At 39.2% G+C, this 60948-nt stretch overlaps 2 protein-coding genes across 4 annotated transcripts; both read left to right on the forward strand.

Moving 5' to 3' along the window:
• Window positions 1-13544: 13544 nt before the first annotated feature.
• Window positions 13545-49478, forward strand: TUT7 (terminal uridylyl transferase 7). 3 transcript variants are annotated; one of them, XM_058826254.1, is made up of 30 exons: window positions 13556-13650; window positions 14377-14413; window positions 15541-16067; window positions 20145-20320; window positions 21803-21919; window positions 22517-22694; window positions 23176-23264; window positions 24243-24294; window positions 26646-26715; window positions 27562-27688; window positions 28422-28541; window positions 30438-30569; window positions 31296-31476; window positions 31832-32976; window positions 33101-33251; window positions 33935-34021; window positions 34896-34996; window positions 35515-35572; window positions 36285-36388; window positions 37358-37447; window positions 37537-37650; window positions 37760-37837; window positions 39045-39222; window positions 40935-40982; window positions 41099-41190; window positions 41650-41765; window positions 44413-44732; window positions 46572-46645; window positions 46815-46878; window positions 48443-49478. In XM_058826254.1, the coding sequence occupies exons 3-30, from the start codon at window positions 15572-15574 to the stop codon at window positions 48508-48510; spliced, it is 4626 nt and encodes a 1541-aa protein (XP_058682237.1). In that variant the 5' UTR covers window positions 13556-13650; window positions 14377-14413; window positions 15541-15571; the 3' UTR covers window positions 48511-49478. The 3 variants fall into 3 exon arrangements, with proteins under 3 accessions (XP_058682240.1, XP_058682237.1, XP_058682241.1); XM_058826257.1 differs by lacking the exon at window positions 14377-14413 and having other exon boundaries at window positions 13545-13650; XM_058826258.1 differs by lacking the exons at window positions 13556-13650; window positions 21803-21919.
• A 3365-nt stretch (window positions 49479-52843) lies between these two features.
• On the forward strand, window positions 52844-57806 carry ISCA1 (iron-sulfur cluster assembly 1). The gene is made up of 4 exons (XM_058826213.1): window positions 52844-53001; window positions 55076-55129; window positions 56802-56907; window positions 57368-57806. The coding sequence occupies exons 1-4, from the start codon at window positions 52921-52923 to the stop codon at window positions 57514-57516; spliced, it is 390 nt and encodes a 129-aa protein (XP_058682196.1). The 5' UTR covers window positions 52844-52920; the 3' UTR covers window positions 57517-57806.
• Window positions 57807-60948: the final 3142 nt, after the last annotated feature.

A 60948-nucleotide genomic window follows, 5' to 3' on the forward strand; every position in this document is an offset into this window, starting at 1 on the left:
CTGTCCAGAACTGAGTAGCTTTCTGGACCTTGTCCTACCATGTAACTGTTATCATCAGTGCTTCAAAAGTGACTTTTGGAGGTAATGATGCCTTGAGAAGGCTGACCTAGAACAGAGGCTAGACAGAGTTAAGAATGAAGTAGTTATTTACTGAAAAGCCTTACAGGATACACCTTGGGCAGTACAAGCGCCAGGCCAGGGCTACACCCAAGATGGACCTAAAATGGTCACAAAATGGATGACTGGCCACGAGGTCTCACCTTCTTATAAGTTTTGGTTATTCTGCATATCAGTGGTAATTGTCCAGTCACAGCTTCAGGTTATGAAGCCCCATCCTTCTTGTTCTCTATCTTCAGTCCAGCATTGTTTATGCTTTTGGGCCTGAAACTTGTAACAATTATCCTTGGTATAAAGCTGGAAAAGGAATTGTTTTGTCTACCTAATGTGTAAAGAGAGCTCACTAACACTTACTATGAAGCCTAAAACTAGGCAGAACAGAATATATAAAATATAAATGCTAAAACCTAAAGCATCAGTGAAACACGGGAAACTTCCCCCCAGAAAGAACAATATCACAAAGCCATATTCTCTCTAATCTGCCTGTAGCTTTTCACTTTTAACAACTCATATTACAAAAGCACAACTATAACAAGTTTCCTTAAAACTTAAGCAAATGTTTTCAATTTAAATACCTAAAGATAGCACATGGGTCTGAAGATAGCACATAGACAGCCTGATTTTAGAGAACTAAGGACCATCACTGAATCCCAGAAGTACAGAATTGAAGGAAGACCAATACTTCTGACTACGCAGAGCGCACAACTTTGAATTTTACAACCCATTTGTTACAGGCAAGCAACTTGAGAAAATCTTGGTGTAAAAGGGACTTTGGCCCATACTGTTTACTGAATTATGGTTGTTTTCTATTTTTGAAGTCAATAGAAACACATCAGTGCAAAAGAACTGAGTATCTGACTCCTCATGTTTACATACTCATATATATACACACATATGTAAGTACATGTAAGTAGGCTGTATTTACAGAAAGCATTTAATTCTTTTCACAAAGTAATGTTTCTTATAAACAGTAAATTAGAGAAGTCAGTATTATCTATATTCTTTTTTACAACGAGAAATTCAAACAATGAGCAATTTGTCATGTTCTGTATCTCTAATTTATTATAATAATCAAAAAATCCATTAACCTGGATTAAAAACTAAAAAACATGTGAGGGTTGTAGAACTATCCACTTAATAACAAACTTGCAATGTTTTTAGCTAACTAAGGAACTGGGATTTAGGTTGATGAAAAGGATTATTGCTTAATATTTTCCGAAACATCAGCAATCTTCTCAAAATCCCCTGGTTGCTCTGTGAGTAGGAGACATCTGTTTTATGGGGTGAGTACATATCCTGGAATGTCTGCCATCAGACAGCATCACAAACAGGCTTCTTTACCGCTTCACATGTTGAGCCTGGTTTACACTTCACAGTGGCATGGAAAAATCACATTATGTCAGCAGAAGCTCTGTTGTAGACACAGTATTACAGATTACAAAGTCTCCTTGCCAGCATCCTTTAGCTCATATAGTGAAAAATTGCATGCTGTACCAGCACATGAAACATTGAAACATTAAACATTTTGCCTTCTCCACTGCACCACAGGTTTGACATGTAACTTCCAACAGGAGGATTTGCCTGTGTAGCTGTCTCTCCTACAGAGGGTTGTGATCAGTGGTGCCATCCAGTTGGAGGTCCTTTCCTAGTGGTGGGCCCTATGGGCTCATACTGGAGCCACTACTGTTTGATATTGTCACAAATGACTGGGACACTGGTACACAGTGTGCCCTCACCAAGTCTGCAAAACTGTGAGAAGAGGCTGATTTGCCAGAAGGTCCTGGGCAGCCTGGAGGAACTGGGTCACAGGAACCTCATGAGCTCAAACAAAGTGCAAAGTCTTAACCCTGTGGAGAAACAACATCAGGGGCATGCTGGCTCCTGAAGTGTCTGAAAACCAGCTCTGCAGAGAAGGGACTGGTAGTCTTATGCACACCCAAATTGACTACAAACCAACAATTTGAAGAAAAAATGTCAGCAGCTTCTAGGAAGAACATTGCATGCAGGTTGAGGCATGTGATCCTTTCCCTCTACTCAGCCTTGGTGAGATATATCAAGGCTTGGCCCAGTTCTGGGCCAAACAAAAAAAAGCATGAGCAGACATGTCCTACAGAGGGACACAAAGATGATGAAGGGACTGCAGCATCTTTCATACAAGAAGAGAGTGAGAGAGCTGGCCTCTTCCTCTGTAGAAAACTCAAGGGTATCTCATCAGTGTACATAAGTACACAATGTGAGAGTGCAGAGGTGACAAAGCCAGGCTCTACTCAGTGATGCCCATAGACAGGACAAGCGATCATGAGCATAAATTAAAATACTAGATTCCATCTGAAAATTCTTTTTACTGTGAAGGTAGTTAAAACCTGACACAGGTTACCCAGAGAGGCCACAGCATCTCAATCCTTTGAGATACTCAAAATCCAACTGTTACAGTACTATGTAACTTGCTCCAGGTTACTCTTCTTGACAAAGATTTACAGACTAGGAAATCTCAAGACGTCGCCTCCAAACTCAGCCCTTCTGCAATTCTGTGACAGTAATATTGGCAAACCATTGGAACTACACTGAAGTTTACACATCCATGTGCCTGGAAGACATCTTTTAACTCTACCTACACCAACAGAAGGGGTTACCTTTTCAATTTATGAGATTTTTCAGCAGAACTTCTCAAATACTTAATTTTATAACAGGCATAGGCATGATTTCTGTCTGAGGGAACTGACACAGTTCTGAGGAAAATATCAGATATAGACGTCTTCTACAGCTTTTTAGGATCATGACAGTTAGCTAAATATGTTTTACCTGCCTCTCTTATACAGTCTCTGTACTTCAGAGTAAAGAAATTTTTCAGGTGAAACACCATTAGAATAAGAAAGTCTTTCAAGAATGGGAAACTATTCTAATATATTCTACTGACACAGAGCTCTTGGATGTGGCACAGGAAAGCACAGACATGCTAGCTGTAATCTAGTGAACCAGAGAAATGGAAGAAATCTCAGCCTGGGAGGGCAGGCAAAGCAGAGATTTTACAGAAATTTTGGGAAGACTCTACTTACTGGACCAGTCTGAAGTCTGTGCTCCCATTTTCTCCCACACATGCATTGTCCTTATTCAGACCAGTTAAGTTTTTAATCGTTTTATTACTGCACTTTTATTTCACTACAAAAGCATGTCTTTACATTATGTATTTATGGGTGGTTTGAGCTGTAATTGTTCTATGTTTTTGAATTTGCTGCCATCTAGTGAGCAGATATCAATCTGAAATGTGTGGGATTTGCAGACAACAGTGGTTTTAACATCTAAAATTTACAGGATTTTGTTCTGCTCTCCCTCCATATTAAGGTGTAGCTTGACCCGATCTCTTTCTATGAAGAGTTGATGCACTTAGGATGAGGGAAGAGCTGGGGCTGTCTATGGACTTTAGTAAAGACTTTTAACACCATGTCCCAAAGCATTCTGGCTGATAGGTACACTGTTCTCTGCATTAAAAACTGGCTGGGCCCATAAAGTGTTTGTGAGTAGAGTCATATCCAGCTGGCATCCTGTTACTATTGGGCTCCCCAAGGCTCAGTATCAGGGCAAGTCCTATTTAATGTCTTCATCAATTATTTGCATGAAGAGATTAAGTGTACCTCAGTCGGTTCCCATATGACACCAAACTGAGTTGATCTGATAAAGGGCTGGAAGGCTCTACGGAAGGATCTGGACAGCCTGGATCATGGGCTGATCAACTGTATGAGGTTCAATAATGCCAAGTGTCAGGTTCTGCCCTTGAGTCACAACAACCATTGTTACTGCTATAGGCTTAGGGCAGAAAGGCCAGAAAGCTGCCTGGTGGAAAAGAACCTGCGGCTCCCATCAACAGCTGGCTAAACATGAGCCAGCCCATGAAGGTGGCCAAGAAGGCCAGTGGCATCATGGCTTCTATCAGAAAGAGTGTGGTCAGCAAGACCAAGGCAGTGATTGTCCCTCTGTACTGACACTGCCGATGCTGCACCTAGAGTATTGTAGCCAGTTTTGGGAAAAAAGAAAGACATTGAGGTGCTGGAGCACGTCCAGAGAAGAGCAAAGGAGCTGGCGAAGGGTCCGGAGAACAAGTCCTATGAGGAGTAGCTGAGGGAGCTGAGAATCTTTAGCCTGGAGAAAAGGAGGGTAAGGGTGAACCCTATGACTCTACAGCTGCCTGAAAGGAAGGCATAGCCAGATGAATGTTAATCTCTTTTCCAGGTAACAACAGGACAGGACAAGAGGAAATAGCTTCTAGTTGCAGCAGGAGATGTTTAGATTGGATAGCAGGAAAAGTTTCTTCACTGAAAGGGTGGTCAAGTATTGGAATGGGCTGCCCAGGGAAGTGGTGGAGTCACCATCACCAGAAGTATCACAAAGAATCACACAGAATCACTAGGTTAGAAGAGACCCTCAAGATCATCGAGTCCAACCCAGCCCTAACACTTCAACTAAACTATGGCAAGTATCTAAAATACTTCCAATAAAATACACCTATGTGAATTTTATGTGATATAATTTAGTGGTGAACACAGTGGTACTGGGTTAACAATTGGACTTGATGATCTGAAAGGTCTTTTCCAAATGCAAGGATTCTGTGGATTCTGATATTCTTTTGTTGTTCAAGGGAGAGGGTACCACTGTACCCACACCATCACACAAAGCACACAACCCTGCAATTCTTCCTGTACGGTAAAAGGGAGGATGTGTGGAAGTGGGACACTAAACCTACTTGGAGACTAGGGGTACTGGAAGGAAAAGCAGCAGCCAAAAGGCATTCACCCAGGACAATTACTGTCCCTGCGTCTGTTAAGCCAAGTAGAAGGGTTGATTGTACTTTTGACCCTGATTAAGGGACTTCTGTTTTGCAGTTACAAAAATCAAGCAGTAAAGATCCCAACCAGGAATAGAGGGGCCTTGCCTTCAGCCAGGCAGAGAGCAACTGGTTTTACTAGACTGCATGCATCCTACGGCCTGTAACATCAGCCCCACAGGGGTCTGAAGCTCTACTGGGCACTGGTGCACAGTATACCCCAAAACCATGAGATTACAAAGAGGCAGCATCCATCTCAGTTTCTGGAGTGATGCAAGGATCCTGAGAACTGTCCATGTTGGAGGCTGACATAAGCTCATCTTAGAAGCAGCAATTGTGACCAGACCAGAGATCCATGTGTCCTTGACATAGCATGCCTCAGGAGAGAGTATTTCAAGGACCCAAAAAGGTACAGTGAGCTTTTGGCATATCTGCCTTGAGTACAGAGAAAATTAAACAGCTGTCTAGCTCGCCTGGTCATTCAGAGGATACTTCGTTTGTGGGGTCGCTGCAGGTTGGAGAACAGCAGATGTTAAGACAATGCATCAGCTACAGTAGTGAACCGACAGAGACTCTGGTTCCCGTACATAGCCTGATTCAGTGACTGAAGAGTCCAGGAGTCATCAGTAAGGCTCATTCACCGTTTAATAAGGCCCTCTAGGTCAGAGCAAAAATGTAACAGAAAGTGGAGGCTAACAGTGGACTGCCATATATTGAATGATGCCATAATGCCATTGCATGGTGCTCTATCAGACATACTAGAACTCCAGTGGGAACTGGGGTCAAAGGCAGCCAAATGGTATGCAACCACTGATGTCACTAATACATTTTTCTTGATCCCTTTTACAGCAGAATGCAGGCCACAGTTTGTTTTCACATGGAGAGGTATCCAGTACATCTGGAATCAATTGCTCCAAGGGTAGAAACATAAGCCTACCAGTTGTCAGGGATAGATCCAGACTGAACTCAAAGAAAGTGAGCCTCCTGAAGACTTACAATATATTAATTACATTACTGTGTCACAGACATGGAAATGTCTGATTATGGGAGAACATTAATGCAAATTCTCTTGAAAGTGGGTTTTGCTATGAAACAAAGTCAAAGTACTTACACAGGAAATCCGGTTTGCAGGAATAAAATGGCAAGATAGGCATCATCATGTCTCAATGGATGTGATCAATAACGTAACAGCTATGTTTTCATCAATTAACAAAAAAGAAACACAAGCTCTTGGGTGTTGTGGGTTTCTGGAGAATGCATATTCTGAGTTGCAGTCTGATTACAAGCCCTCACTGTCACATGACCCATAAGAATGGGGCCCTGAGCAGCAGTAAACCTTTGAACAAATCAAGTAGGAGACAGTTCATGCATTAGCACTTGGGCCAGTCTGAAAAGTTCAAAATGTTAAAAATGTGCTTTATACCTCAGCCATGATTAATAGTCCTACATGGAGGCTCTGGCAGAAAACTCTCAAGAGAGACTCACAGTTGACCCTTAGGGTTTTGAAGCCAGGATGCTCTGAAGGCCATTGCAGTCCAGTTAAAAAAGAGATACTAGCAGTCTATAACACAATTTGAGCCAACAGTTAGTAATGAATCACAGTACCTTCTGGTATAATTTTGATTGCCCATGTTGTTCTGAATGTTCCAAAGGAGGTTCACCTCTATGCATCATGCAACTAATGTGACATGACTAAGTGGATCAAACTGATAACCCAATGGATTCACGTAGGAAGCCTTAACCACCCAAGAATCCTGGAAGAGATCATGGAATGGACAGAGGGCTGAAATTTTGGAGTGCCACTAGAGGAGGTGGCTCCTTAAGAGCTTAAGGGCTATCTTGGTTTTGGAAGACAGGTGTCTGCTAGGGAGGGCAGGAACCTCCCTTGGAATGAAAATTACTATTACTCCCTTCCTCCAAATTACTGTAATTTTGAAATCAAGGGGCTCTCAGGCAGAGATCAGGGGATAGGAATAACAGTTCTTTACTAGTATATATAACAAGGCACACAAACAACAATAACTACAGCATTAGCAACAGAACAGAACCAGGGACCCCGTGACAGCTTTCTCGGCTGAGATGGGAAGGGATGGAGGAGAGGCTTTGCTTCACAAACCCCCTCGGGCAGTCAGTCCCGGTGCTCCTGCAGGGCTCTGAGGAACACCCAGCTGGAACAGCAGGGATGAGCTGAGATCCTGGGCCGGTGGTTGAGGTGGATCAGCAGCTCCTGGCACTGGCGCGTCCCGGCAGGACAGGGGGTGTGAGGCCACCAACAAAGAGGGAAGAAGGAGAAGAAGCAGCAGCAGCTCCGTCTCCATGATGGCAAATTCCCTTCTCTCCTCCACAACAGCTCCCAGCAGTGTCCTTCTCTGAAGATGAAGAAGCCGCCAAACTGTTCCCGCCCTCCTCTTTTCCTGCCCCTCCTTCCCCCCTGGGCCCAGCCAAACTCTTTGTGTTTCTCAAGCACCCACCAAGTAGCAGTAGTCAGGTTTTCCTTGCAACTAATGCATAAAAATTCCATAGGTGAACCAGAACAAAAGGAAGAACACCTAACCCCCAGCAAGCGCTTAAGAGACAGCAGTTGGTAACTGTATAGCTACCAGAAAATGAACTAATATGCCTTATTACAGACAGATCCTGTCATGTTATGGGAAAATACTAAAGGTGGAAAGCTGTGGTGCTATATTCTAAGTTGCAGACAGTGCTGATGGACAAGGTAAACTGAGTCAATCTGCAGAAGGGAAAGCATTCCAGCTGGCTTTAGACACTGCTGAAAAAGAAAAATGACCAGTATTTTATCTCTGCACTGAGTCATGGATTGTGGCAAATGCTTCAGGGCTGGCCACAGCGATGAAAACAGAGCAGGTGGCAGAGCAGAAGTAAACCCATCTGGGCTGTTGAACTGCAGTGAGATATTGCTGCTCATGTGGTGAACCTGGTTGTAAAAGTATTTCACATAAGTGTTCACAAAGCAAATCGTCTGCCACTGAAGAACATCAACACAATGAGCCAGGCTGCTAAAAGGCAAGTGACTTAGATGGATCTGGACTGGGAATATAAGGATGAACTATCACATATATCTGATATGATATATCAGAACATGTTGGAAGAGAAGAAACATACAAATGGGCCCATGATCAAAGCATGGACTTGACCACTGATGCCGTTGCTCAGGTTATCCATGACTGCAAAGAGTGCACCATAATTAAATAGGCCAAGAGCTAAAGCCCTTTTGGCATTGAAGAGGATGGCTGAAATATCAATAAAGGGAAGCCTGGCAGACTGATTATATCAGACTACCATGAACTTGTCATGGCAAGCACCATCTGCTGACAGTGATGGAGGTGACTTCTGAATGGTTAGAAACCACGTGACCCATGCCACGGCCTGGATTATTGTTTTGGGCCTTAAAGAGCAAGTTCGGTGGTGACTGAAATAATTAAATCTGGATTCATTCCTGAAGAAAACTCGTAGCCTGGCTACCTACTAAGGGGTCTGACATCAACCAGGTGATCACATTTCCTGTTATGCATAGCCTCCAGGAAAGCTATAAATGGCTGTTAAAAACTACACTGAGAGTAATAGGTGCTGGTACATTGGGCTGGTTTGAAAGTAAACTGGTAGGAGAAATCTCATAAAAGAGATTTCAGGTCAGAGTCCCAGTTTAATAGGAAGATTACAATAATGCAATAATACATTAAAACTGGCTTAGACCCACAAAGTCAGACTACAACCTGGCATCCTGTTGGCCAAGGTTGTAGTCACAGTCCCATCAAGTGGTGACTGTAGTCCTGTTGAAGTGATGCAGTCAAAAGTGGTGGTCCTCCTCTGGATCCATCCAGAGGTGGTGGGGGTCCCAAGTCCCCAAATACCAAGATCATACACAGTCGGGTTCAGGTGGGAATGCTCAGTACCTCCCCCAGGGCAGGCAGTTGCACAATGGAATGTAATACTTTGAGTCATTGCAGCTGCCTATTCACTAATGCCACTGAGTCCGTTACAGCCCATTGGAAGAGATGATCCCCTCAGGATCAGTGGAACGGTGCTGGTGCTTATCCAGAAGGAGTTGGCACTGCAGAGTCATTTGTGCAGAAAAACTCACCTCCTCAAAGGGTTTGGCTCTTCTCCCTCATCTCATTTAACACCCAGCTTGTAGCCTGAGGTGCCAGGTGTGGGCTGGGCACCTACTACAAACGACCCATCATTAACAGTTTGTCAGAAATGGTGTAGAGGGCAGTAGAATACTCAGTTTGCTAACACCCAGATGATACAGAACTAGCCTTTCCTCTCCTGTAACCAGGACATACATTCAAGCATTGTGAAATACATTTAGCAGAAGTCACTTGGCTAGTTAACATTAGAACATCTGCCACTTGACCTAGCCCTGCCAAATCAAGGTCTCTGTGCACTGTGGAAAAAGAAAATATCCAAACAGTACACAGGAGAAACTCACTAAAAGAAAGTTATTCCTTTGTCAGGAAAGGTTAAACCTATTCATAGGATGGTTTTTGCTCAAGAACCTGGCTGGACTTGGTAAAAGCAGAAAGATGGTCAAGTGCAATGTGTACCTCAAGGCGATTTAATCCCAAGTGAAAATAATTCACTATTTGAGTTTTAAGATGGCAGTGTATGTGATGACACTGTATATGACCACTGCTATGGCTGCCACCTATTGAAGGTATCAGAGCAGAGATCTGTTGCTGCTAGTAAAGCTAGAGACAAGAGCAGGAATTCATTGTCATATTAATATTTACAGCCTAGTCCAAAGGGACCAGGGCTGGAGAATGTAATGGGTATACGTTTAAATTATTGCAAAACATGATTTGAGCTGGGTGTTACAGAAAGCCCTACAGCAGAAACTACCTGAATCAAAGAAGGATGAATATCTTAAGAAGCAGTTGACAGGAAAAGATGTGTGCTAATATCTTTACAATTTGATGGCTGAGGATATGGGTGTTAATGTCTTTGAAATGGGTCTTAATGTCTCTACTAACCTCAAACGGCAGGCTTGTTATATAACCCAGACAGACAGACTCTTGAACTTTAGGGTAATAGACAAAGAGGTCAGGACCTAGTATACTGCAGAACCCAGATAGCCTGAACTTCTGACTTTTGGAGGAAAATGACAAGGGTCCAAGAGCGGGGAAATATGTGGTAAGCAGTTCAGGAAGCCTGTACCTTCCTTGTTCCTCAGCCAATGGGTATAGGAAGAGGGCAACATGCAGCTGAGAGTTTAGGATAAAAGGAGACTGCATCCTCTAAAACCTCCAGAGAGAAACCTGATGGGGGTATGCCCCGGTGGATTAATTCCCTTTATTCAAATAAAGTTGCAGGACTCCTCTGTTTCCTTTGTGGACACTGGCTTTCCATGTGTGATTTTCTGCACACAGTGTGAGTGCAGCAGTGTGAGTGCAGCAGTGACCTGACCAGAGCTGCCTTCGGTGCCAAATGACTCCATGCAACACACTACATCTCCATCCTGAGTGACCATCATAACATATGGAGCACAAAGTCATACACCAAATAAACACAGTGAGCATTTTGTGGGTAATAATGGGCATTTCATAAACCTTTTAAGGGGAAGTAGGTATTTGATAAGGTGGGATCTAAAGATAACATAAATTATATAGAATAACTGGTGGAGAATGTTCTAGTTTGCACTGAGGTAGAGATAGATTTCTTCATGGTAGCTAGTATGGGGACAATGTTTTGGATGTATACTGGAAAAAATCTTAGAAATGCAGAGATCTTTTAGTTACTGCTGAGTAGCACTTAGCATTAAGGCCTTTTCTGCTCCTCATACTACCACACCAGCGAGTACTCTGGAGATGCACAAGAAGTTGGAGAAGGACACCATATTTGGACAAGTTCATTTTGGGTCTAAATGGCCAGATCCACTGTCTCCCAGAAAATCTCACCATAAAATATCTAGCAGACAGATTTTCTGATTTATCTGCAAGTGATGCAATCTTTTGCTGATTCAGTCTTTCACTGAAGACAAACAGCAACAGTGTCAGCACTTTTAGTAGCTTAGTAGCTTTTCAAGATGGAGAGTGTCCCAACAGCAAAATGGTGAGATGACAAAGCAGGTATGGGGTGAGGCTCCAAGAGCTGTGTGAGTCACAGTCAAAACAGGAGTCTACCTCAGCTTCCTACCACTTCTGTGCCTGGGCAATCCCATCCCCATTAGCACAAGTATGGCACAAGTATAATCCCAAACTGGCCCGGTTTGTCTCACAAAACCACAGAAAAAGGCAATCCTTTATTCCTTGGTGAACAAGCTTTCATAAAGGAAAACAGTATATTTTCTACAACAGGAAAGCAAAACAAAAGTTATTTAAAAGATACATAAAGTACTTGTCTGCTCAAACAGTAGAACAAAATGTATGCAGTGATTCAAGATCAATACTAAAAAAAATCCAAAAACTATGTTTCTTCAAAAATAAAATATGATTTTGTAATGCCCAATACTGTTTTTTTCTTTAAGACCAGTCTTATCATTTATACGCATCTAGTTGATCTTACTCGATTTAGTGAGTTGTAGTCTTCTACTATTTCTCAACTTCTCTCTCTTATTACTGATAAATTTAGCAAAATCTGCCAGTTATCTTTCCCGTTTCACATGCTAAGTTTACTTTTTGTCACAAAAACTGACTAATTGCATCTTCACGCTACCTATTTAGAAAAAAAATCTCAGCTGATCAAAATTTAGGCTTTCCAAGCAAGCAGCATGTGTGTTTAGGACATATGACACTTTTAGCTCATTTCCTCTTATTTTTGTCTGATCATGCATAGAAAATGCTAGTATTTGAGCATACGATAAACCATCTAATTGAAATTTAAATGCGAATCACTGACTTTTACAAAAAACCACAGGAATTTTAGTTTCATAAAAAATGACAGAAACTTTAGACAGTCTTGCATGGCTGCACTAGTGAGCAGCTTTCATCAAACCAAAGACTGTTTGACCCACCAATCAATATGACATGAAACATGCTGAGCCTGCAGAAACTCAACAATTTTACTGAAGGAGGAGGCAAGGGGTCAGTTTTCATGTTTGGTACCCTCAGCCACACCTACTTACTGGAATTGTTTTGGTAAGATATGCTATCCTTCCTTGTCAGGTCCTTTCCAGAAAGCATCTTACCAGGAAGTGGTAATAGAGGAGAAGGCAAAAGTATATTCTGACTGTTAATGCAAAGCACTAGGCTAAAAGTTCCTGTCTTGGAAAGGTACCATAAATTATTCTGGGAAGTCTCTGCTATTTACCTACCTTCAAAACCTTTATGCTTGTACACATTTTGCTCAAGAAGTCTGAACTGGAATTGGAAGGTGAATTTGCATGAGGATCACCTCAAAAGGCTTATTAAGAGTCCCTCTTTTCCATAAATATGAATGCAAAAGCACGGTGGAAAAAGACCTGTGGAATTCAGCCTGGCTGGGGACCCGAGCCAGCCGACTATTGCCTCTGAAGAGGCAATAGTCATCTGAAGCTGTGGGAAGTTATAACGTTTTAAAAGTCTTCCCCAAGATACCTCTCTGTTATGTTAAATAAGTTACGTGTCAGTTACAGACTGGATAATGTTGCTCCCTATATGGTTAGGCTACTAGAATGTTTGTCCCATGAGGTTACATCGTAGTGCCTTCCTTCGTTCTCATCTTTGGCTAGTCACCCCCATGGTGCTCTCCCTGGTTATTGTTGTTTGGCTTTTGGGCATCGTCCCTATTTTCTTATATTCCTTATTAAAGTGTTATTTTCCTGGTGCCAACCATCACTGCTCCTATTTATTTTCTTGTCACCCTCTGGCCTGAAACAGGTGACCTAGAGGTTTGTCGCAGCACCTTCATTGCAACAGAAACCCTTCTCAACAAGCCAGAAAATTGGGTACTTATTCTCTGGGAGATGGCTGCAATATGTATGATTCAGTGACCGAGATCAATGGCTTCCTGGCCTGTATCAGCAATAGTGATACAGTCAGTGAATCAGTCGAAAATGGCGCAGGACCAGGGCAGCGATTGTCCCCCTGTGCTGGGCACTGGTGAGGCTGCCCCTCAAATCTGATGTTCATATTTGGGCTCCTCACTGCAAGGGCACTGCAAGGGCAGTGAGGCGCTGGAGCGTGTCCAGAGAAGAGCCGTGGAGCTGGGCAAGGGTCTGGAGCACAAGTCCTGTGAGGAGCGGCTGAATCAGCTGAGGCGCTTAGCCTGGAGCAGGCTCAGGGGAGACCTTTTTTGTTTTCTACAACTGCCTGAAAGGAGAGTGCAGCCAGGTGGAGGTCTGCCTCTTTTCACAGGCACCAGATGCCGGGACAAGAGGACAGATCCTCAAGCTGCGGTAGGGGAGGCTCAGCTTGTACATCAGAAGTAATTTCTTCACAGAAAGGGTGACCAGACGTGGCAACGGCCTGCCCAGGGAGCTGCTGGGGTCACCACGAACGGACGTTTAAGGAAAGACCGGACGCAACACTTAGCACCATAGCCTACGTGACACGTCCCTGCAGGCCCACGCACGCTTTCCGAGCCCACTCCGAGCAGCACCGTCCGCACCTCCGGGCCCGCCCGTGTCCCGCCCCGCCCGGCCGGGCGCGGAAGGCGGGCCCGCGCTGCCGGAAGACCCGCGCGGATCGGGCGCGTCGAGGGAGCAGCGCCGTTTCCGTCGCGCCACAATGGCGAGCTCTGGACGGCGGGCGGGCCGGCGGTATCTGTAGCGGGCGGTGAGTGCCCTTCTTTCGGCGGCCGGTGGCAGGGTGAGGCCTTTCCCGGCAGCGGGCGGTCTCCACCGGCGTCCTGTCCCCCTCGCAAGCCGCTTTGCCTCCCTCTTCCCCTCCCTACGTCTCTCGCTCCCTCCCTTCGTGGCCCTGCCGCGCCCCTGTGCTCGCGGGCTGTGTCCGGCTGAGGCGGCAGGTTTGGGTTATGCTGCGCCACAGTCCCTCCACCGGCGTCGGGGGTCGACAGGAGGGGGCTGGGGACCTTGGTTAGCCTGTGGGAAGACGAGGAGGAGCGAGCCAGGAGCTGCGGCGTGAGGGCAAGGGAGCCCTGGCCCACGTCGTGTGTTTTCGGCGCCGGTATCGTACCACCTGCGCCTGGGTCCCGCTGGCAGCTTGGCCGGCGCTGCCTGATGCTGCTGGCCCCGCAGGCAACTGTGTCTTGCTTATCTGCGACGTCGATGCCCCAGGGCAGCCCCCTGCCCACGCCAGGCTCGCACCTCCTGTCGTGCTTGGGAGCCGGAGGTGAATGTAAACTTCGACTTTTCTGCTTCCTATCAGGAAGGGGAGGTGTCGTCATCCAGCCTGGCGGCAGGGTGTGGGCGTTGCTTCTGGGGATAACTCTAAAAAAGGCTGCGTTTAGGTCACTCTGAAATTAGGGTTTGACAGCGTTTCTTACTTAAAATAGGAAATAAGTGCTCTATGTGCGTTTGAAACTTTTCTTTCCTCTCCTAGCTGGAGCAGCTGCATTTCCAGAGATGTACATAACTGGGTAAGAATTCTGGTCTTTAGGACAAGAATCCTTTTTGTTTTGTTGCTTGTGTGGGACCAAAAAATGGTCTTCATTTTAAGAGGGACATAAACACGAAAAGCCTCAAGCCTATAAAATGCAGACACTGAGATGCTTAAGAGTGCCTTTGTAGCCTGCAGAATTAAAGAAAAAAAGTAAAAAAATAGGTACCCTACTCCCATATTAATGGCAATGGAAGGGCATTTTGTGGTGTTTAGGTATGTGAAAATGCTCTTTACATATCTTTACAGCTTTATCTGCATCCTTAAGCACCTACACATATTTTGAAAGAGAAAATCTTTTTTGTTTAGTTGTATGTGTCTGTTTTTAAATTGTAAAATAGTCAGTGTCCGTCAGACCACTGCCACTTAACATTTTTTACACAGTCGCTTCCTGTAGTTCCCCTTTCACAGTACACATGGCTTGTTGGCAACATTGGAGTTAGAACTCTTTGGAAGTGTTTTGCAGTAAGAACATGGAGGTAACCAAAGAAAGAGGGGTGGGTATGCAAGCAATTCAGTGGTCCAGATGTTTGAGACAATGCTAAAATAATATGAAATAGGAGTGCTTAATACTGAGTAATGTGAGACCTCACAGTGGTGGTCTGGCTAAAATGTGCAGAGTGCACATTGTTTCTAAGTCATTATATCATGCTTGCCTGGTAGCTAGATTGCAACTTAGCTTCTGCTTCTCTGTGTCCTCTGATCATGATTTTCATTCTTAACAAGGTGAACAAAGTGTCTGCTGTGGGCAAAGAAGAATATTCTGATACGTGGAATGGCCTCGGGGCCATCCTCATTTATGCCTCCTTCAAACAATCTTTCAAAGCTTCCCTGATGAGACTGATGTAGACACTTAAAATTTTCTATCTGTCCTAAAGGCATCTAGACTTTTGTGCCTGGAAAAGCCACAGGCTGTCTCTGCATTTTATGAACCACTAATAGGTGTTAAGATGTACTAAGTGAATAGACCTAGCTGAGTTTTGGACAGCCTTTTCTTGCCTTGGTACAAGCCAAGGCTTTGATTGTTGAGATTTCCACAGCTGTTAATACCCAGTGTTCGTTCTGTGATTGACTTTAACATACAGATTTTAACTTTTTGATTTCTAGGTAGGAATCACTAAATTGAACAGCAATAACCATGGGAGATGCTGCAAAACCTTGCTTTGCCAAACAAAATAAGGAACAGGAAATTTTGCATCAAGAAGAATTAAAGGACAGTCCCTTACAGAAAGATTACCAAGTCATGGGTGAATATGGAAGTGGCTATAGCAATAAAATAGATACCAGCCTGCAAAAGAAAAAGGGAACTCCAGGTCGTTACGGAAGCAGTCCCAGGAGAGGGCCACGAAGTGTTTTGAGTAGCCCAAATTCCCTTAAAAACACAACTTACAGTCAAGGGTCAAAGTTAAATGATATCCAAAGAGACCAAACGAAGAAATGGGTATCTGATGACCACCGTGGTACTTCTGACACCTGGAGAGAGTACCGTTCTGCTGCCTGGATTCCTGGGCATGGCAGGACAAGAAAGGACTCTTTTCATGAAGGGGAAGGTCCTGGAAACAGAAATGTAAGACGACAACTTCAGGAAGATTTATTGAGCAAAGATGTGCCAGACATGCAGAGAGGAAGTTCTGGTAATCACATGTTCCTTTGTTCTAACATAGCTATCCAGTAAAGTAGCCTCCTACATGTGTTACTGAAAAGTAAAATTTCAAGATTAACTGTTAAAGCAAAGAACTGGTTTTGTTCTCTCATGTATTGCAAACTATTGACTGCACTATATGTGTAGCATGTCTGACAGATTGTTACAGCAAATAATACAGAACTTGTTTTACAGATTCTGTTGTCTTTGTAGTTTGGCCTGTGAGTTGTAAGAGTAAGTAGATTGCATCGTCTGTGTAGTGTCCCTGTTTGTTGTTTTCCATGTACAGTTTGATGGAGTCTGTCAAGGCTGGTAAGAGATCTTTCAATTAAGCTGATAACAGGATAAGATTTTTGGAGCTACTAATGAGGTCTTAAATGATGTGCCTTAATGAAGATTGAAAACAACACCATGTCAAATATTGTGAGAGCTCAGTACAGCGATAACACAAATATAGTTCTTCGTATTTAACTTCTCTGTGGGAAATTGGTACTAATAATCAGAGTGAAAACCCAAAGCATTGAAATGTTAGGAAGGACAGCCTAAAGAAGGGTGGACTAATCAATACCATAATATTTTCACTGAATGCAAGTAAAGCAGAAAAAGGAAGCTTCAAGGAATATAGAGAATATAACTTGTGTCTGGTGCTGCTAACATGGAATGCCAGTAGACAAGAAATTTTGTCTAATTTTATTCAAGAGGGGGAGCCAAAGACAGTAGTGGTCAGACCCTCTGCTGAGAAGAAAAGCTATTGCTGGTTGATACCAGGAAGTCCAGGAGTTAAATGTCCTTTCCCTTGATACTAGCTGTCACTAAAAAGATAAACTGTGAACAGGTGCCCATTGTTAGAAGTAAGCTCCACACAGCTCAGCCTCACATTAGGAGAGAGTAGAGTGTTTTCACAAGTTTTTTTCTTCAGTTTACTGGATGATTATAATGAACTTTTTTCTGTGAAACTTCAGAAACTCAAATAGATTTTTGGAACCACTGGCAATCATACTTGAGAAGTTAAGGGAAGTGAGCTACTGATTACAGGAAAGGGCAAGTATCTCTTAAAAGAGGAATTAAAAGAATTGGTGTGCAGCTTAAATCTTGGGAGTCAATTTTGGAACAAATAATATACTGTAAATATTTAGCAAAAGGTAGCAAAGATAAGAAGTAGGAAGTAAGCATTTGTTAAGGAAAACATATGCCAAGCCCTAATGTATTTATTTAAAATAATCAGTCCCCTGTGAATCTGGGAAACTCAGTTGGTAGATACTGCTTGTGCTAGTACTGTACTACTTTAGATACCCTTATGTGACAGTTCCGTAAGTAAACTAGTAGAAAAGTATCTGGATTAAATTAATGTAAGAGACTTGCAGAGCTAATTAGGTAACTGTACTCAGAAGCTGTTGAAGGCTGTCAGTTAAAGAAAGTAGTAAGCAAACGTCTAGTGAGTGAGGATTCTATTCCATTCAATGTTTGTTGTACTACTCTAATGATGAATGAAGAGAGCAGACATACTGCGTGCTCTGAAAATTGAATATGCTGTGGAGCTGGTAGGAATGGAATGCAGAAAAGCAGGAAGGTCAATTAAAATAACTTTGCACAGTTGGAGAAATGACCTACATATAGGATGTAGTACAAAGTATGTGTAAATGCCATTGTTTAAGTAGGAATATCAACTGTGCAAATAAAGGAGGAAAAGTAACTATAAAGTAATATTTTTTTCACAGGAGGATCTGAAATGAGAGTGAATCAGAAGATGATAATGAGTAGTCATTATCATGGGGTTGTGAGGCATGAAAAAAGACTCACAGTCTGAGGTACCCCTTTTCCTGAGTCTTCTGTAAACTCAGTAGCAGTACTCTGTCCAGTTTTTAGCACCCCACTTCTATGAATAAAATGGAAGCTGTGCAAAGAAAAGCAAGAAGGTTGTCAATACACGTAGGAAACAGAAGCTATTCAAGCTGTGAACAATGCCCAATCTTTCTGCAAAATGAAAAGGGTAGGGAGGCATAGTAACAATCTTCCTCTGCCTAGGAAGGCTGTAAAAAGCTGATGTAGTAAACTATATTGTTTCTTTCCAGTAGATGGGACACAAAGGAATGGGCCTAAAATTGAGAAAGAAAGGTTCAGATGAGGAGTAAGGGCAAGTTTGTAGAGGTAAAGCTAGAGAAGTTCTGGAGAGGCTGTCTGGGCAGCTCATGAAAAAGGTACTTGGAGGCCTTTAAGAACAAGTTAGCTGAGCATTGCTCAGATTTGACAGAGTTCATTTCATCCTGCTACAAAGCACAGGCATGGCATAGCTCACCTCTTAAGGTCCCTTCAGAATTTCTGTGTCAAGTAGCAAAATTACTAAAAATGCTTCTTCTAGCATTTAATTGAAATCTTTTGTGTGGTTATCCTTTTCATTACTGTCATGTCTTTTTTATTGTAGCTCATAAGGAAGTTTACCAAATCTGTGACATTCTTTCTTCATACTTTATTTAGTCATTAACCTATAATTAGATTGTTACTGTTGTACCTACTAAATATTAGAAGTATTTATTTAATTTATAAATTTTTTAAGTTACTTGTTGGCTACAGAAATAATTGGTAAGTAGGTAGTTGTCACAGGCTTTTTTGTGAAAACAGTAATACACCTCCAGGCTCGCTACACTAATTAGTTAAAAATGTAGTCAAACAGTTGTGGCTCATCTTTGGAATTTGAGAAGAAGTGTCAGTGCAAATATGGAGGATGTGGGGAAGGTTCAGAAGTTCAGATTTCTGTTTCTGCTCCCTGGAGATTCCTTTGGAGTACTGCTCCTACAACCTATTAGGCCTAAATTCTCTTTATTGCAGCTAAAACTTTTTCTGCAGCTGAAAGAAAGAAATTATATTACCATTTTTGTCCTGGTACTGTTTATGCCACTAACACATGCTGCTTAGTGAGCTGAATCAAATAACTGGTTACAAATACACAACTCTGTTGTTTCCCTTTGCCAAGTATTAGAGACAAAAATTGTGGTCACAGGAAATAAATTTTGTAAATCTATTCAGAAGAGCAGTTTATCTGGGGCTTTTTTTGGCCTTTTTTAATTATTACAAGTTAAATCCTCATGCTGTGATGAAAGTTTGGGAGTATAAGGAAGTTGCATAAACTTTCTTAGAAGGAGGGAACTTTAGAAATTCCAGGCATCGGGACATCCTGTATAGCTGCACAAGTGAAGGGCAAGGTGTGAAAATCTGACGTGTCTATTTATTCCTGAGATGATTTTTACAGCCTTTGGGCCAGTAGTAGCTTCTGCTTCAAAATTATGATAAAATTTGCTTAAAAGTAGAAGTGGTATTTGCATTAATTTGTTCTAGAGGTTTTGCTGTAAACGCAACAATCTTTTTAAGCATTATTATTATTATGACAGTTTTACAGCTTTATTAAACAATGTGCACATACTTAGCAAGTCCATTCTTTAGTCTCTGTAGCCAGCAGTGGTGCTTACTTTTTTCCACTTGTTTATTTAATATTGTGAAGGTAGTACTGATCCATATACTGGTTTAACTGGAAGGCAAACGACATTATCACTGGTAATAATCCCTTGTTAATAAATTGTCATATGTAATCACAACAGTGCCATATCAGAGTGCTGCTAGGTCCTATAAATAATTTAGATTGGCCTACTACTACTTTCTAATTCTGCCATACTTGTAGTCTAGCTTATTTGTCTACCAAAGCCTAACTAGGCATCCTGAAATCTTTGGATATATTCTGTCTTTTCAGTATAATGACATACAGGTATATCTATTGCATTTAGTTCTATTTTTTTGCCAGTTTTAACCAAGGTGTCTAAATAAGGTCATTTTCTTCAGTAAGACAAAGTAATTGATTTATTTGTAGTTTGGGACAAAGGCACTATAGGTTGTGATACTAATATACACTTACTATTATCAGACTTGCACAGAACAAATTGTGAAACCATACCAGGTAGGTGAATTGTGCCTTCTTTGACTCTCATATAAGTAGAATGTTAATTAAGGAATTTTTTTTTTTAAATGCTGTGTGGCACTGCAGTTACTTGACGTGTTTGCTCTCATAACTCTTTATAAGAAATGAAGAAGCTTAGAAAACTAAGAAGACCAAGAAGAACTAGAAGAGATGAGTATGATCACGATGAAGTGGAAGGTCCAGTCATAGATGAATCTGTGCTGTCAGCGAAAGAACTTCTGGGGCTGCAGCAAGCTGAAGAACGATTGAAGCGAGACTACATTTATAGACTGAAGAAGGTGCCACTGTCTTTACTTGTATAGATAGACCTCTATTTTTTGTGCATATAAATACATTGTAGAGGGTACACTTTGAGAAATGTCTCTGATTGTAGCTAGAAAGTTTAGTTACAGAATTTAAGTAGCAATATTGCTGTTAATGAACTGTAGAAACAAGAGGGGTTATCTTTTGGGTTTTTCTGCTACAATGATAAAAGTGTAAGCTCAAAAAATGGCTTCTCCTTTAGTTCATGGAATGACATTGGATATTAATTAAAATGCTGGAGTGGTTGTTCAATTAATAGTGCATTGGATATTTTCTCCTGTAAAAGATACAGTGTTGGGTGTGATTGACATGGTATCGTTTCCTCTGATGTTATATTTGATGTGCAGAGTTTTTGATGGCAAATATGGAGGGAAGGAAGCTAAAGTGAGGGGGTGTAGATTTCAGAGTTGGTCCTTTGAACTTAGCAAGGGTATTGAGTGAAGTGAAAGTAATACTGTCCTAGTAATATCCAGTTTCCCCTGAGTGTTAAGGATACCACTTTCCTGGTCAGTTTCCTGGTAGTTCAGCTGTTAAGCTTCCTCTGTATGGTCTGCAGCTTTTCTAGAGTGAGGGCTGAGATATCCACGTGAACAAATTCAGAACCCAGATGAATATGGAAATATCTGGAAGAGAATTGCTCTGATGATTCTAAGGAGAAAAATATCATTGCTGTAAGCTGGGCCCTAGCGTATGCTTATCGTATGCTGCTAGACACTGTAGGGCAGGCAGATAAATCAGCAGCTGCCCTACATTGGACGCCAAAAACTGTATTTGTCCTAGTTTAGGGCAAATTAGGGAGGAAAACTCTAAATGGGGATTTCCCCAGGGAAATGCCCCTCCCCACCAACTGGTCTGGGAAAGGAAAAAAAAAAAATTCCTTGGAGAGAAGTGGAAAAAGCTGTTTATTTAACAGAAATTGAATAATATTAAATAATAAAACCTCTTGCTGTTCGATGGAATGGCAAGTCTAGGAAGAAAAGTCCTTTTCATGTGGTGTAGCTCGGCTCGCTCAGGTTCTTATCAGTCCCTCCGGCGCTGGAAAGTGCTGAGGCCCAGGCCCCGGTGGGCCACAGGCGTGAGCTCCCAGGGTTTGGCTGGGTGTTCAGTCCAGAGCAGGCTTGCACAGATCCAAGAGAAAAGGAAAAAAACAAAGGTCCAGGGAACTCTTCTGCCTCAGCTAGCTAAAGCTAACTAAAAGCCAGAGAGAAGCTCTGTCCTGCTGTCTGTCCGTGCTGCAGACAACACAGTCCAGGAGCGGGATGTGGGGGAGTGATGCTTTTCCTTAACACAAACGGCGCGCTTCTTCTTCCCCCCACTCTCACGTTCAGAGTCAGTCTTAAAGGTGCAGAACTTAATATATAGCATAAACCAGATGATTGGGGATACCAGTATCATAAAGTCACCCCAGGACAAATACCTTTATAGTTATAGGGGTTTTTTTATTATCTTTATTTTAGCAACCTCGAAGCTACCCATCAGCAAAATACACCTGCAAATTGTGTGATGTTTTGATTGAATCAGTGGCTTTTGCTCATAAGCATATTAAAGAAAAAAGACACAAGAAAAGCTTAAAGGTGAGTTAAGCACAGTTGTATGTAGTGATATTGATGAAAACAGTAAGATTGGGATCTGGACTTTGCCATGAGGAATAGGAATAAGCAAATACAGTTGGTATGGTAGAATTAGAAATTATAACCTATATGTCAGAATTAATATTTCAGTTCAGAAATACTGTAAAAATTAAGCACTTGTGGAGTATTACAGACTTGTTTATATGTAAAGCAAATTTGTTTTGAACATAAGCATCAAAATAACTTACTGTGTAACATCACTTTTACCTTTTTCTTAAAATACCTTCTACTTTCTCTGCTTGAAGTGGACAAAAATATGACTTCTGCAGATTTTCTGGTTCTTCCTCTTTAGTTCCTACCTTTTCACACTTCATAGGTGCTGAAAGAATTGTTAATTTTTTTTAACATGCCAAATACATGCATATATATCTCTGAACATTACTGATCCTGGAGTATCAGATTCTTTATTGCTTCAAATTGTCTACATTACCTGGAAAATTTGTGGTGGTAGTATTACTTGGGAGGAGTTGTTGTCATTCATTTTAGCATGTTAAGCAACACAAGAAACTCATTAAAACATCTGTCTTGTTGTCTTGAAAGGAAAAGCAAGAAGAAAAACTGCTGGCTGCTCTTCCTCCTCCAATGCCTTCCCAAATACAAGCTATTGGTGTTGCTATTGAAAATGTTGTGCGTGAATTTGGCTTAAATAATGAAGATCTAGAAGAAAGGCTTAACATTAAAACAATGATGGAAAACTTGCTGCGTCAAAAATTGCCAGGTATTATTTGCAATTTAAGTGTTAGATATGCCAACTTATTAAAAACAATATAATAACAAAAAACTGGGGGAAAAAATCAACCAAAAAAATTCACCAACATCTTATGAAATGAAAACGGAATTAAAAACCTTTACTCTAAATTCTAAAACAGGATGTTAAGTTACTAGTCTGTTGAACAGCTTGATGTAGCAATATAAACCTGTATCAGAATTAAATTACAATGGTATTCATGACCCAAATGGGCCTGTAGTAAAAAGTGAAGATGAAAAGGATGTGGGGAGGATTTGACCTTCATGATAAGCCTTTACCAACAGCAGCATGGAAGGCAGGATTTAGTAACATTTCCGGGCTGTTGAAGACCCTTCTTTTCCTGTTCCTATCAAAACTAGGTTTATTGTTAAGATCTATTAAGAATGCTGTAAGTAGCTACAAACTTAAAGTCAGGCATAGTATAAATGAAATACAATTCTTTTTGTTACAGAGTGTTCATTAAGATTGTATGGCTCCTCCTATAGCAGATTTGGTTTCAAAACTTCAGACATAAACATAGATACCCAGTTTCCTGCCAATGTAAGTAACGCCATTTTATGAAGTATGTGTTTGTGGTTTTGAATGTTTGCATTTTCATGTAGATTTAATTTATATTGTTTAATTTATATTTCAAATATTTATATTTAATTAATATTTTAAATATATTTTATAGTGTGGCACTAACACTTTTCCAGGAGCCTATTGGGTAAAACAGAGCTGGTCTGGTCTTAAAATAACACTCCTTTCTTAACAGAACTGTAGTCATCAGGCAGTGTAATACACCTTCATGTTTTATTGAAACTTCTTCTGAAAACACTTAAAACATCTGTACTCTAGCAGTCCTATGAGACACGTGATTATTGATATTCTCTAACAGCTGGAATAAATGACACTTCTGTGATCTTGTTACTAATCCTGGTTTTGTATTGATATATATTCACATATACACATTTTGACTGCTAGGTTATATTTGATCCATGAAATGAGATTATGTTATTTATACATGGAGTAATTTAAGGTCTTTATTTGTCATGTTTTTCTGCATCTTTGTGCTTGAACATTGAAAAGGAGTTAAGGACTTGATTCCATACTTGAACTTATGCCTGTGATAGTTGATTTGGCAGTCCCATTGTTAGAATTTAACATTTCCTTTAGGAAGCAAAGAGTGATCTAAGTTCATAAAGTGAATATAACTTTAAAAAGCTGTAATTACAGTCTTTAACATGATGTAAGTCCACTGTGTCAGAACTCAGTCATATTTAAGCACACTGAAACAGTAATTCTCGTGGTGGGGGTTTTCTTCCCATAATCAAGTCTTTGATAGAGGTAAAAATAACTTTAGTAACAATTACTCCAGGATTATTCTTTTTCCTTCAAAGCAAGCAGAGCTCTTGTTCCTTTTGATACAATGTAATAATAGTGAAGTACACATAGAGGTGGTTTTAAATTCCAGTTGTTGAAAATCACCTTCTTGACAGGTGGTTGATACAAAAACAGCTTTATTCCCTTTTTTGACAGATGACTCAACCAGATGTTCTCTTACTTGTGCAAGAAAGTCTCCAGAACAGTGGTAAGAAAAAATTGCTGCCTTCTCAATTTCATTAAATTATTACTGCTTAGTATTGTTGAATTTCACCTCTGCTGAACAAGTACAACTCTTTTTTTAGAAAGATATGAGACTGAATAATACTGCAGAAAATAATACCTTAGCAGAACTACTTACTTTTGGTTTGGCAGTCTGTGTTATGACAGCTGAAGTTCTCTTATTTTTGATGATGTGAGGAATTCCTAGTGGGAGGCTGTCCTGGTTTAGGGCAAATTTGAGAGAAAACCAAATGGAGTCCCACCAGAAAGCAAATTTAAGCAGCTCCTCCCCCAACTGGTTCAGGAAAAGATTTCCTTGGAGAAAAGTGGAAAAAACTGTTTATTTAACAAGCAAAGTATGTACAAGCATAAAAAAATTAGTAATATGGAGCAATAAAACCTCCCACTGTTCAAAGAGATGGCAAATCCAAGAATGTCCTTTTCATGGGGTATAGCTCAGTTTATTCAGTCTCTTATCAGTCCCTCTGGCACTGGAAAGTGCTGAGACCCATGCCCCAGTGGTCCACAGGCGTGAGCTCCCAGGGGCTTGGCTGGTTTTTTCACTCCAGAACAGGTTTGAACAGATCCAAGAAAAAGGGAAAATAAAAAAGACCACAGTCCAGGAAACTTCTATGCCTCAGCTTGCTAAAAACTAACTAAAAGCAAAGGAGAGCTCCGTCCCACTGTCTGTCCATGCTGCAGACACCACAATCCAGGAGCAGGATGCAAGGGAGTGAGTGCCGTTTCTGGACACAAACTGCGCCCTTCTTCTTTCCCCACTTCACTCTCACAGCCAGTCTTAAAGGTGCAGAACTTAATATGTAACATAAACAAAGCAGCTGGGGATAGAAGCATCAGAAAGTCACCGCAGGACAGAGGCTTTCTTTTACATTATAAGTGAAGATGTCATTACACATAAGGTAGACTCTGCTGCCCTCCCCAGCCTGCTCTATTAGCCATTAGCCACAGAAAGCAGCCTAAGTTCTTTAACATGTAACAGAAACCCAGTAATTTACTTTTACATTGAGGTCTCTTTTCCTGTAATTACCTGCACGTGTCTCAGGGCAGGTGATGGCCATGTACAGATGACTGCATACAGACACATAGGGCTTTTTTCAGATAATGAATTTAACTGCACATTAATACAAGGAAGTAAAGTTTAAGATCGTTTTAAAAATGCACTTACTCAAACCAATTCAAGCATATGCAGACAAGAAAAAAAATGAAAATATTGTATGGGGGGGCATGAAAATTCTATTGTTTTTAAATGTAGATTGCAAAAAGTAGTTTCACTGCTTTCTTGCCTTGCTTTTGAGCCCACAGTTCAAGAACCAGACCATATGGTTCAAAACACGTATATTTACTGACCTGGATTTTCTCAGTGGCACCTCTGCCATTGTTGTATCTGCATTTTAATGTCTGGACCATTACAGTCTTAGAGAATGGGGTTATTTTTAAGTTAGATTAGAGGAAGAAGACCCAGATCTCATAAGAAGTTGGGATCACTATTGTATCACAACAGCAAGTAATATTTGCATTAATGTGTGCAAAGTATTCTCCATAAGTTATAAGATGCAGAGATAGAGCATTAGGTGTTTGTGGTATCCCGGTGGCAAAAGTAAGATAATTTTTAGTGGAATCAGGTGTTCAGTTGGCTAAGTAACATCACAAAAATCTTGTCATTTCAGAATTTTTGAATTAAGTATCTAAAATTATTTGATCGTTTTCTCCCCTCCTAGCGCAGTGAAACCATGAGGTATCAAAAAATAAGTCCAGTTTGAATCAATCAACACCACTAAGAGAGAGGACTAGGGTGTCTGACAGCTGAATCATATTGGGGAAATTACATAAAGATAAGAAAAAAATAGAAAAATCACAGCAAAGGATATTACATCATGTAGGCAACCTGTTCTATATTTACATAAAAGATTGTCAGATAACCAGAAATTTTTTTTTTCTCTATAGTAGTGATGTAACAATATGTTTTTTTATTTTTCACACTAATATTGTTCCATAGGTGTTGTAGGTCTCTCTGCATGCCTGAATTACTGAATCTCTTAACCAAAATATACTTGCTTAATTATACCTACTGTATATATGAATTTTGAAAAGTTCTGGTTTTTCTCGGTATTTTCCTAACAGTGCTTGTTGTATAGATCATATTCTTCCCATTACATGTGAAACACTTAAATCACATGTACTTTATTTTTCTCAATATTAGTCATTGTATTAGAAACTGAAATACTACCTGTGCTCTTCTAGTTGCATCCAGTTCTATATATTTTTTGTCTACACCATGCTTAATGTGGCTTTTTCTTTTTCTTTTTTTCTACTTAGACTCTTTTATGGAAGTTGATGCAGATTTCCATGCTAGAATACCAGTGGTGGTGTGCAGAGAAAAGCAAAGGTCTCGGTTGTCACTTTGTGTGTTCTAATAGTATATAGCAATGTAAATTATATTTCCACCTGATAAATGACGTTTCTGTACTAAATTATTACAGTTCCATGGATCTTGAAACACAAACTAACACTCATGGGCAAGTCATTCCTAGCCTAGAATAAGAGGGTAAGGGTTGTTCTGTCCTCAGCTGTGTATTTCCCAATCCCTTCAACCATTATGGCTTCCAGCATGTACCCTTACCCTTCCATTTGGGATTATTGCTTAAGCAGAAACTTTCCTTTCTTATAGGTAGCATATATACCATATTAAATTATAGATTTCTGTAAGGATAAGAGCAGTTTGCTTAGCTTCACTAGTATACTGAGAACAAGTGAAAAATATTTTATTTTGCCCATTTGATGAATGACAATTAAGATTCATGAAACATTCTATAAAACACCTACTGATAAAAATATTACCAGTTATTTGCTGCTACCTTGATTTTTCAGTGTTTAAAAATATTTTATGTTGTGTGAAAACAGCATAGAAAATGTTTGATGGTGGGTGTGGGAAGACATTTTTGTTTCATGAAGGAAATTAGTAATTAACTTTTTAATTCAGTAAATTAATATTAGAAAATAATCTTGAATTGTATCTTAAAACACTTGTACAGAAAATTACAATGCGTATATTCTCAAACTAACCATAAATCAAATAAGTATTGCATGCTGCTTTTCATGCAGAGATGCTGTCTTTGAGAGGCTGTCAAGTCTTTCCTTACAGCCTTCTGCTACACTGTTCTGTGAGGTGTTATCTAACCTATGGGTGTTCTTACAGAACCTTCAAAATCTTTCATTTCTTTTTGCATTTTAGTGGCCTTATTTGTAAAGTGAGTGCAGGGAATGAGAATGCTTGTCTGACAACAAACCATTTGGCTACACTTGGAAAGCTGGAACCTGCCATCGTACCTTTAGTGATTGCCTTCAGGTACTGGGCAAAGGTGAGAGTCATTTGTGTTCCCTCATCTGTGAAAAAATATTGAATGAACTTTGATATTATGCCTGTAGTTATAGTACAGAGAATGACTGTTGAAACATACCTTGGAAAAACAATTGAAATAAGGCATAAGTTTTTATAAATGGTAAATATTATAAATCATGTAATTATTATTGTTGAGTGATAATGTTCCACTAAATCTCAAAATTGGAATTTTTAGCTTCATTCAATGGCATGCAGACTGTAAGTATCCTGCTCTGTTATCAAACTAGTTAGAGGAACATATATGAAATGGAATTGATAGTTTCTCATAAACTTAATCCATCATGAAAAAACAAGAAAAAGCTGTTTGCCTCTATTGTAGGTGAAAACAGTCTTGTGAATTAACATAACTTGCCAAAAAATTTTTGTATCTGCAATAAAAATATTAATTAAAAAAATTAAAAACTTTTGACTTGTACTGTTTCTATGCAAAAGGAACTATCATTTTTTGCAAATGTGCTATATGATGTCTGTTTTGCCAGTCTGGGTTCTATGGCTCTTACACTTGAAAACATTATGGTAATGTGGTAGTAACTGCAGTAAATATGCAGGCCTTGAGAACTGCATCTTGTAAGAGCTTGAAGATACCTGAGTTCCTGTAATATTCAATGTGACTGACTTTGAAACAGTAATTACAAGAATACTTTTCATAGTATCACTTGAAGATTTAATGACTGCACAATTTGTTTTTACAGTTATGCTGTGTTGATCGTCCTGAAGAAGGAGGCTTGTCACCTTATGTGTTCGCTTTAATGGTTATTTTCTTTCTACAACAGAAGAAAGAGCCTTTTCTGCCTGTCTATTTGGGATCATGGGTATGTGTATTAATACACTGAATAGTATGAATGAGAGGACCAGTTGCTTGTGCTGGTATATAATCTGTCAGCTTTATGCTACTCTGAGCAAACCATAAGCAAGCCATTTCTGCAGGAATTAAGAATGTGAATTTGTGTGTGAATTCATCATTATTCAATGACTACACTTAACTTTAGTATGCCTAGCTCTAAGGTTACATTTCACAATCCTTAGTCATTGAAGTAGTGCTCTGCTGCCCCTTCTGTGAATAAGGAGAGCTGGGTGTTGAACAACGCATTTTGCAGCAATTTACTTCCTCATTTTATTCAGCCTTTCCTCCAGACTGTTGAGAACTCAATCCACATAGCTACATCCCAAAACAACGTCTTGGAATTTGCCATCTAATTCTCCAAAACAGAGACCATAGCTGGGGAGCACACTGGTGTGATACTGACTGAAGGGATCACATTAGCAGTTTAAAGCGTGTATTTCTTTGGTTTAGAAACTGAAATGCTGAAATGACGTCAGTTGTATTATGGATGCCAATCCAGAATCCAATTCTCCAGGACACCATTTATGTATTACATTCATGGCACTCATTTTTGTACTTACGGTCTCTTGTTATGTTTAGCTCATATGTTTCAGTTCCTGTAACTGATTACACGAATCATGCAGTTAACAATTTTCTCTGCTACGTTCCTGACTCATTCAAAAGCATATGCACCTTCTGAATTGGATGAGAAAAATATCCTATTGTTTATGCCCACATATTTAAAAGATACGTATTCATGCTTATCTAGTGTGTGAAGAAAAGTTTGCATGACACAGAATTACAGAATTTTCTGGGCAGTCAGTTCAAGTGTTTGGTCACCCACACAAGTTCTTCCTCATATTCATAGCTTCCTGCATCAGTTTCTGCCCATTGCCGCTTGTCTTATTGTTTGGCACCATCTGGCTCCGTCCTCTTGACACCCTCCCTTCACTTAGTCAGACATTGATGAGGTCCTCTCTCCATTGCCTCTTCCCAAGGCTGAAAAAGCCCAGCTCCCTCAGCCTTTCCTCATAATTGAGGTGCTCCGGTCCTTTAATTATCTTCGTAGACCTTTGCTGGACCCACTTCAGGGGCTCCATGTCTCTGTTGTCCTGAGGAGCCCAGAGCTGGACACAGCACTCCAGTTGTGCCTCACCTGGGCTGAGTAGAAGGACAGGATCACCCCCCTCATCCTGCTGGCAGTGCTCTTCCTAATGCACTCCAGGCCGTCATTGGCCTTCTTGGCCACCAGGTCACACTGCTGGCTCATGGACAGCTTGTTGTCCACCAGGAGCCCCAGGTCCTTCTCCTCAGAGCTGCTTTCCAGCAGATCTGCCCCAGCCTGAGCTGGTGCCTGGGGTTATAACCCAGTGAAATGCAGGACCCTGCTTTTGCCTTTTTTGAATTTCAGAATTCAGTCAAGGTAATTTCTGCTCATCTCTCCATCCTGTCAAGGCTCCTCACTCTGGCGTATTGGCCACTGCTCCCAGCTTTGTGCTGTCAGTGACGTGCATCTTCTCTTTGTCTCAGTCACAGCTGAACATATTAAACAACACTGGGCCCAGTATTGACCTTTGGGGAACACCACTTGTGACGGGCCCATGTTTAGACCGTGTGCTACTGATTACAGACCTCTGGGATCTGCCATTAATCCAGTTTTCATTCCACCTCACTTTCCATATTTCCTGAATGTGGACATTAGCACACCCTTCCGAGAGTACTGAGCTCTTGAGAGTTTTTTGTAGAGAAGTATGGGGAGGAGAGAGAAAAACGTTGTGGCACATTCTAGGCATGGAACACCAGTTTTTAAACTTTGTTCTACTGTGATGTGAGAACTAATAGTTCACATAATGTTTAGCTTTGTTTCTGTTTTCATTTCTGCTAGATTGGAGGTTTCTCATTAAACAAATTAGCTAATTTTCATCTGAGAGAAGTCAAGAATGATGCCGTGGTTTGGGAGTACAACCCTACTGATGACTCTGATGTGCCACAGGAAACTTCCCCTAGAAGGGGCAAGGTCTGAACTTTTAAATTTCTGTAGTAGTCTAACAGATATTACTATTCTCAAAATAGAACAACCTTCTGATTCAGTTTTGTGTTTATGTTTCAAAGCCATGAGCTGAACTAAGAGATTGCATGACTGCTTGCTTCAAGGTCTGTTGCACTTAGCTCTTGGTGCTAAGGAGCTGGCAGGAAAATAGATACGATTTCAAACTCTTTGATAAGACGATGAATTTTAATTCTTCGGGGAGAATATAGTTTACAGAAGCAGTTTTATCTTGGAATTAGATTAAGCATATGAAAAATATTTCGTCTTTTATTTTGTTTTTATAAATTACTTCTATTATAACAACTTTGTAAGAAACAGTATCACTACGTGATTGCACGTTCTAAGAGTTAATAATTCAGCCTGGACTTCGCTGAAAAATAGGCTGTATAGTCCATTCTGTCCTGTGAGATGAGATGCATGTTTTTCTATGAAATCTATAAATTACAGCATAAAGACATAAAGAAACAACTGTTATCAATCACTGATGCTACTCTTTGCCATTGCCGCATTCTGTCATTATGAAGTTTTATACTGTATCTTTCAGCTTTGTAATTGTAGTTTTTATTGCAATTGCAGGAGTCAATTACCAATGATAAATTCTGCCACACTAGATTACAGATGCAGTAAAAGAACTGTGACAGTTAAATGCCTCTGCATTAAATATTATTTAAGGTTTTCTTCTGTAATTGACAGGTTCCCTTAGTATTTGATTTAGGTCAGCAGTGTTCAGCACCCATTGGTCAGCTCTGGCTTGAACTGCTTCGTTTCTATGCTTTGGAGTTCAGTATGGCTGATTTGGTTATTAGCATACGACTCAAGGAACCAGTGTCTCGTGAATTAAAGGACTGGCCTAAAAAGCGCATTGCTGTGGAAGGTATATAAATATCTCTCAACAAACTTCAAAGAATTGTAAATTAAATTTTTATATGGTGCTAACTTGGCTGTTGATATAGTGTGCTACAACTTAGAAATTTTTAATATTGGACTGGTTATATAGTAGAATATTTTTTCCAAAAAAATCAATTTAATATTTCTATTGGGTATTATTTTAAACATTATTAGAAATAATTAAGGGAACTTAAAAATTGTCTTCAGCACAATTTGTAGATCTTGTGTCCTTACGCAATTTTTAAGAGTTACTAGCAACTCAGACTCTGTAAGCATGTATGTGTATTCTTCTTTAAAGAAGTTAACTCTTTCACTGCTGGCTCACTTCTTCTTTCTCCTAGACCCATATTCAGTCAAAAGGAATGTGGCAAGAACTCTGAACAGCCAGCTAGTGTATGAGTATATTCTTCACTGTCTGAGAGCAACTTACAAGTATTTTGCCTTGCCTCACAAAAAAAGTGCAAAATGGAGCAAAGTACCCTCTTCAAATGCAAGTGAGAAGAAGTCCCAAATGGTGGACCATGGAAAAGATGATATAAAGCATGAAGATTCTGATTTGCAAAACTTTGATGGTAGAACAAACACAGTCATAGTAGAAGATTACTTAACAGTGAATACATGTATGCCCAAGGAACATAAAACTGGTCCTTCAAAAGTGTGTGATGGCTCAGAAAGTTTCACAGAAGAAGAATTGGCTGATGATGTAAGTCATCTGGGAATTACCCATGAAGACTCAGACTGTGTAATTGAGGAAATTATTTCTGGAGATAACGAGGATTTTAAACCTAGTTGTGAAGAGACAGAGAGTGAGAATGAAGATGAAGAAGAGGAGGAAGAGGAAGAACATGAACAACAAAAAAGGCAGTGGAATGATATTTTGGCTGCTGAGCAGACAATTGATGAAGACAGTGACAGTGGAGAACTCCCTATTATGGTGAATGAACACGATGTGGAGACATGTGATACTTCAGACTTAGAAGGTTTTCAACACGCTGCACTTATAGAGAGTGATGAATTTGGCTTGGAGTGCAGTGGTATAACAGATGACAAGATTGGCATTGATGAGGATAGTAGTACTGAAGGTACTGATGAACTGGATGAATCCCCACAAAAATTTCTGCGTTCAGCACAGAGTCAGATATCCCAAATGATTAACTCAGATGATGAAGAGGAAGAAGAGGAAGCACCAAGTCTTCTAAATCAGAGAGAATGCAATGTTACCATTAGAGCTGGAGGTGAAGTAGATAACACGTATACTGGATCTGGAGATGATGATGCACTGTCAGAGGAAGATGATTTTTCCATCCCCAGTAAATATGAAAACAAACATTTTGAAGAAAATGCAGACAGGCCTCTGAGGATCAATTTGAGTCAAGAATATCTTACTGAGAAGGGAAGCCATTCTGAAGAGACCACAGTAGTAGAACAATGCTTAGAATCTGAACTTTTTTATGAATTCAATAAACAAGCATTTACGAAGGGCAAGGTAAGCAAGCTGTATCAGAACATAAACATACTGCTTATGTTCTGTTAGAAGTTATATGAAAGTGTTGCTCAAATTCATTGAAGCACTGCAGTTTTTAAAACCAATCTTGCTTTTGTTCATGCAGTCTCCTACAGTAGTATGTAGCTTGTGCAAACGGGAAGGTCATTTAAAGAATGATTGTCCAGAAGACTTCAAGAAAATTGAGCTTGACCCACTGCCTCCACTGCCACCCAAGTTTTCAGTTATTCTAGATCAAGTTTGTGTCCAGTGTTACCGTAAGTTTTTTCCTTTGAATATTGTTGTACCATAGAAAAAGAATCAGAAAAAAAAAAAACAAATCCACAGACCAATGGTGTTATAAGGTGCCAGTTAGTTTGCTTTCACATTGTCTTCAACTCTTAGATACAGTTCTACAATTGGCTTAATGGTAATGGCTGCAATAGAGTTGTTGAGTAGTTTGTATCTAGAGAAGTAGAAAGTGTTTAGATTTGTCTTCCAATTGGCTGGTTGATTACTCGTACAGGAAAATACATTTTCTGAGAGACTAATTTTGGGTGGAGTTTTTGATGCTTTTATATTTGTTTGATTTGAATTATGTTCCTTAACTTGTAGTTTTCATAAAAAAAGACTTCAGTATTCTAGAAAAAAGTGTCAAAATATCATTTTGTAACACTTCTCCACTTTTGTTCTTTTCAGAGTGACCCAACTTTCCTCCTTTCTCTCTCGCCATTTCTGACCAGACAAAATGCATTATTTGTCTAATTAATGTTTTTCTTTGAACAGGTATTTTTCTTCTACTTCATCCTTGCTTTCTTTCCTTCACATGTGAATTTTCTCTTTTTCTCTTTCCCTTTCCCTGCCCCACTGTAAACCCCTACTTTCACTTGAATCCTTACTCTTTGCTCTTCCTAAAGAACAGTTGCCTAAATTGTTGTCTTTTTTCCTTCTTTTTTTAAAGATGATTTTGCTCCAAATATAGTAGAGGATCAGGCTCGGGAACATATAAGACAAAGCTTGGAAGTCTTCATTAGACAGGATTTCCCAGGTAATTAGGACATTCTAACTTAATATTTATACTTTTGATTGTCCATACTTGAAGTTTTCCAAGAAAACATCATTTCAGTGTAATAAACACATTAGTTTTGAATATTCAACCAATATTGTTGCTAAGCATTGAAATACTTCATTACATTAATTTTTGTTTTAAGTCTTTTAAGGCTTTTTTATATATAGGATTTTTTTATTTATTCCTGTTATAGCACGTATTAGTAGGAAGGAATAATGGCAAGTTAAGGAAGAAACAATCAAAGCAGAAGTGGAATAATTTTACATTTGTTATTTTAACTTTATTTATTGATCAGACATTTTTGTAACTGCTGTTACAAACAACAAGTTTTTTTGTAGTACTTCCTACTGAAACTTACTGGGCTTGGAATATTTTAAAATACAGGCACAACATCTGGCCTATTCATAGATCTTAGGCATTTGGGGTTTTTTTCCTTTCTTTGTGGAGTTCTTACCAGTAACACCTGGACTTTAGTTCATGTTCTTTTAAAATTAAAAAAAGATTTTTTTTGGCTGAAGCCAGGTATATCCCCTACCCTGGGAATCTCTGTACAAAGCATTTTTCAATCAGATGTCAGCCTGAACCTACATGCTGATGATTTAATTACTGGAAATTCTGACTTGTTTCTGGATTTGTTGGACTGCTTGAATGAATCAGTAATAGTAGAGATTCTTTTCTCATAAGCAAGGTTGATCAGAAAGTATTCATATTCCATAGAAATACAGTAATATTTTCATGCCTGTATTAGAAGACGTGCAGTGGCTTGCAGCTACATGCAATTTGAGATTCTGTGTTATATATAATTTGGTATTTTTTGTTGATATATGGCTACAATACAATACATGTCTTATAGGAACCAAGCTGGATTTGTTTGGCTCCTCAAAAAATGGCTTTGGCTTCAAACAAAGTGATCTTGATATCTGTATGACAATAGATGGTCGGGCAACTGCTGAGGTAGGTTGAGAAGATTTTGATTTTAGGGTTAAATAAATGCAAAATTGTCTTGTATTGTGTATCTAGTGTAACAGACTCATTATTTTATAAAAGTTTTTAATATTATAAGAAAATACTAAGGTACCATTAAGACAGATTATTTTGGGGATGTTTGCTGTTGCCCTAGACATGAGTTTAACATTAAAGTAGCCAGTTTTCTCCTGAATTCTGCATTTCTACCCTCATTTGTGCAGATAAGTAAAATTCTTTATTTCATAAACAACTGGGAATGGGAAACAATGGAAGAGCACATCAGTCTCCTTTCATGCCTAATATCAGCTTTTAAAAGGTTTCCATTATTACATTATCAACTGTTGATTCTACATATGCTATTTTGAAACAATTTCTTGTATTCACATAATTCTGTATAATATAAAACATTAGATTATACAGCTTTAAGCTTAATGGCACATGATGAAATGTCTGCCTAAAATACTTGCCACAGAAACATCTTTCAGCTTTTTCTCTTAATGTCTTAGGGACTTGATTGCATCAGAATCATTGAAGATTTAGCAAAAGTTCTCAAGAAACAGTCAGGTAACTTTCTGGAAAATTAAAATATGTGATTCTGGTTTTATTATTTCATTTGCTGTAGTGACAGTGTTCTGGGGCGCTATAGATGAAAATCATTAAGATACAACTAACATAGAAGAGCTTATGTTAGTAAGAGTGAGGTTGACTGTTGTGAACATTTGGATTTTTTTGTTGTTTGTATACGTAGGTGTTCAAGGTTATAATGCTATTGGACCACATCTGATCTGGACAGATAGTATATTTATAACTTACATGCATAAGAAAAATGATTTAAGACTTGAGGCTTCAGTTTAATAATTATGTACTTGTATTTTCAGTGCATAGGAAGTTGATAGTAAAAGATATTCTGATACAAGTCTGCAGTGGGAATCCTATTTTTTCTACAATAAATCAAGGAAGAATTTTGTAGTGCTAATTTTGGTGTATATCCAATGAGTTGTAATGAACTACCATTTATCTCTTAAGCTTATTTCTCAATAAAGAAATTCTATACTCTTATTTAGACTGCTCTGTATTTTTAAGGGGGCTAAATGTACATTTATATAAATTATATTTAGCAGATTGATCATGTTTGACAAATTTCTAAAATCAATGTTAAAACGTAACTGAAATACAGATTTGGTGTCAACTGAGATTTTATTTTGCCTTTTGGCTACAGTTGGAATTTACTTGATACTGTATTGTAGCTATTCAGTAATATGACATTTCATCCTAGGTTTAAGAAATGTCTTGCCTATAACAACTGCTAAAGTCCCAATTGTCAAATTTTTCCATGTCAGAAGTGGTCTTGAAGTAGACATCAGTTTATATAATACTCTGGTAAGGTTATCTCCTTTTTTATTTTATGTTGTTTAACAAAAACTGAGGATCTGTTTCATGAGACATGTTCCAGTATTATATTTTAAAGAAACCTTTTTGGTTTTGTTTGTTTGACTATGAGTGGAGTCAGCTGCACAGTTGTGACTTCAGAGTTGTCACTTTCCTAAGAAAATCTTTTAGTTCTACAGTAAAAGTAAGAAACAGTGGTCTACGTATTGTATGTCTTTCTTAAATGAGAGACAATATAAAGTAACTTCAGCTTTTATAGACTCCACTTAGCATCATGGCTCTTGCCCAGCCTTGAGACCTGAAATCGTGATTTTGAACCCAGCTTACCTGAACTCTAACATACTAGAATGTAAAAAAAAACAAAAAAAAAAACAAAAACCAATCCATGTGTTCTTGGCCAAACATTTTAAAAACAGGTTTCATTTATTTCAATGCCTCTAAATTTCAAAACCCTGTTCCTTGAAACATCAAAGGAAAGTTAAGTCTTAGAGACAATTTTTAAACTTTCTGAAGGTTTTTTATGAGCTCAAAGGGAGTCTTGAGGAAGATACCTTAACCGCTAAATATGAAAGTTTTCTCCTTGAAGTTATGCATCCATATGTGTCTGTTGGTAGCTCTTACAGATCTGGACTGAAATCTCTGGGTTGAAGTAATTACCTTCTACCAAATATTTTGAAACTGTAGTAGGGGATTTAGGCTTCTTGTTTCAAAGTAGTGTTCTGTGAATGTTGTTTTGTACCACTTCCACACAGATTAATGAAGTTGATTGGCTTTTAAAAGAGCAGGTGATAACCTCATTGTTAAATGCTTTCTTTCCCAATATAGAGTCCTACCATGCAGGGTTTCACTATGCATTTCTTGAAGACACAACATAGAGTTTTTGTTTTTCGTATTTTCAGCTTATTTCCTTCTTGACTTCCGAGCTTCTTTATTTTCTACATGACTTTCTTATTCTTGTAGGCCTTGCATAACACCAGACTTCTGTCATCATACGCAGCTATTGATCCTAGAGTAAAATACCTGTGTTACACAATGAAAGTCTTTACAAAGGTAAGTGTATTTCAGACATTCTAGAAGCAGTAGGTCCTGCAGCAAGGGATGATCACCATGAAAGATAAAAATCTTGTTTCTTTTTGTAGATATGTGACATTGGAGACGCATCTCGAGGTAGCCTGTCATCTTACGCATATACTCTTATGGTGCTTTATTTTCTTCAACAGAGAAATCCACCAGTCATCCCTGTTCTTCAAGAGGTACAGTATATCAGAAAGAATTGAGTGACTGTACACAGTATTTGATCAGAAGAATGTCAGTGCTGAATATGAAAGACTCTTCTAATGAGTTTGAGTATTATTCTTTCAGATCTACAAAGAGCCAAAAAAGCCTGAAATTTTGGTTGATGGCTGGAATGTATATTTCTTTGATAAGATAGAGGAGTTGGTGAGTATTTACTTTGTAGCTTGGCAAATGAATAGAAATTCCTTTTAAAGACATTGTTCCCAAATGCAGAGGTTGAATATTGTGGTTTAACTCCAGCTGGCCAATCTTGTTCCCTCTCGCCCCTCCCTGGTGGGAAGGCTAATAAAAAAAAAAGAAAATAAAAAAGAAGTAGTAAAATTTGTGAGTTGAAATAAAAACACTTTATTAATTGATAGAAAAATAATAATCCTCATACTTTTAATTGTTACAATGATGATAATAATAATAGTAGTTGTAGTAATTAAAAGAGAGAGAGAGAGGACTAAAACCAAGGAGAAACAAGAGATGCCCAATACAACTGCACAGCAGCTGCTGTCTGATGCCCAGCCCATCCCTCAGCAGCAGTAAATATCTCCTGGCCACTTGCCCCTCATTTATATACTGGGCATTACATTCCATGGTAGAGAATATCCCTTTGGCCAGAGTGGGTCAGCTGTCCTGGCTGAGCTCCTTCCCAGCTTCTTGTTCACCTGCTGGCTGGCACAGCATGGGAAGCTTGGAAAGTCCTTGACTTAGGGTAGGTATTACTGAGCTGCAAATGAAATATTTAGTGGGTTATCAATGTTATCAATATTATTCTTAGCTAAATGCACAACACAGAATATACCAGCTACTAAGAACAAAACTAATTCTGTCCAGAACAAATACAGGAATGGAAGTGGAGTAGCTCCTGATTTGAAAATCCCTTTCCTGTGTTGTAAGGCTTTTAAAATATGGTTGGTTGTAATTCATCTGTGAAAAAATAAACTCGAAAATCTGACAAAATAGATCACAAAATTATTTTAAGGTGTTAAGGATGATTAATGGTTCTTTTTCTCTCTGGATGAGGATAACTGCTACCACCTGCAGCAGTTACCATCTGGTCATATCTGGTTAATTTCATTGAATAATTTTGTTTTATACAGGCAGTATTAAGTGAATTAATATATTCTTTTCTTAAGAGGCAAAACCTAGTACAAGTTCTATTAATTGTCCATTTTCATTGCTAATAGATTAAAAAATATACCATTTGAAACCAATATTGCATTATCAATATAAATGATGAAAGGAAAAATTCTAGTGTAATTCCGTGGTTTTTCTGTATAAAATAAAGAATAAAAATACATTATGAAAATCATGAAAATGCTTAATGTAAATACTGCATGTAACAATATTTTTGTGATTTTAGTCAGTTGTTTGGCCAGACTATGGGAAAAACACTGAATCTACTGGGCAACTGTGGCTGGGGCTTCTCCGATTCTACACAGAAGAATTTGATTTTAAAGAGCATGTCATCTGCATCAGGAGAAAAAATCTACTTACAACTTTCAAGAAGCAATGGACCTCCAAATATATTGTAATTGAAGGTAAAACCATACGAAGTATAGGAATATATAGAACTTCTTTTACATGAAAATTTTGCTTTTTCACAAGACTTATTTATTTTTTTATTACTAAGTTATAAATTGCTATGTGCTCATGTTTTGAAACCATCACAAAATTACTGTTATTCTTAGGGGTTTTTTTGGCTACTGAAAAGAAGTTGCAAAGCAAACTTCACACTTTTCATTATGAATTAAGCAGCAGAAGAATAGATTTAACAAAATCCTTTTGCAAAGAAATTAGCTATAATGCAATTGAGGTGTTCTCAAAAATACTAGGTTTAGCTGAACCCATATTTACTTAAATGATTCAACTCTGTGTATGATTATGCTGTTTGTTGTCAATGTGATTGTTGTGGTTTTAAACTAGTAACAAAAATTACTTATTTTTTGTTGTGAGATATGGATTAAAATAAGAGCAAAACAGGCTTAAAACTTAAAAGGAATAAAGACAGTTTATTAACAAACTATTAGAATAAGAATACCAAAATAAACTTTCAGAAAACTCTTTTTCTTTTCACTACTTGACTATTTTTTGTACACATAACAACATAGAGACAAAAAAAAAATAGTTTTACAATCTTGGTGGTCAAAAAACAGTCTCAATTTCTAGAGTCTTCTCATCAGTCCTTGTAGAGAAACAGAAGTCTCTTCCTGCTAATCCATGGAGTTTCTAGAGTCCACTCTTCCCATCTCACACTATTTTGAAGTGTGCAATGGGTCAAATTGAATCTAGGGATGTTATTTTTAAGGATAAGTGATTCAAAGGTAGAAATCTTCTTCAGTTGTTTCTGTGAGCCTTCCTGGAAAACAGCCATCTCCCTGGCTCCTTTAAGGCTTTAAAATCTTCACTTCACTCGTAAGTTCCAGCAACTCACAGTATCATAACCACTTTTTTTTCTCTGAAGTCCACACTTTGAATACTCTATTCCTCCCATACTCTAGTCATGAATTAAAGGAGTCTTTAAATTACTGTCCATCTCCATAGCTGTAACAGAAAGACTTTTCAGCAACAAGCATCTTCTTTTTCTCTCTTTCTTCTTTAAACTTAACTCTTTTCTTCACTGTTTTTAGTAGTTCTGTGATGTCTTTTGCATGTTGATTGCCTCTCTTTCTCTGTCTTTCTAGCAAAAAAGAGTAATCTGTACGTTTATCAGGTAGTAGAAAAAAATTAAAGCCTTAGAAAAGCTGCAAGAGTTCATAGTGTCAGGTTTCAGTCTAGCACCAGACCTTGAAAACTAAACTAAGCTGCCAAGCTCTGCTTTTCTCTCCTTCCCCCCCCGCCCCGCGGCCTTGTCCCGGGCCTGGGAGGGGGGGGAAGCCAAGACAGAACTTGTTACCTCTCAAAAGCCGGAAACCAAAGAGAACGAGAGAGCTCTGAGTGTACTTCTTAAGGGGTGTTTACAAGTTGAATTCACTTTTTAATGGTCAGATCTGCTGTCAATTCTTGAAAATGACTGATAATTGGTCAGGAAGAAAAACTCCCATCAGTCACCAGTAGCTTTAACTTCCCCTTTTTTTTACTCGGTCTTAAAGGTGAAGCTAACCCATGACAGTGATCTCTGATAGAGAAAATGCAGTGACGTATTTTAGAAATAACCTGTAAACTGCTTTCTGGCCCATTTCATTTTCATGGAAACAATTTCTACTCTTTTGTCAGCACATTGAGGAATGCCTTTCACGTTTTATTTCTACAGATCCCTTTGATTTGAACCACAATCTTGGAGCTGGATTGTCAAGAAAAAGTAAGTCTTCTGTTAATAATTTTAACTTACAAAGTGAAGATCTTGTCTTGGATATTATTTTACATCCTAGTTTGATATTTAAGTGTTGATTTCAGTTTGGGGTTTTTCTTCCACAGTGACAAATTTTATAATGAAGGCTTTTATCAATGGCAGAAGGGTATTTGGTACCCCTATAAAAATATTTCCTAAAGAATACCCATCAAAAATGGTAAGTTCCTTCTAAGAGGAGTATGTGTGTGCTCTTTGGTGTTTAACTTAGCCTTTGCAGGACTATGGTTACACTCACTGTAAGCTCTTAATCCACGCTACTCTAAAATTCTTCATGGGAGTTACTGCTGAGTATTGTTTTAATGTTACTTGCATGTAAAATATCTTGCAGAATACTAGTCAAGAGATTCATTGTATAGATTATGTATTTTAAGCCAAATCAAAACCAGTTTAGCATTTCTTAAAACTGCAATTTTATGACAGTGTGCAGACCTGGTGGTGAGTAGGCTGCTGGTCAAAGAGGAGGTCAGTGCCCTGTTAATTAATTCGGTCTTTCAGGGTTCAGCTACAGACCCCAAGTTTATTTTTTTCTGTAACTCTTACTGCTCTTAACACTTTTGTTACTGTCTTGATTTCCAAGAGTTTGGATTTTCATTTTAAATATATGATTTCTCTACAGGAGTACTTTTTTGATCCTGAGGTACTAACGGAAGGAGAACTGGCACCAAATGATAGATGCTGCAGAACTTGTGGTAAAATTGGCCATTTCATGAAAGACTGTCCCATGAGACGAAAGTGAGTATAGTATTCGCATCTGTGTGTAACTTTTTTCCTTGGGTTTGTTTAGAAAAGATCAGGATAGTGATGCTAAATCAAAACTTGTAGTACTGCAGATGATTTTTGTGAACCGGAATTAGATTTGAAATGTATCAGTACCTCTTTTGGCAGTGGTGGATAATGTTGCTGTGCAACTGTTAAAGTATCAATGCTGACTGCACTTTCTTATACAGGATAGGAGTAATCAAAAAGAATCTAAATGTGCAGGAAAGGAGTAGTCAAGGAGAATCTAGATAGTCAGCAGAGTGGAATAACTATGTGCCGTGAAAAGCATGCATGGATACATTTTATATTTTTAGTTACTTATTAGTTTCTACTATCAGAATTTTGCTGCTCCTAACAAGACATGATTTTGTCAAGTTCACAGGATCATGCAATTCCTATCAAAAGCAAGGCAAGAATGTCACAGCATTATTTTTCATAAGCACACATGTATGAGAACAATTTTACATCCAAGAGAATGCTTCCTGTCCCTGAGTAGCCATGTCCAATATTCAGTGACTCTCTTCTGGCAACCAATGAGCGGCTGAAAGGTTTTTGCTGCTCTTCTTCTTACAAAATATCTAAACTTAAAACTCATTCTCTAACAAAACTCTTTAAAGACTTCATATCTGAAAAACAGTGAAATCTTGAAAACCTTTATGCTCACTTGTAAGGTGGATGGAAAAATCTAACCATTGTTTGGAATCTCTTTATGTTAAAAGCTGTCATTAAAAATAATTTGCACTTTCCTGTAACTAAGTAAAAAAAAAGCTACTAATATCATATTAGATGAAGTGGCTGTTCTATTACACATTAGAGATTTGTGAGTTTACATTGTTGATCCTGTTAGAAATTTATTCAGCTTTAGCAATTGCAAGCGCAGTAGCTGATGATAGTTTGAAATTAAAGAATGCTGAAGGTGGTGTGCAAGTTTCCTCAACGTCTAAACTGCTGTCTTATATCTATGGATTTTTAATCTTGCATTCTGAAGTGCAGCACCAGTTCACTGCACATACTAAGCTGTGTTCTATACAACATTAGCGGAAAAGTAAATGGGATTGTGCATCTAAGAACAGAAATGCCCTGTGGGGTAAAACCGCTGATAGATTTGATCCTCTGCTCAGCCATTTCTTTCAAGAGGGGGTGCTATTTACGAAGGGCAAACTAGTTGTTTTCTGTAGTCTTTTTCCATGCATTCCCTCAGCAACTGTGGTTGCTGTATAAGAGATGTTAGAGCACATACCTGTCCTGCTGTGGTAATGCTCATTTGTGGACTGGACTTGTTTATGATTTTGTCCTTTTAGTTGTTTTTTTGGTTTTTTTTCCTGAACCTGATTGTCCTGGTTTACCTTAGCAGTCTTCTGTGGCAACCAGTTCCACAACTATTCTGACTAATATGTAAAACTTTACTGTATTTGTTTAAAGCTAATGTTATCATCCAATAACTTTCTGAGCGTGCACTTATTCCATTTGCCTTTGTCCCTCACAAATGTTGAATATTACTGGTCCCAATACAGATTCCTGAGGAACACCTGGTGTTCCTCATCAACATCACTGGTGTTCACACAGACATCAAGGCATGTTTGAAGTGCAGCTGTTCAGCCAATTCCTTATCCACTGAGTGGTCCACCTATCAAATCCATGTCTTTCCATTTTAGAGACAAGAATGTTGTGTAAGACAGTGTCAAAGGCCTTGCAGAAATCCAGGTACATGATGTCAGTCGGTCCTCCTTACCCACTATTTCTGTAACCCATTTTTATAGAGAGCTGCTAGATTTGTCAGGCACGATTTGCTCTTGGCTGTCACTGGTTGCCTCTCTGTTTTCCACGTGCCTTAGAATGGTTTTCAGGAGGAACTGCTCCATGATCTAACCAGGCAGAGGTGAGACTGACCAGCCTATAGTTCCCTGTGTCTTCCTTTATGCATTTTTTTTTTTCAAAAAGAAGCTCATCTTGAAGCTCATGCCATTCTTTTGCCATTCATTCAGTTTGGTGAAGTATTTTCCAAGTTTCCAGCCATTTAGCAATGCATCCAACTTGTCAAAGGAGCCTGGTGTCATCTTCAGATTTGGAGGTTTCACTTCTGTCTCCTTTATCTAGTCATGTATAAAGTTGTTAGATGAAACAAGTTTGACAGTGGTAGTGCATCTTCGCTCCTAGACCTTTAAGTCACACAGAATGTTAGAAGCTCAACAGAAGAGACTTTTGGAGTGAATATGCACAGTTTCAAAAGGAAAGAGCTGAGTTCTGGTTGAATTGTGCAAGCAGAAAAAAGCCCAGAACTATAGCCCTATTTTTTTGTACTTCATTAGCATTTTGCTTGCTGTTTCTTCTCTTCCATTGCTAATTGAGCAGCCAAATTTTCAGCTGTTCTTATGGTTTTTTAGTGACAATTATTAGGATTTAGGACTGTATTATCACCTAATTGTAAAGTTTAATTATTAAATATGTGTTACATCAGTGGAGCACTATTTGGTGGGAGAGTCAAAGGAAAAGCATGGCAATTTATTTATCCCACGGAATAATTATTTTGTCTAAGGACAGCACATGCATTTCCGTTTTTTTTTATTGACTGTGTGAATGTGAGGCCTCTGAATTCTTCAACACTTTTCTGCTCCTGCAGACTAAGACAGCGTCGCGATTATGAAGGTACACAAAAATACGGAGAAATCAAGGAAAAAAGAAGCAAAGAGGACAAAGAAATGCAGAATAAAGCAACCGAAAAGGAGCATTTAATCAAGGAGGGAAAGTCACACCTGTGTACACCTCAGAAGAGGAAACTAGCAAGGGTAATAGTGGAAAGTGGAAGGGAGAAGACTCCCAGGCAGACAGCAGAGAAATGGAAGCGCCTGGAAGACAGAGACGTAAGAGAAAAACGTTGTTTTATCTGTGGGAGAGAAGGTCATATTAAAAAAGAATGCCCACAATATAAAGGAGTTGCAGGTATGAAACTGAACAAGCTGAGTAGTTTAAATAGCACTTATAGGGCTTTTTTATGTTTTTAACGTGGTTGACTAACAGATAAGGTTTTTGCTTCATGTAAATGTGTTTTGTTTTTTTTTTAATGTAGTCACATTTAACTGTTTTCCTTTCATCCTCACCTTTCTTTCAGAAATGTGCTGTATCGTGAGATTTGGCATGGTTTCTCTTAGCAGATAAGATATTTATAATAAAAAGGGTGTGAGTATCAAATATGTTGAAATTGCTTCCGTTGTCATCACATTATATGAGCTTGCCAAAATTTCAAGTTACAGCTTCTATTCCAGTTCATCATAACTACAACAAAACAGCAACAAAAAAACCTAGCTAGTTACAGCTGGTGTTACAGCTTTTCACATTACCTAAACCAGAATGATTCTATATGACTCTTAAGTCGGTATGAAAAGTGTACAGATTTGCTCAGATTGAATTTTGTGAATAAAATAATGTTTCTGACAACTCAGCATTTGAAGCAATACAGAAGTTCATCTTACAGATCCTGACTGAGAGACCTGGATGGAATACTGCTAAGAAAAAGTGTTTAATTATCTAAGTCATCTTTCAAATAAGATGGAATTCGCTCATGGTATATGTTATTAAAGAATATCTTTCTAAGATAAAACTGAGCCTTAAGACAGTACATGGTTCTTTTAATTAGCTTCCAAAGGAACAAAGTATCACTGTTTCCCTGTAGGTAAACCTGGGTGCATTTAAATTCAGGCTGGAAAAAAATTGTATTACTAATTACTCATGACTTTACCTCTTTAAGGAACAGATTGGAGTCTTTAATATAAGCATATTTTTCAAACCAACTTTTCTCTATTTGCAAAAATATCCTGTGTGCCGTAGATATGTAAACTCTTCATAATCAGATGCATTTAGTCGAAGAGGGCATAAGACTCTGTTAAAACACTGGAAGAGGGAGGACAGTGGTGCAAGTATGTTCAGAATTGTGAATGTATTTAGAAGTATTCTTACTTTGATAGATCACTAGAAGTACTGGAGGGACAGAAAAATTGATTAAAAATTGAAACCATGCTTCATTCAGCTTTTGACCTTTTGAAGGTATATGTCAAATCTAAATTTAACTTTTGAGTTTGTTTACCTTTGACCTTTTCTCACTGAGCTTCTTTTCCAGCCATTCTGTTTGCCATGATACTGAGTCTGCTAAGGTAGAGGGGAATATGCCTGACTGTTTCATAGTCAATCATATTTAGTACTCTTCATATGAGAACTATACTTAGGCTGTGCAAGATATATGTCTACAATAATAAATTCTGCAATAGGTATTTTTATCTATCATCTGTATTTTGGGAATTAATATGTTTGAATTTGAAAGAATTGCTATAGGTTGGGCTTTGGCTTTTATTGTTTGTTTAGTGCCTGAAGCTGGATAAAGTACTATCTCTCTAGTTGGGTAAAGTACTATGGAAAAATGGATCAAAGAGTTCAGACTTCACTCTTTGCATTGCTACATTTTGTGAGACTACAGACACTTCACTTACCACCTTTTCTTCATTCATTCTAAGTTCCATGATTCTGGAGGAGGATACAAAGCTTAATTTGTTGTAGGTTCCTAGCTTAAATATGTCGTCACATTATGTGAGTTTTCCATGTTACAAAATTGAAGAAAATAACAATGTCCTACATTCTACATTTCCTGATTCTAGACAGAAAATATTTTTATATTTTTCTGTCTTATGATAACTATTTATTATAAGTTATCTTAAGATAACTTATGATAACTATTGTGAAATGGAAACTAGTTTCCAATTAGCAGCTCCTTTTTATAATTTTTTTCAGATGGCTCAAAGCCAGAAGTGTTGTGCTGGTCCCCTTCTTCATTGACTGCTCTCAAACATGCTGGACTAAATCAGGTAAACACCGTGTGTCACTTTCGTTTCATCTTTTACTTTTTATAAGTTTAAAAGTCCATATAATGTAATTAAGAAAAGCTATACCTACGACTTCAAGGAAAACTTTCAACGTTGTGAAATTAAATACTTCACTTTTGTTAGTTCATTGATGTGTGTATGTTTTTTATAGGGAGTGCTTATGCATGAAGAAAAAAAGAAACAAAAAGGAAGAGTATTTTTGAGTCCCCAGTCAGGTTTGTATGTCTTCAATTCAGAAACTATGTGTAAAATCCTGGCCAGGAGAGTGAGGGAGGGCATTCTGCCCCTTTGCTGTGGTGAGATCCCATCTGGAGCCCTGCATCCAGCTCTGGGGTCCCAGCACAGGAAGGACATGGAACTGTGGCAGTGAGTCCAGAGGAGGGTCTCCAAGATGACTAGAGGGATGGACCACTTCCCCTGTGGAGAGGCTGAGAGGATTGGGGTTGTTCAGCCTAGAGAAAAGAAGGCTTCAAGGAAGACATATTGTGGCCTTTCAGTTCTAGAAAGGGGCCTGTAAGAAAGGTGGTAACAAACTTTTTGCAGGGACTGTTGCAATAGTAAGGTGTAATGGTTTAAAACTGAAAGACTAGATTAAAGAAGAAAGTTTTTTACAACGAGGATGGTGAAACACTGGCACAGGTTGCCCAGAGAGATGGTGGATGCCTCATCCCTGAAAACATCCAAGGTGAGGTTGGATGGACCTCTGAGCAACCTGATCTAGTTAAGATGTCCCTGGCCACAGCAGGAAGGTTGGACTAAATGATAACCCAGATTGTTCTATAATTGTATGATTCCTCATCATGTTCAGCTAATTTGCTGAACACAGTGGCAGCTTGAATGGGCTGAAGCTACCTATTTTTTTAATCTGGGAAATGTACAATTTTTGAGTTTTGTTTTGGAAGCAAATCTTGGGCATAACAATTCTGTGTCTTTTTATCATTGACTCTGGTAGATTTATTTTGCAGCAGGGTATGGTGGAGTTATATCAATCTGTCCTGTTTTAACTTGTATGGGGTTCTCTGATTCTTCAGGGGCAAAACATGGAATACTTTCTTGTGAGGGTTTCTTGCAGTAATTGTCTAGAATTATACACAATAAACTAACTTAGAGATTATCAGACCACATCCTTGGTCTGAGTTGCCAAAATGCAAACAAGTTAAAACTACATTTAGAAGTAGCAGTGGTACTGTATTATAAAGGCCTTTATGTATGCTTTCTCAGTCAGAGATGTTTTGCTTTAAATGTGTGATTAACAGTGTAGCTTCCTTACAGTAATTTCACACACTTGTTAAGAAGTACAGTGAAGATTTTAAGAACTGCTGCTTTTGTTTTAAGTAGAATTTTTAGGACAACTCTGCAAACCTTTCCAGCAGCATGGGTATATAATACACTAATCTCTCTGCAGTTGGAGGGGGACCTAATTAGTTTTCTGAAGTTTGTAAAGACTTGACTGCAATTAAGTATCTAAAATAAAATTAGCAGTTTTGTTGGGAAGACACATTGGATTTTTTAGTCTTCACTGAAAGGCTTGTAACACAAAGAAGTTTGTCATTAGGTGTTTAGTTCAAGAAAATTACTCCTTTCCATTTTGTATTTTGTTATTTCCTTCTGTCCTTCAGCAGGTAATGATCTTAAGTTGATCTGTATATATATCCTTTCATTATAGTTTGACTTAACAGTAATTTTCTCCCATCTTTTTGTTTCAGTTGGTTTATGTGGGTTTTTTTTCTTTTTTTTTTAATACCTTTAAACCATGATGCTTTCTTCCTTCCAATTTAGGCAGCCTTTCCAATAAATACATGGCTCAGGGAAAAGCCTCACAGAAGAGGACCCAGCAAGAATCATGAGGGACATTAAGGCACTGACAAATTGCGACACAGGTCCATCATTCACTTGAAAGAAATGTTTTTGGCTAAGGCATCTGAGTTCACAGGACAGCAGCATAGACAACCTTCAGCTTAAGTTCAATGAAAATATGGGTGTTTTCTTTTAGATTGCTAGTACAAGCAACTGTGGATTTTCATACAGACCCCTGCTCTTTAATAGATTGTTTGAGCATTTTAATAGAAAGCCATGATGTTTTGTATTTGTTTACTAGGTAATGAATTTAGAAAAGGGCAGTTACTAAAAATGGACTGTATTCAGGGTTTTGTTGTTACACCTGCCCATTTTAAACTGCACTAAAACTATGTGCTAGCCAAATAAATTATATTTTCTTCAAAAATGAATCTTTTGAAGGAGCAAATGATATTTATTAATGTTGATTGTTTACGGAATATTTGTGTAAGTGTTCAAGATGTTTGTAGACCGCTATATTCTTTTTTATTTCTCCAGAGAACTAAAGACATAGACACTAGTCCATCATATGTAAAACAATCTCTGGATAAGCAATGCCACTCAGATTTTGCAAGGTTGTTTTCTGTTCTGTGATTTTATGGGAGTTCATTTGCTGCTGTGCTCGCGTTCAAGAAGAAAGAAAGAAAGACTAGGTAACAGGTCAGTCCTGTTTTGTTGCTGCTAAGAATCCTTTTCAAGGCCTTGGGGATACAGACAAAACTGCTTTAAGAAATAGAGGTATTATATTGGCAACTGGGGAAAAACACATGTCCGTTTTCATAGAATGCGAAGAGGATCCTTGTACCAGTCAAGAATTTACATTAATTCGTAGCAGGAATTTGAGCTTTACTTGAAGTCCTTCCAGAGGTGGTAATTACCATCTTATCTTGTTCAGAAAAGAATTAGTTACATGTTAAAATTGAAACCACTGTTAATTTATGAATCCGAAATAAATTTAAAAAAAAAAGTGAAAATCAGACTTAAGTTTCTCTATTTTTTCCTGAGGTTGTAGTTTTCAATATTCCAGACATAAATGTAGAATTAATGTTATCTTATTATAATTATCTGCATTTATAACCATCATATTCAGTTTTTTTTTCCCTATCAATCTACTTTTATGGAATTTGAAAGCTAGAATTGCCAAAGGGGTCTTAGGGAACAAGCATCCTAAGTCTTGTTTTGGAAGTGTATAAATCTCTTCTGAACCAGGTGCATACTCTGTCTTTCTTAATGATATGGAGAGACACACAGTTGTTTATTTATGCTGCCTTTTTTATTAGAAAAAAGTGCTGTCACCATATTTCACATGAATTTCACATGCTTTTGATGTCTGAGTTTCCAAAGTTGAAATATGTTTTATGCTATGAATAGTAGGTTATCAGTGCTGAGAAGGATCAGGTTTTTCATCTGGGTTTGCAACACAGACGCAAACTTGTTAACTTTCTTATACAGGTAAGTCAATGTCATTTAGGTGTTTAACTACTAGATCACACACATCCATTTTTGCGAATCTTACTGTTCTGGTGAGATTTGTTTCATAGCTATATTTAAAACTGTTTCCCTATCTGTTAAAATTTTACTTAAATTTATTTAATACACAGCAATTTCTTTTATAAACATCTTCACATTTTTCTAAGAGCCACAGAAGCCACATAAAAAATTACCTTCATTAGCAAGTTTCTAGGGCTAGAAATAGCTGCTTAGAATGGGGGTTTTCTAGCATGGAAAGTTGACTTTTTCTTCCACTGATAACTTACCAATATTTCTTGTTACTCACTTGAATTAGTTAGATTTTAAAACTGATTTTTGCATTTATCTGGTCTGGGAGAAGTCTGTTTTTCTAGTCCATGCTCAGTCTTCCATGGACAGATTGATTCAGCAGACAGGGGACTAAGGAATGATGATTGGAAGCATCCTTTGTGCCTGCATGGTGAGTGTGAATGATTAAGGTATTAGCAGCATTTGTACACAAGCTTCCCGCCTTCAAGTGTACTGACTTCAGTAGTCCATTAAAGCCCACACCCCTAAGTAGGAGTAGTTTAGCTGAGATGCATGCTCAGTGTGCATGAATTATGTTTGAAGACACCCTTCTTGTAGCTAAAGAAAAATGCAACTTTCTTTATACACCTGCTATCTGTATATTTGAGGTAGTAGTACTGTGCCTCAGTAAAGAGCAGTAGCATAGTTATATATGTAAAAAATACATGACTCATCTTACTACCAAGCTCTTCAGAACTACTAAGCACAAAATCAGGGAGTGAGGGGATGAGACCCAGTGTTCTTGTGCTTGGACTTCATAAACAGGGGTTTAAAGTATTTAGCATATTTAAGAATGCTGGAATGTGAAAATGAAAAATAAGTACTTGTTTACCTTCTGATGTAGCCAACATTCAACTTAAAGTAATGGCAAGAGTGTCCCTGTACTGAGGCTATTGGGGGTTTCTTGCAAGTCATGTTGCTGTAGCCACCAGGAGTTGTGGAATGGCAGCTCAGTTCAGCCAGCAGCTTTTGAGCTCTCCTCAGATGATGATTCTGTACCAAGCAGGGATAAATAAAGAAGTGCAGTTGTGCCCTGACCACTGCGTGGCCATCCTTTCACTCAGCCCCAGACTGGCACGAACCTGGAGGAAAGGGCAGGAATCCTGGTCAGTAGGAGGGCAGACAATGCATTGTCTGTGATGGATCACAGTCACTGGTTCCAGGTCCTGTGCACTTCTCTCAGGGATTTGTCCATACTGGATCACTCTGTACATAGATTTTGCCTGCTGACCAAAGCTTCCTATCGAATAGCCATATGCATTGTTAAGTGCTTGCCAGTGTGATGGTCAATAAGTATTCACATTCTGTGCCTGTATTTTGTAGGTTGCAGACTATGTACTCATGGGCCTCTGTTGTTCCCTGGTGTGGGAAAATGCTTGGGGGTAGAAAGATAACGGTATAGAAATTATAGAGGAAAATAAGATTGCTACTCCCAGGATGGACTGTGGCCAGCATACCTGACTTCCCACTCACTATACATGCTTAAGGTGGGTAGAATAGAGTTCATTGTAGCAATGCTGTTGCAGAGGATTAAACTTTGTGGTCCTTTCTGGCTGCTGAACAGTTTGTACAGCAGCTGAAAACCTATGGAGATAAAGGAGAATGTCCTGTTGTCAAATCAGCAGCTGTGAAATCCCCCTTCTTAGGCTGACACATTATATATTCTGAGTTAGCTGCCCCCAACATACAAACACCCCTAATTGGGTAAGCTATATGGCTACAGACACTTAAGCTCCATCTAAACATAAGAAGATAGTACAAAAGTGAATTCACAAGGGTGAGAAGTTAGTAAAGACTCCACTGTAGCTTCTGGAATCAGTTGACAGGCTCAAACTCTCTTTGCCCCTTTGGAGACAACTACGGGGTAAGAACAGTGTTCTATGATGGTAAATGATTGTCTGAAGCTCACTTTTGTTAGGGATTAGAGTTTTTTCATATATTGCTTTGAATTAATATATTGCTTTGAATATGTTTTTCCAGTCAGCTACTCTCACCAGCAGTCCTTGAACCTTAACATGTCAGAATTCTAGGCTGCATCTAAAGCAGCAGGACCAGGGTGGGGATTCTGCCCCTCTTGTGAGATACCACTTGGAACACCACATCCAGCTCTGAGACCTCCAGAAGGATATGGAACTGTTTGAGTGTGTGGCCTCCTCTGCATTAAGTTGATAAGAGGACTGCAGCCACCTCCCTTATGAAGAAGGGATCAGAAGGTTGGGGCTGTTCAGCTTGAAGAAGAGAAAGTTATCTGAGACCTCACTGCAACCTTCCAGTATCTGCAGGGGGCCTACAGGGAACTTGGAGACTCTTCATCAGGACCTGTAGTGGTAAGACGAGGGGGAGATTTAGATTAAGTATTACAAAAGAAGTTCGTTACTGTGATGGAGGTGCACGCTGGAAGGGGTTGCCCAGGGAAGTTCTGGATAAGGCCTTGACCAACCTAGTCTAGTGTGAGGTGTCCCTGCCCACAGCAAAAGGGTCGGGACTAGGTGATCTCTAAGCTCCATTCCAAACCCCTAGCATTCTGAATTAATAAAATTGTTATTCCGTAACCTGTTAACTTGAACCTTCAAGAGCGGTAACAGACTAATCAATCATTAAAGGGTTTCAGAAAAACCTCGCCTTTCCTCGTGACACCTGGGAGACTGTTTTGCCGCGGCCTCCGCCGAGGCAGCTGAAGGGCAGGGCGTCCTGGCTGCCTTTGCCGCTTATCTCGGCGCGCAGCCCCGCTGCTTGCGGAGCCCCGCCCTGGGGCGGGGGCCGGAGCCGGACCGGGCGCCGGTCCCGGGCTGGAGCCGCCCCCGCGCGTCCCCGCTCGCGGCCCGTGCGCGGTGGCGTCACGGCGTGTGGGCGGCGCTGCCTGTGGCTGAGGGCGCCGGGCCATGGCCTCGTCCGTGGTGCGCGCCACGGTGCGCGCCGTCAGCAAGCGCAGGATCCAGGCGACCCGCGCCGCCCTCACGCTGGTCAGTGCTGTGGACGGGCAGCGGGCGGGACCCGGGGTCCGCGGCACCTCGCGGGTGCGGGAGCTGCGCCACGGGCCCCTCCGTTCCGGGCAGTGAGGCGGCCCTTGGCGACAGGGGGGCGGACAGGGACAGGGGCGGGAACGGGCCTCCCCGCCGGGCTTCGCCGTCGTCGGGGCGGCTGTGGCGGGCAGGCTGCAGGGGGCTCCTCTTCCCCCTGCCTAGTCGAGAGGCGGTAGCTCCTACTCTGGCCAGTGCCGCTGAGAGCAGGCCCGGCGCTCCGCCGCTCCGTCGGCGGAACCGCAGCGTTCCGGGACAGCGCCGGTGCCGCCTCTGCGAGTGTGGGGCCTTGTCGCATAGACACCCTAAAAAAGAGTATTTGATTAAATATTTTTGAAAAAGGGTAATGCGTTACCTACCGAGGCTGTCTCGTTGGTTATTTCCAAGAAGGCATTACTTCCTGTTGTTAATAATAAAATGCGTTGTGTACTAGCGGCCGTGCTGGAGAGGACAAACTTGGAAAACATGGTGTTTGGTCATAGGTTGGACTCGATAATCCCAGAGGTCTTTTCCAGCCTCTGACTCTTTTCTCTGCAGGGATCACTGCAGAGAAAAGTACAGTCAGTTCCTCTCAGGAACGGGGACAGATCGAGTGCATACAGTTTAGTCGTTTGTCGGAGCAGGTAATTCCTGCTCAGTAGTGGGTCTCTAACAAGAGTAGTAATGGTAATTAGAAATTATTTTCTACTGCAGGTGTACTTTGCGTTTGCCATGTGTATTTAATTCGGCTCATAGTAAGAACTTCACTAATGCTTTTCTCGGTGTCTTAGAAACTTGTGGGAATGTAATGGAAATTTTGACATTTGCATTGTATTCTTGCATTTCTGCATCAACTAGATCTGCATGAATTTTATCTGCTAAGTCAAAGGCTGCCTTAAGGTTAATGGGGAGACAGAAATAGACAATAAGCCATCTGTAGCTAACTAATTTTTGTCTGTAATGGGTACATGACAAAATTTTTACAAGAACAGAGCTACTTGATTGAATTAGGGTAGTGATTTTGGGGGGAAATTTTGCAAAGAAACAACATGGATCTTGACAGGCTGGAGAGGTGGGCTGATACAAACTTCATGAAGCTCAGCAAAGTGAAATGCAGGGTCCTGCACCTAGGTCAGGGCAATACCAGGCACACCAACAGGTTAGGTGGAGAATGGGTTGAGAGCAGCCGTATCAAGAAACAGTTAAGTTTGATGATTGATGAGAGGCTGGACATGAGCCAGATATGAGCACTTGCAGCCAGAAAGCCAGCTGTATCCTGGGCTGCATCCAAAGCAGCATGGGTATCAGGGCCAGGGAGGGGATTCTGCTGCTCTGCTCTGCTCTGCTGTGCATTCAGCTCTGGGGCCGACAGCATAAGAAGGACATGGAGCAAGTCCACAGGAGGCCACAAAATTGGTAAGAGGACTGCAGCCACCTCCCTTATGAAAACAGATTGAGAAGGTTGGGTCTGTCCAGCTTGAAGAAGAGAAGGTTGTCTGGAGACCTTATGGCAACCAATTTTCAGGAGACCTGCAGGGAAGCTGGAGAAGGGCTCCTCATCAGGAGTGATGAGTGATCTTAGTGATCACTTCTAGTAGTGATAAGGCAAGGGGGAGATTTAGATGAGGTATTAGGAAGAAATTTGTTACTGTGAGGGAGGTGCAACACTGGAACAGGTTGCCCAGGGAAGTTCTGGATGTGGTCAGGGCCGGTTTCGATAAGGCCTTGACCAACTTGGCAACTGTCCCTGCCCATGGCAGGGGTGTTGGAACTAGATTATCTTTAAGGCTCTCTTTCATCTGAAGCCATTCTGATATTCTAACAGCCAAAAGCCCCACTGTTAAGGATTAAGGATTGAATTCTTGAGATACCTGTTTGCTGGCTGTGTGGGTGAGGAGAGGAGAGCTGGTGTGCTCTGTGTCAATTAGATTGAGCAGACATCTGTTTTAAGCATCTTACAGGCATCAACTTCAATACGTGCAAGCACTCACTGCAAATAAACAAAACAAAATCAAATGTATATGCTTTTGTCTTTCAGACCCCTTCTGCTGTCCAGAAGATAAAAGAGCTTCTGAAAGATAAACCTGACCATGTAAGTGTAGACAGGGTCAGTCTGTAGGGTATGCTAAGGTATTAGCACAGCTCATGATTGCAAAGCATTTCTGACTTAGAGGTTTGAACTGAACCCTGAGGTGTTTGTTAGAGATGTTGACATCTTCTTTGGTGGGAATGCATAAGCTTATTTGCATATCCAGCTTTGTCTTGTTATAAAATGAAATGAAGGAAGCAACTGACTGTAATGGCATTTCACTGTACAGTTACTGTTGAGATTAATAAAGCTGGAAAAACTTTAAGCTTCAGATATTTTTGAGCTGCATTTTAATGAAACCCTTTAGTGTGGCATAGTAGTGATTTCTGATAGCAAGAGAGCTCTTCAGCTGTTATTTAAGTTCTTGTAGGAATTCTCATTGCGAAGTCTGCAATAGTAAAATTATATTCATATGCATCGGAGAACATCTAAAGCTTAGGCAACTTGCCAGACAATGTGTTTTTTAAGTAACCAGTGTTTCACCAAATAATGAGTTTGTCATCTTTTCTTCTTGAGGGAAAGACACACAGAGTCTTCTTCTATAACCATTGTAAAAACAAGCATTAGTTTTGTTTTACAGTATTGTTTCAAGAATATTACTTTCATTAACCAAGGCCATTGTTTATTTTGCTTCCTGCACGTTTGCAACTAACTAGATTTATTTGTTCTAATGTTTTAAATCATCCTAAGGAAGCCCTGGGCCTACAATTTATATTGTCAGTCATTTCCTGGCTGTAAATGGTGTTTGCATTTTCCAACCCATTATTTGTAGCAGTTCCTGTAGAGAAAGGTGTTCAATGTGACAGGATCTGATGCAGTTTGTCTTGAGAGTCCATGTGATGAGAAATGTTACATTTTGATACATTTTTATCACAACATATAGACATAGACGATAAAATCTGCCTCTTCAGTTATGAATCATTGGTGTATAGAAAGTGATATAGGTACTTCTTAAAGATTCTTACAAATAGTTTTCTACTTTGTTAAAACTTCTCAGTTTTTTCCTTACATGGATGCTCTTTTAGTCAGACTTGTTGAATGCTGTGAATGTTACAAACATTGACTAAGTTGGCTTTGGTTAAAACATGCACATATACTTGATTTAGGGAAGGGTTTGCTTCTTAAGTGAGGCTGGCAATTGAGGTAATGAAAAATCAAAGTACATTTTTCAGAACTTTGGTTTCAAGTAAGTTTTCTGATGGTGTCATTACAAGAGTTCTGTGATAATCTAGTAGCCACCCTTGTTTTGGCCTCACAGCTTCATAATTATGTTGCTGTGTATAATCTTGTCATTGTACCTGAATTAGCATCTGAGTAAACTGTAATTTGAAGTCACAAAAGTACCTGTCTTTGAAATCTGACTTTCTTTTTGAGACCTGGTTCCTACAGGTGTGCCAATGGTTTGTTACTTCAAAAACCTAGCATACTATATGGCATGATCCATTCCAGCAAGCATCAGATGTTTGGTTTTTTTTAACCTTGGCAGTTAAATTGATAAAAGAAAAAAGAAAGGTACTTCTTATCTGTTACTGTAATTCACTTCTGCATTTAGGCAGTGGAAAAAAATAAATGTCAGCATTTCATTGTTCTGCATACTTTTTAACTTGATGTAACTTGATAGGTTTTAAAAAGGAAGTCATGCATGTGGTGGTTTTCGTTGTTTCTTTTTCTTTAGGTAGGTGTGAAAGTAGGTGTTCGTACAAGGGGATGCAATGGACTTTCTTACACATTAGAATATACAAAATCAAAAGGAGACTCTGATGAAGAAGTAGTTCAAGATGGTGAGTTTCTGGTGCAGCAGTGCAAGCTTCTGTGGTGGGTGGGGGAATGAAACCTGGTCATTTTGAGAGAAGAAATCTATATTGTCAAAGTTTTGTGCATTTTATTGGCTTCACAGACTTTAAGAAGGGCATGAAATGGGTTACTGTCTGTAATGCATAGGAATTGTGCACTCAAGGTGAGATTTGTTGCCCTGTTCTACAGCTTATTTCCATCAGTGTCATTTTTTTTTTGTCCCCTGTCAAAAGAAAAGACATTCATGTGCACACATAAGTAACAGTTCCAGACTTCTGTCAGACTTTTACAGGTAGAATGAAGACAGTGATGAAAGTGCCCCACATTAGGCCAGGGAAACCAAGTTGTAGTATTAGCTTCCTTTTTTTTAATTACTGGTCAGAAGAGAATTTCAAATTGAATGAGGGTTTTGTTGTATGTAATTTCTGGTTTTCTGTTCTTTTCAAGGGGTTAGAGTGTTTATTGAAAAGAAGGCACAGCTGACACTTCTAGGAACTGAAATGGACTATGTAGAAGACAAACTGTCCAGTGAATTTGTCTTCAATAATCCAAACATCAAAGGAACATGTGGCTGTGGAGAAAGCTTTAACATCTGAAATTTCAGGAGTACTTCTTTGAGCAGCCCAAAACACTTGCTATTATGACTTTCAGAAGCAGATGCATTTTCTTCAGCAAATGCATTTTGTAGGCTGCGTAAAGTGGGGATACTATTAAGAAAAATAAACTTAAGTATTTGAAAATACAAGCTGTGTGTTAAATTCCACCACTGATGTAGTTATGCTGTAATTTATGATGAATTGGCATCTAAAAGGTAAGAACAGTAAGTGCTACAGTAACATCTCTGTATTTCCACTTGCCAAGGAAATAAAATTTCACTGTTCTTTTCCTCTGCCGTTTGCTTTGTCAGTCGTACTCATACTTCCTCATTCTAAACCCATTTGAAAGAATACATTGTGTTCTGCTTTGATCTGGGGAAAACAAACCAATGAACAAAAAATCACAATCATTTCTATGTGAGTATTTATAAAGATTTATATATACAAACACACAGTCCTTGCTTACTTTGTAGTTTTCCAATGCTTTCATCTTTTTGTAGGTGTGTTTTCTGGTGGTTTATTTTCCCTTAAATTCAGGGAAATAAAAATGTTCATGTATTAATATAGTGGTAGGCTATGGTAGCGCCAGTTGTAGATATGCTTTGAAGAGGACTAGCCTAATTTTAATTCTTTTCCTTTCTTTGTTGAAAGCACAGTCCCTGCTGTACTTGGTCATTTTCAAAGCATGAAGTATCTGGGCGCTGGAGGGCTAAAAAATTATACACAGGCCTTGTTTTTCACATTTCAGTTTTTTATCTTGTCTCTATTAATTTGCAGTGGTGGTAAAACTGCTTCCACATTCTCATTCCCCATGTTCACAGAATGTGCTGTGTTTGCACTAGAATCTATGAAAACTTTTTTTGAGAGACAAATCTCAGGTTTCTCATTACTTTTTTTTTCTTTGTGATCATGCATGCTACTAATTTTGTTAGAGTTTGAACTCTTTTTCATAACTCTGTAGGTAGTAAGATTTTTTCACCAAAGTTTATGGTCCCCTGTGTTTAACTCCTGTCTTGATAACTTGATAACAGGAGAAAAAGTATTTTTAATTAGAAAAAAAACCTTAGTATTTCATACTACTTTTAAATTGATCTAGGGAGTAATTAAAATACTGTAAGAGGATATTTTTTCTTTGGAATTTACTTAATCCGAATTATGTTTTTGTAAACAAGTGTCTTTCAAGCTTACACAGTCTTCAGCAGTTCTTCAGTGGTGCTGAGACAGAAGAGTAAATGTCTCTCCAGACTGTCCCAAAACCTGGTATGAGAGAGGAACTGTTCCACCCTTTTATCTCCTGATTGTCCAGAGATAATACTGTGCAGCTTGGGTGCTCACGTGCAGAAAAGAACATAACATGTCTCCTTGAACAACAGATTTGACAGCTGGTGAAAATGGTGCAAATAAAAAGTAGGGGGACAGCAGGAGTCTTGCAGGTGTAGAGATGGGAGTCACCTGAGAGCATTAAGGCTGCGTGTTGAAAATCCAGAGGTCATCTTGATTCAGACAGTTGTACCCACATGCCTGTCACCAACTGCTGTAGATGTAGGATTGCACCTACATTTTGGTTCTTCCCGCTGCACTTTTTCACTGGGCAAAGGGAAGAATAAAAATGAAAAAATAAAAAAATTCTGCTTCATCTGCTTTATGTAGTGCACAGGAATAGAAGGTCAGAATTAAGTACAGTCTAATAGTAAATACTTGAATTTTGGTTGTATATCACCTTTTGATGTAAAGACACTATTTCTTTCAACAGTCAACTATTGCACAGTTACTTTATATAGTGATTCAGGAATTGGTGGTAATACACTGGTCAAGTGCTTCTATAGTGATGTGACTCTCACTCTTGCCAAACAAAAACATGGAGTTCGTGTGACATAGTTGCATTAAATCTAAAACTTCAAGCTAAGGGCATTTCTTCAGATTGCATTTCTCTGCTTCTTGCTAGAGATAACACTTCGAATGTGATAACACTGGTGGTTGCTAAGAGTGCTGGTACTTACTCATTTAACTTGTTTTGGGGTGGAGGGGATTGATTTGATGTTCATTTTAGACCTGTGGCATGTATAGCAATCCTTTTTGTGTGTTTGTGTATGCCTTGAATGAAAGTTTGCATTTTTGTACTCACATGAAGTAATCATTTTAAGTTGTCACCTTAATAAGACAACTAATGCACAGTGTGTTAAACTTCCGCTAAAGTGCTATTTACAGTTGCATACAAACTGTATGGTTTTGTTGATTGGTCCATTATAATTTTGTGCAACAATGTATGTAGAGTCCTCAATTATAATAATAAATATAGCCTGTTGGTAACCATGAAATACTCCTATCATGAATGATTTTTTAAAGTAATAGAAAAGCATTGGATTGAAGAACAGGATTGTATGCTGGGATTACAAAGTAGACACAATGCTATTGTTACCTGACTTCATATTTTCCCAAAATATTAAACATTGCCAGATATTAACAGCATTGAAATGGCATAGAAACATACGGCAAAAAAATTAGTCACCTATGTAAATAAAAGTTATTAATGTATATTGGGAGAGTGTGCTGTTTATGCATAGCCTTCTGTTAAAATTTATGACATGCTATTTTCAGCATTCAAAATTCTGGCAGACAAGATGAATGTATTTTGAAGGCTTTCACATACCAAAAATCATTATGGTATGTTTCAGTGCAGGATAATAAGCAACTGCTGATGTAAAAGGTTTTTGAAACTGGCTAGGTGTTTCCAGGATGAGAGTCAAAGGGCATTCTTCACCATTCCACTTCAGTACTGTATCATGGCACTCATACTCTGTAGTATATTATGTCCGTGACACTTTCAGAGTTTTCTCTTAGATATAGTCTTTGCACCTCTAAAGGTTCCTTTTGCTGTTATGTGAAGATTTTGAACAATAGAAGGTGAAGTAATGAATTCTGGAAAAATGTGAGAGATTCAATTGCATATTCATGATGCTAGAGAGAGAGCAAAATCCTTCATACAATCAGCAGCCTGGAAAGGCTTTCTGTTGGGAGTTCTTATAGAAAGGTAAAAAGCTACTTGCTTGCTCAGCCAGGCTGGTGTCACTGACCACATTTTATAGCTCTTTTTGGAGGGCTCAGGAAGAAGAATTTGTTTAGGAAAAAATTGAGTAGCTCAGTATGCAAGTCAACTGGACATGCATACTGATGGAACAAATGAATAGGAGCTACGAAGTAAAATAGATTCAGAGACTGACTTCCTCATGCAAAAGAAACTTTTTTTTCTCTAACTTAATTCAGAGACTGACTTCCTCATGCAAAAGAAACTTTTTTTTCTCTAACTTAATTCCTATATGCTGTATGTTGCTTCTATTGGTTTTGTTGAGCTTTTTTTGTTTTTTGGCTTTTTTTGTAACTATACCCGTGTTTCTTTAAATCAGCACCTTCACCAGTGGAAAAAATCTCCAC

This window comes from Poecile atricapillus, chromosome Z (genome assembly GCF_030490865.1).
Source record: "Poecile atricapillus isolate bPoeAtr1 chromosome Z, bPoeAtr1.hap1, whole genome shotgun sequence".
Classification (NCBI taxonomy): Eukaryota; Metazoa; Chordata; class Aves; order Passeriformes; family Paridae; genus Poecile; species Poecile atricapillus.

Coding starts and splice junctions, on each gene's coding strand:
- ISCA1 (XM_058826213.1), top strand. CDS start 52,921: ATGGCCTCGTCCGTGGTGCGCGCCACGGTGCGCGCCGTCAGCAAGCGC. Junction 55,130..56,801: donor TGAAAGATAAACCTGACCAT/GTAAGTGTAGAC, acceptor CTTTTTCTTTAG/GTAGGTGTGAAAGTAGGTGT. Junction 56,908..57,367: donor TGAAGAAGTAGTTCAAGATG/GTGAGTTTCTGG, acceptor GTTCTTTTCAAG/GGGTTAGAGTGTTTATTGAA.
- TUT7 (XM_058826257.1), top strand. CDS start 15,572: ATGGGAGATGCTGCAAAACCTTGCTTTGCCAAACAAAATAAGGAACAG. Junction 22,695..23,175: donor GCTGCGTCAAAAATTGCCAG/GTATTATTTGCA, acceptor TTTTTGTTACAG/AGTGTTCATTAAGATTGTAT. Junction 44,733..46,571: donor ACAATATAAAGGAGTTGCAG/GTATGAAACTGA, acceptor AATTTTTTTCAG/ATGGCTCAAAGCCAGAAGTG.